Source organism: Lithobates pipiens, unplaced genomic scaffold, assembly GCF_037356315.1.
Source record: "Lithobates pipiens isolate NorthernLeopardFrog02 unplaced genomic scaffold, aLitPip1_a1.2 Scaffold_16, whole genome shotgun sequence".
Lineage (NCBI taxonomy): Eukaryota > Metazoa > Chordata > Amphibia > Anura > Ranidae > Lithobates > Lithobates pipiens.
In genome coordinates this window covers 142,666,968-142,739,056 of record NW_027507748.1, presented here as the reverse complement: position 1 = coordinate 142,739,056, position 72,089 = coordinate 142,666,968, and the positions used below count along the sequence as shown (strand labels likewise).

Sequence of the window (72,089 nt, the reverse complement as noted above, 5' to 3'; positions counted from 1 at the left end):
TCGGGGAATGGATGGAGCCAAAATGGGAATGGGGGATGGATAGAGCTAGGATGAGATTGGGGTGGTAGGTGGAGCCGGGAGGGGATCGGAGGGATGCAGGGAGCCAGGATGGGATTGGGGGGGATGGAGGGAGCCGGGATGGGATCGGGGGGATGGAGGGAGCAGAAATGAAATTGGGGGGATGCATGGAGCCGGGATGGGATCGGGGAGAATGGATGTAGCCGGGATGAGATTGGGGGAATGAATGGAGCTGGGATTGGGGTGGGTGGATGGAGCTGGGATGGGGGGTGGGGTGGATGGAGCTGGGATGATAAGGGGGGATGGGATGGAAATTGGATTGGATCGGGGGGTGGGGTGGATGAGCTGGGATATTACGGGGGATGGATGGAGCTGGGACTGGATTGGGGGGGATGGATGGAGCCGTGATGGGATGGATGGAGGCGGGATGGGATGGATGGAGCCGGGATGGTATGGGGGGATGGATGGAGCTGGAATTGGATCGAGGGGGGATGGATGGAGCCGGGATTGGATCGGGGGGATGGAGCCGGGATGGGATTGGGGTGGAGTGGATGGAGCTGGGGATGGATGGAGCTGAGATTGGATCAGGGGGATGGATGGAGCCGGAATTGGGGTGGGGTGGATGGAGCTGGGATGGTATGGGGGGATGGATGGATATCCTCTCCCCCAAATAGCTCCAAGTTAACTCTGCTTGTCCCTCGCCCTCTTGTTTATGCCCCCCTCCCCTCCAAGGCTAATGTTTAGATTACACAGACCTCAGACCAGCGCGGCTCTCGGTGAATGCTGTGACTTGTTCCCTCCTCCTCCACTGTGTACAGGAAAACATCACAGCACAGGAGGAGGGGCGGGTTCAGTTCGTTCCGCTCCACAGTGCACTGTGTGTCAGCCAGCTGGGGTGAGATCCCGGCTGCAATGCACAACGGAGTGGAGTGGAGCTTGCGGCATGCGGGAACGGAGACACCCCGCACAAGCCGTGGGAATCTGATTCGTCGGGACTTCGGGTCAAGAATTCAAGGCGGTCCCAGCGAATCATGGAGCTTGTGGTATGGGCAAATTAGGCGGTCGCGACTCGCGGGGCCCCTGCGGGTGCGAGGCCTAAGGCGACCGCCTAATTTGCCTAATTAGAGAGCCGCCTCTGAGCCTGTGTGCTGCACAACTGTGTGACAAGACAAGTCTGTCTGGTGTTATGTTGATTTTTTTGCCATTTTGCTGAATAAAGCCACTTTTATTTTACTGGACTGCCTCTGAGCCAGCTCGTCACTCCCCTACAATTGGTGGAGCGTGCATCGGGCAGTTTGAGGGGTCCAGTTCAATCCCATGTCCTGCGTTAAAGCTGCACAGATGGTGAAATCTTCTGAACAAGCCATGGAGGATGTGGTTAAGCAGCTGGTACTGGCTAGTACACAAGCACAGGCCCGCCATCAGGAGGACCAACGGGCCCTGGTACAAGCACAGGCTCGGCAGGAGCAGATCCTGGTGCAGACAGCCGCTGTACAACAGGAAACAAATCACTTACTGAGTGAACAGAAAGCGGAATTACAAAAGGCGGTGACCCAGCAGGCTGAAATGATGAAAGGTGACCCCAGTGTAAAGAGTGACCCCCGGAAGGCAGTGCAGCGGACCCTACAAAAGATGACGGCTTTAGACAACGTGGAAGCATACCTGTTTGGGCAGGTTGCAGCAAGGGAAGGTCTGCCTGATAAAGACTGGGCAGATGTACTTGCTCCTTTCCTGACCACAGACCCCCAACAAGCGTACTGTGACTTGGCCCCTGAATCAGCACGTGACTATAAGCTCCTGAAAGCAGAAATCCTAGCGAGGCTGGGAGTGACTGTCTCTTTAATTGAGTCCATGGCTGGCGCTTTGACAAGGCTAAGCCTGCCCGTGCGCAGCTCTGCCACCTGATGCACTTGTTTCAAGATTGGCTGAAACCTGAGGAAAAGACACACAATCAGATTGTGGAAAGAGTCGCACTCGACTGTTTCCTGCATGGACTACCCAGGGAGCTCCACCGATGGGTGGCTCAGTCCGAGCCTCAGTCCCTGGATGAGATGGCTGCTGCTGTCGAGCACTACAGTTGTGCAGAAAGTGTCCAGGAGAGTCCTTCTGTTATCAGAGAGCTGGTCTATTCTAAGGAAGTGCGTTCCAGCGCGAATATGGCAACAGTTGAACGCATGGTGTCTGCTTGGGTGCCTGACACTCCCGCTAGGAGCACCCTAAGGACAAACCCTCCTGAAAGGCGGCAGGGAGAACGGGAAGTTGGGTTACCCTGCTCCAATCGGACAAGTTTCGGGGTAATCTGATACCCAGGAAAAGGATTGGAGTGGTCTCTGTACATGGGGCTGTCAAGGACTATCCAATGGCCCATGTAACCCTGTCCACAACCGCAGGAACTGCTACACTGAGAGTTGGGGTGATCCCGGAGTTACCCCATGATTTGCTAATTGGGCGAGACTGCCCCATGTTTTGGGGCTTGTGTGAACAAAAGTTCAAAGGTTCAGGGGCCTCCCCTAAAAAGAAGAAACCCCCATGTGAAGTATTAAATACTGTGTTGCAGGAGGAAAACAGTAAAGAAATCTGTCAGATGTATGAACCTGCAGGAGCTGACTTAGATCCTCTGGAGGTGTTTGTAGGATTGGAGGCAGAGAGTTCTCCCTCTGGGCCTGACTTGTCATATCTTGGGGGTTCCCGAAGTGATTTCTTTGGTGCTCAGAGGAAGGACCCCTGTTTGGTCCCCACCAGGGAACAGGTCACATCATTGAACGGTGAGCCACAGGATCCTGTGGAAGATATGCACTCTCCCCGAGTTGATGTGCATCATACTCTATGCTACAGGGTAGCCAAAAATAGCAAAGTGCCTAAACATGGGCATAAACCATTAGCAAGGACCAGGAGGGGGGTTGCCTACCAGTCTGCCAGGGTCAGAGAGTCTAAACCTGGGGATCAAGTGCTAGTGGTTGAGTCTATTGTGGAGAGCAGGTCTCTCACGGAGGAACAGGAACCCTCAGAGAAAGTAGAAAAGGTTGGCGCTGCTCTCAGTGGTAACGAAGGTAGAATCTGTGCTGGTGACTTTTTACAAACGATGCTACCAGACGACCACATTGAGGATTGCCTGGCTGAATTCGAAAACATGGCATTGTTTAAAAGGTGGCCCAGAAGCCGCTGAGCTGAATTGGTGCAACAGCTCCTCACAGAGGAGTACCAGGAAGTGTACCACCTAATGGAAACTGAAAAAAAAAGACTATGATAGGTTTACAGCAGCAATCTGGTCTAGAAATGATGTGGATTCAGAGAAGGAAGGGGGCATAGACCTGGGCACGTGCATTAAAAAAAAAAAAAAAAAAAAGATGCCCTTTCCCGGGTCTATGTTCACTGGATTTGTGGTGTCCAGAAGCACATATGTGGTGTGCAGAAGCACATATAGGAAGGAGCTTAATAAGGTCCAGGCTTCCATGAGATCAGGAGCTGCAGCTGAGGATGTGTATGTACCCAGTCTGTGGTACTACAACAGGATGTGGTTTCTGGAAGACCAGATGGAAGCCAGGGAATCACTTTCTACCCATTCATCCATCCTTCCCTCAACCCCAGCTGAGGCTTCTGAGGACCAACCTGGGTCTTCAGTCCTGGAAGAAGTTGAGAAGCCCAGCTGGAGCCAGGTATGGTATCTTTTAACATATTTATTGTCCAAAAATGATTTTTGTTAACTAGATGTTATTCTTGCTAACAAATTAATGATTTAACAAAAAGTGTTTGATATATCAATTGACAGTAGGGGCCAAAAATGAGTGTGACAAGAATGAAAAATGCTGAGCTCAGAATGATAGACTTTTCTATTTATTAACATTCAATTTTCAACAGTCATGAGCTGAAATTTGGGTGTGATTGATGAACCAAAAACTAAATGTATGTCCCTTTTTCATACAGAGGAATACCTCAGCCACAACGAGGCTCTTTAATGTGGCAGCCAGGAGGAAGCGGGGGTAAGTGGCAGCCAGTAGGAGGCGGGGGTAAGTGGCAGCAAGGAGGTGGCAGGGCCCTGTAGCCTCACCAAATCCCAGGTGCCTCCCCTCCGCCTTCCAACAAAAAGGGCCAGAGAGGGGAGTAACGGAGGAGGCAGCACTGGGCCTCATTAAGGATGCTACTGCGGCCCTGCAAAGCCCCCCCCCCCCCCCCCCCCCGATGCTGAAGAGGCCTATGGCTGCTACGTAGCTGCTAAATTGCATGGAGGAGGGCCAATGCCTCAGGTATGAGAATTTTGTTTTTGAGGCCATTCAGAAGGAGTTGAGTGGCCAAATAAGTGATAACATGCACTTAATATGCTTGTTCATCCTCCTCCTCCTGCCGCAAGTCCACTTCCAGAGCCACTGCCTCCAAGGAAAGCTGCAAAGAAGGCTGCAGGGAAGGCTGCAAGGAAGACTAAAAAGTGATGGCCTGGGTTCAGTCTGGTCTGACAGAAGACGCAGGCTGTGTAGTACCACAGCCTGGGGACATATATGTAATCTGCTGCTGTTCATGATCTCTGGAAGTCCTAGACCAGATTGTGTCCCCCATTATATGGACTTCTCAAGCTACCAATTTTAATTTCCAAATAGTTGATGGGGTAGAAAGGCTTTGCAAATTCCAGCAGTTTCTCCAGCCAGGGCTGGACTGGGAATAAAAACCAGCCCTGGAAATAATTTCATACCAGCCCCATAGCATTATTATACCAGCCCAACAATATAATGTCATTATTTACTTGTTCACAAAAGGGAAAACCATACATTTTAACTTTTTTTTTCCAAATATAAATTTTTATTAATGCCCAAGGAGGGCGAATACAACAAATACAACTTATGCAACAACATGCAGCAGAGTGTAGAGGGGAAGAAAAGGAGGCTCTCCTGATCATCAAACACATGCAGGGGGACAGCATACACTAAATATGCGTAACATTCCCACCCTACTATATATCGTCTGCCCAGGCCTCAGAAGCTGTCAATGCCGGGTTCGGGACCCTTCCTTCCGCAAGATCCAACTCCGAGGCCACTGGTTCCAAAAGAGTGATCCGACATCAGCTCCCACCCCCACCAGGTAGGGTTCAATAAGCGGAGGGGATGAGGGGGGGTGACGACCACCAACATACGGAGGCCTCCCGGGTAATGGAGGACAGAAATACGGGAGGGGGAAGGTAGAAAGGGGAATGAGGGGGGGGAGACAGAAGGGGAAGGGAGACCCCGGCTGGTCTCAGACGGCTCTCTAATTCTGTAGGTATCGGGGAGTCAGCTGCTCATGGTATTCTAAGAGCCATACCCTCTGGCGATAAAATGAAATGGAGCCACATTTCCCATGTTGCTTTGTATTTTTCTTCCTGCTGTCTCGCCGTATGCACCAGGTCTTCCATTCTCCTAATGTCTTCTACTCTTTGAATCCAACTAGCTACTGTTGGTGGGGACTGACTTTTCCAGTTAAGAGGGATGCAAGATTTTGCAGTGTTTAACAGATGACAGATGACTGATTTTTTGTATTTCCTGATCGACATTGAATTTATGTGTAACAGAAAGAATGCTGGGTCATTTGGGATCACGTAGTTTGTGAATTTCTGCAAAGTCGTTCTGATCACGGACCAGAAGTGTGACAGTTTCAGGCAAGACCAAAATATGTGGAGAAAGGTGCCTCTGTCATCTCCAGCACAGTGCAGAGGTGTTTGGGTAGTAGGTATGTAAGACATGTGGGGTCAAGTACCACCGTGTCATGAGTTTGTAGTTCGCTTCTTGTACTTTCGTACATATAGAGGATTTTAATGCTAGCTCTATCACACGTTGAGTCTGGCCCGAAGTGAACGTACAGCCCAGGTCTTTTTCCCATTTACCTATACATAGTGGGGGCGTGCTTTCCGTAGGGGATATTACGAGGTTGTACATTGTGGATAGCATTCTCAGAAGTCTGTCCTCTTCCGAGCAGAGAGTTTCGAAAGGGGGTGAGGGGTCTGTCAAACTCATGTGGGTGAGGAATAGATATGAGAAAGTGTCTGAGACGTATTGCTGTCCAAAATGGCAGCTTGAAGGTACCTGTTTCGCTTCGAAGTGCTTCTAAAGAAGGCCAGGTTTTATTCTGCACGAAATGTCTTGCTTGTGTGCAGTTTATGACTGTAAACATAGTGCTAGTCTGAGGGTCCAGTCCCGAAGGAAATTTTAGGTTCCCTATAATAGGGAACAAGGGTGAATTTGGTGTGGATAGCGAGTGGGCAAAGCATGCATGTGACCCCACCTGAAGAGTTGCCCCTATCAGTGGGTGATTCTTAACTTCAGTAGGGAGATGTCTCCAGCACCATAGAGCGCCCTGTAAGGGAATCTGTGTCTGCGCCTGTTCCAGGCGTGTCCACAGCTTCAGCTCCTGGTGGCGGCCCCAGTCAATAATTCTACCCAGCTGAACTGCCTGGTAGTATTTCTTCACGTCGGGGATCGCGAGTCCTCCACTACTTTTTGGCAGAGAAAGAAGGGAACGGGGTATTCTCGGCTTCTTGTTAGCCCACACAAATTTGTAGAACTGACTGTGTACCTGCTTGAAAAATGTCATAGGGATACTGATTGGAAGTGCCTGCAGCAGGTATAGGAATTTAGGTAGTACGCACATTTTTATAAGATTGCATCTGCCAAACCATGAGTGAAGGCCTCCCTGCCATCTATTCAATAGGGAATGAGTTTTAGCCAGTAGAGGGGGGAAATTTAGGTGGAAGGTGTGACTGAGGTTAGCCGGTACGTAAGCGCCTAAGTATTTCAGGGCAGTCTCTGTCCATTTAAAGTTAAAGTTGGAGCGTAAGGTCTACATAGTCGAATTAGGTATGCCCACTCCCATGGCCTCTGATTTGTTATAATTTATTTTGAGGTTGGATACATTCCCATAGATATCAAATTCCCTGAGCAAGTTCGGGAGGGAGATCAGTGGGTTTGTAAGGGAAAAGAGTAGGTCGTCCGCATAGGCGGAAACCTTGCACTGTGTGTCACCCACTGAAAGTCCTGTGATGTCAGGGTGGTTCCTAATTTTGCACAGAAATGGCTCTAGTGATAAGGCAAATAGGAGTGGAGACAATGGGCAGCCCTGTCATGTCCCATTACGAATCTGGAGGGGGTCAGATAAGATACCATTGACTTTGACTTGGGCAGAAGGAATGGAGTAAATTTGGGAGATCCATCTCAGCATGGTTTCCCCCAGCCCTATCCGTCTAAGTACTGTGGTCATATCGTTCCAGTCAACTCGATCAAAGGACTTCTCTGCGTCAGTATTTATAAATATTGAAGGTATGTGGGTCTTATTGGCTACGTGTATCAGGTTCAACACCTTGATTGTGCTGTCCCTAGCTTCTCTCGTAGGGATGTAGCCTACTAGGTCTAGGTGGATCAGAGATTGTAGGTGACGGGCTAGACAAAACCATACATTTTAAAGCACATTTGAAAAGTGTATTATATATAGATAAGAGAGACGTGGAATTTACAAACAGCATCAATTGTTTACTGGCAAAAAATCATGGCATTTACTGGCACATTTTTCACTGACACTGCAAAAAAAAAGGTGCCAAAAATGTCAGTTTTCAATGCAAATATCAATATTTACCCTATAAACATGCAGCTAAAGCTATTAGCTATGTGTTTAAATCAAGCTAAAGTCAAAAACCATATTTCTCCATTTACATGAAGGTCAGATTAATATAACCCAGCACAAAGTTCCCCCTTACATCAGGAGGATTCCCCCTTTACAGTGCAAGGGAACTCTGACATAAAGGGTAGGGATGAGCTCAGGCCTGTTCGCATGGAACACATGCAGAGCCCGCCAGGAAGTCGGTACAGCGCTGCGCTAATCACAGGCAGTGAGACATTGCCCGATTTTTGCAGCCGCACATCGGGGCAATGTCTTACTGCCTGTGATTAACGCAACGCTGCGCCGACTTACTGGCACTTATTCAACGAAAAAACGCCTGAGCTCATCCCTAATAAAGGGGAGCATTGCAGATCATGATCTAAGCGGGAACTCTGATATAAAAAGGGGGGCACTGGTGACCAGAGACCTCACTTATATCATTCCTCTTTACATCAGAGTTCTCACTTACACCAGGGTCTGCAGCATTCCCCTGAGAGTTCCCCCTTGCACTGTAAGGTGGAATCCTGCAGACTATATGATGTAAAGGGGGTTTACTGATATAAGGGGGAAACCTATATATATTCCTCTCAGGTGTACCGTGCAGGGCTCAGTCAGTTGGCTTCAGCTCAGTGGCTCTGGTTTTATCACATAGTTTCCTCTCCACCGTCCATACATGCCTTCTTCTCCCATGACTCCCATCCTGGCGGCACTCCCACTCTTGACTCCTCTCCAGGGGAGGTCAGAGGCTGCAGATGGTACATGGGAGGTCAGTGGCTGCGGAGGGGACGACAGGGGAGGTCAGAGGCTGTGGAGGTGATGACAGGGGAGGTCAGAGGCTGCGGAGGGGATGACAGGGGAGGTCAGAGGCTATGGAGGGGACGAGAGGGGAGGTCAGAGGCTGCGGAGGGGACGACAGGGGAGGGCAGAGGCTGCGGAGAGAATGACAGGGGAGGACAGAGGCTGCAGAGGGGGGGGGCAGGGGAGGTCAGAGGCTGCAGAAGGGGGGACAGGGGAGGTCAGAGGCTGCAGAGGGGGGACAGGGGAGGTCAGAGGCTGCAGAGGGGGGACAGGGGAGGTCAGAGGCTGCGGAGGAGGGAGGACAGGAGGTCAGAGGCTGCAGGGGGTGGGACAGGAGGTCAGAGGCTGCAGGGGGGACAGGAGGTCAGAGGCTGCAGGGGGGCAGGAGGTCAGAGGCTGCAGGGGGGGCAGGGGAGGGCAGAGGCTGCAGAGGGGGGAACAGGGGAGGTTAGAGGATGCAGAGGGGGACAGGGGAGGTCAGAGGCTGCAGGGGGGGACAGGGGAGGTCAGAGGCTGCGGAGGAGGGGGGACAGGAGGTCAGAGGCTGCAGGGGGGGAAGGAGGTCAGAGGCTGCGGGGGGGACAGGGGAGGACAGAGGCTGCAGAGGGGGGAACAGGGGAGGTCAGAGGCTGTAGGGGGGACAGGGGAGGTCAGAGGCTGCAGTGGGGGACAGGGGAGGTCAGAGGCTGCGGAGGAGGGGGGCAGGAGGTCAGAGGCTGCGGAGAGGATGACAGGGAAGGACAGAGGCTGCAGGGGGGGCCAGGGGAGGTCAGAGGCTGCAGAAGGGGGGACAGGGGAGGTCAGAGGCTGCAGAGGGGGGACAGGGGAGGTCAGAGGCTGCAGAGGGGGGAGAGGGGAGGTCAGAGGCTGCGGAGGAGGGAGGACAGGAGGTCAGAGGCTGCAGAGGGTGGGACAGGAGGTCAGAGGCTGCAGGGGGGACAGGAGGTCAGAGGCTGCAGGGGGGGAACAGGGGAGGGCAGAGGCTGCAGAGGGGGGAACAGGGGAGGTCAGAGGATGCAGAGGGGGACAGGGGAGGTCAGAGGCTGCAGAGGGGGGGCAGGGGAGGTCAGAGGCTGTGGAGGAGGGGGGAAAGGAGGTCAGAGGCTGCAGGGGGGGGGCAGGAGGTCAGAGGCTGTGGGGGGGGGGCATGGGGAGGACAGAGGCTGCAGAGGGGGGAACAGGGGAGGTCAGAGGCTGTAGAGGGGGGGCAGGGGAGGTCAGAGGCTGCAGTGGGGGACAGGAGAGGTCAGAGGCTGCGGAGGAGGGGGGCAGGAGGTCAGAGGCTGCAGGGGGAGGGAGAGGAGGTCAGAGGCAGCAGGGGGGAGGGGGGCAGACAGGAGGTCAGAGGCTGCAGGGGGCGGACAGGAGGCCAAAGGCTGCAGGAGGGCGTTCAGGAGGTCAGAGGCTGCAGGGGGGAGGGGGCAGACAGGAGGTCAGAGGCTGCAGGGGGGAGGGGGCAGACAGGAGGTCAGAGGCTGCAGGGGGGAGTGGGCGGACAGGAGGTCAGAGGCTGCAGGGGGGAGGGGGGCAGACAGGAGGTCAGAGGCTGCAGAGGGGAGGGGGCGGCCAGGAGGTCAGAGGCTGCAGGGGGAGGGGGTGTTCAGAAGGTCAGAGGCTGCAAAAAGGGAGGGTGGGCGTTCAGGAGGTCAGAGGCTCTAGGGGGGGCGTAGGAAGAGGCCCACGCCACCAGACGAGACCTCACTGATCGCTGCTTTACTTTAAAAAATGGCGCAGAGCCATTGTCACTGCACATGCGCCCGCCTTTCCGAGCACGGGCAGCTTCGGAACAGCGCTGGTGCCTGCGCAGTTTCATGTCGGCCCAGCCCCACAGCCAAATTTTTTTCAGGCGCCGCTACCCTCACAGCGGCCCCAGGGGCAGCCAGGCAGCCGGCCCACCGGGATATTTCCCGGTATCCCGGTAGGCCAGTCGAGCCCTGTCTCCAGCGTTGCCTTCTTTATTTTAGTTTGTGAATAGACAGGTACATTTCAAAAATACAATGTCAAATTAACAAGGGACACAACCAACCTCCTTGAGCTTTAAAAAGACAATATAATAATGTTGTTGTGTAAACTTGACACACAAAAAAAAATGATGGAGATGACTAGAAAATAATTGAAAAAAAAGAGTTCTTGATTAAAAAAAAAAAAAAAAAATTCAAACATTATTATGGGGATCTAGATTTAAAAACAAAAACGATTATTCATGAGATCATGAGCGAAGTCTGTGTGAATATGATCAGCAAAACAACTTCATTCTCCTAGCATTCTAAAGAAGGAGAGAATGCGCTGCATTAAACTATTAAAAAAATTGCAGCATGATGAATGTGCCATCTCCATTACGAACGGTTGTTTTACCAGACCGAACGCTTCCGTCTCATAGTTGAATCTGAGCATGCGTGAGTTTTTGCACATCGGAATTGCATACACATGAATGGATTTTCGGATAGTAACTTTTTTTCCAAAAATTGAGAACCTGCTCTCAATCTTTTGCTGGCCGAAATTCCACCAGCAAAAGTCTGATGGAGCATATATATGATTGCATTTTCCGACCAAAAGCTCTGGTCGTACTTTTGCTGGTGGAATTTCTGATCGTGTGTACGGGGCATAAATCTGAGACCTCTGCATCAGGGGCTTTGGTAGCGGCTGCTAATCCAGGAATGATTCATTTTGATAAGTGTCAGTCGGTCAAGGGAGTCTGTGGACATAGGCATGTTGTTATCTGTCACAAAACCTCTGGCAGCACTGAATGCCCATTCAGAAAGCATGCTGGATGCAGGGCAGCCCAGCAGCTCAGTTGCATACTGGGCAAGTTTTGGCCAGTGGTCTATTCACATGATGCAGTAACCTAGTGGATCGTCGACTGGAAAGCTCTCCATGTCTTTTTTTGCCCCTAGATAAGCTCCCACCATATGATGCAGACGCTGCCGATGGGTTGTGGAAGCTGACAACCCTGGGCACCAAGGACTAAAAAAACCTTTGAAATGCATCAATGCATCCCCCTTCTCCACTGCACTTCCCTTGATCAACAGAAGCCTCAAAACTAGCTTTTCCATGAAACTGTAACCTACTGGAAAGGCATTACATAAGTCTGGAAAGGTAGTCTGGAAAGGCATTACATAAACTCCTCTTTAAGGTGTCCTCAAGATATTTAATCCTCTGCTCCCTCTGAGTTTTGAGATTTTCTACTTGTAACGATGGTCAAGGAGGGTTGCCAACCAATAATGATCCTTTTCCTTGATACCACAAATTCTCAGGTCCTTTTGCAAGCTTTGAAGAATAAGGGAGCCCATGCACCGCAAGTTTTCAGAGGCATGAGAAGCAGAGTCCTCGTGGTCATTGAGGATTACTGCCTCCTCCCAGCCACGTACTACTCCCAAGGGTTCTGGGGACGGAAAACCATCTCTTAAGGTTTGACGTACACTAGTACTGGTGTTACCAAAATTACTGTGACACCTGCCTTTACACGCACATGAACTTTAATGGCATCCCGGTTTTAGGGTTCAGTATGGAGTTGACCCGCCCTTTGCAGCTATAATCAAGTTCATCCACCCCAAACTTGCTCATTCATGTCTTTATGGACCTTGCTTTGTGCACTGGTCCAAATCATTTGGTGGAGGGGGGATTATGGTATGGGATTTTTTTTCAGGGGTTGGGCTTGGCCTCTTCGTTCCAACGAAGGAAACACTTAAGGTGTCAGCATACCAAAACATTTTGGACAATTTCATGCTCCCAACTTTGTGGGAACAGCTTGGGAATGGCCCCTTCCTGTTCCACCATGATTATGCACCAGTGCACAAAGTCCATAAAGACAAGGATTGAGTGAGTCATTTTGGGGTGAAGGAAATTGACTGGCCTGCACAGGATCCTGATCTCAACCTGATAGAACACCTTTGGAATGAATTAGAGCAGAGACTGCGAGCCAGGCCTTCTCATCCACATCAGTGCCTGACCTCACAAATGTTCTTCAGGAAGAATAATAAAACAATCCGATAGACATACTCCTAAACCTTGTGGGCAGCCTTCCCAGAAGAGTTGAAGCTATTATAGCTGCAAAGGGTGGGCCAACTCAATATTGAACCCTATAGACTAAGACTGGGATGCTGTTAAAGTTCATGTGTGTGTGTGTAAAGGCAGGCGTCCCAATATTTTGGGCAATATAGTGTATGTCTTCCTCTGCTTCAATGCCTCCAAAACAACCATAATCCTCATCCCCCCTCTCCTCTTGTGTGTTCTGTGGTGACACAAGAATGGTGTCTGCATAAAGCAGGCCTTGAGAGGAAAGGAAGTCCTCCTCTTCCTCCTGCTGCTCTGTCTAGAGTGCCCTGTCCATAATGCTATGCAGAATCTGCTCCAGCAGGAACACAACAGAGATTGTGTCACTGGTACATGCATTGTCACAGCTCACTATCCTTGTCACCTCCTCAATGTGACAGTACAGTGCATGCATCCTTTATCAGCAGCCGCCCTCAGCTTTTTTTCCGGATGCCAATGGCTGCTGATAAATCCATACTCACACAGGTACTCTTTGAAGGCCCTCTGCTGCATGTGCCACCACTGCAGCATCGCCAAAGTTGAGTTCCACCTGTTGGGCATGCCACAAATCAGGCAGTTTATGGGCAGGTGGAATTCCCGCTGAATTTAACCAACCGAACACTGGCTGTGTTTGACCGCCTAAAATGGCTACAGACTCTTCTGGCCTGCCTTAGAAGCTCCTGCAACCCTGGGTACCTGTTTAAGAAATGCTGCACCACCAAACTGAGGACATGTGGCAACTTTCCCTGTTGAAGGGTGGACAGGAGGTTAGAGCCATCATCACACACATCACTGTTCCTGGCTCAACCTTCTGTGGCATGAACCACCTCTGGGCCTGCCCCTGCAAAGCTGAAAGAATCTCTGCTCTGGTGTGGCTTCTGTCCCCTACACAGACCAGTTAAATCACTGCATGGCATCTTTTAGCCAACTGTTTGTATAGCCCCTTGAATGCTTGGGGGTACTGGTGGTTCATAGGACAATTCAGCAGAGGAGGGGGTGGAGCTGACAAATCTCACGTCATCACCACCTCCTGTATGATGACGTGGCGGAAAAACAAGCTCCAGCACTGAGCCCTGTCCTGCATTCTTCTTAGTTGCACGCAGAGTTACCCAGTGTGCTGTGAATGAAATATATCATCCCTGACTATGCTTGCTGGACCACGAGTCAGCAGTAAGGTGGACCTTACGGCTGACTGCCAATGATCCCACAATATTGCCTTCCATGTGATGGTACAAAATGGAAATGGCCTTACGTGCAAAGAAATAGCGACTGGGAACCTGCCATTGTCGTGCTGCACATTCTGCAAAATTCACGGAAGGGGACAGAATCCATCAGACGGAAACACAGTAGTTGTAAAGCCAGCAGCTTGGACAAGCTGAAATTTAGACATTGGGCATGTGGGCGGCAGTGACTATGTTTTTTTTTTCGCTGCAACAGCTGGGGCAGAGAAATTTGCTTGCTATACTCTAAAGCTGGCGGTGTACTGCTGGCAGACACATTGCAAGGACCTGTGACACCCTTCGCTATACCATCATCCCTGTCAGTGGAGGCTGTTGAGAGGTCATGAGATAGGCCTGAAAGTTGAGGAGTGAGGAGAACAATTGTGTGCCTTTTGTGTGGCTTTCAGGTGCTCTTGCCAACAAACTTAGTGGTGGGAGGTTAAATGTCTTGTCAAGCATGTGGTACCCAAATGGTTGGTGTTTTTGCCACACTTTATCTGCTTGAGCCAAAGTATTCAAATTGCAACAGTGTGATCGGCTGCGCATGTGCTAAAAAAAGACCCAGACAGCTGAGCTGTGGAAAGTGAACCGGGAGATAACAGCTTCACAACCTGATGGAATAGGGTAGCTGCTCTCTATTGTTCCATGATTGCTGCCTCTGGAAGACATCCTGCCTCATTGGGGTTGTGCCTCACCCTCACTTTCCTCACCTGCTCTATCCGGCACCCAAGTCGCATCAGTGACCTCCTCATCATCACTAGAGCCAACTTGGCAATATGCTGCGGGTGGGGGAACATAACTGCTTTGTTTGTTTATCAGTGTTCTTCCCTCTCTGTAGACTCATGTTCCTACCTTCGTCAACCTCAGAGTCAGAACCAACATCAGGATTAAGTAATGCCTGTGCAGCAGGAGGGACAGCTGAACAAATTTTTTTTTTAAGTCAGCAGCTACAAACGCTGTAGCTGCTGACTTTTAATAAGCGCACTTATGTGTCCAGGGTGCCTGCGATGTCGGACGCCCGAGGCCGACCCATCCCTCGGGTCCTAGCGCCGCCATTCTATCTAAGGGAAACAGGCAGTGCAGATTTGCACTTTGTGAATGGGGCACGCTGTGTTTTGGGACACACACAGTTCCCAGAACACACAGCACCCCATTTCCCAGAAGACAACACGCGTAGGAGAAGACCGAAGACCAGCGAAGATCACCGCAGAGTAGGAAGAGGCAGATTAGGACAATCTGCCTAGCAACAGGCATTTCTGGTAAGTTTAACCAGTTGCCGACCGCCGCACGCCGATGTACGTCGGTAGAATGGCACGGGCAGGCATAAGGACATACATGTACGTCCCTTGCCTCCCGCGGGTCGGGGGCCCGATCGGGCCCCCGCCCGGTGCCTGCGGCGGTCGGTATTCGTTCGGGAGCGATCCCGGACGAGGGGACGGCCATTCATTCATGGCCACCCCCTCGCGATCGCTCCCGACGAATAGAAATCCCCGGTGACATCACTTCCTCTCCTGTAATGTAAACACAGGAGAGGAAGTGATGTATTCTCTCCTCCGTGTCGGTATTTTTCGTTCCGACACGGAGGAGAGCGGATCGGTGAGTTGCACCAACACTCTACACACACAGTAGAACATGCCAGGCACACTCACACCCCCCCTTTACCCCCCGATCACCCCCCCAATTACCCCTGCCCCCCCAGTCACAGTGACACCAATGTCATTTTTTTTTTTTTTTTTTTTTTTTTGCATTGGTGTCATTTGTGATTGTAATAACTGTTAGGGCAGTTAGAGTTAGCCCCCTTTAGTTCTAATGTACCCCCCTAACCCCCCCAATAAAGGTTTAACCCCGTGATCACCCCCCGTCGCCAGTGTCACTAAGGCTGGGTTCACATTGCAGCGGTTTATGAGAACGAATGTGATTCGCACCGCACTGCAGTGCAAATCACATCCGATCTCTGTGCGATTCGAGTTCAGCCATTCGCCGCACCCGCCGCACCCGCCACACCCGCCGCACCCGCCGCAAATTCGCACGGGACCCTTTTTTTGGCCCGCAGCAGAATCGGATCGCATGGGTGTTCACACCATGCGATCCGAGTTTGCAGATCGCACTGTGATATGCGAACTGATCTGGGGGTGTCAGTAACATTTCACTGACACTCCCAGCAGTTCGCATAGGGCAGTGTGAACTGCCGCCGGGAGGCATGCGATGCGGGAACCCGCCGCGGATTCGCGGCGTTTCCGCATCGCTCCAGTGTGAACCCAGCCTAATAAGCGATCATTTTTCTGATCGCCGTATTAGTGTCACAGGTGACGCTAGTTAGGCATTTTAGGCTATTTAGGTTCGCCGCAGCTTTTTATAGCGCCAGGGACCCCCATATACTACCGCATAAAGCCCCCTGATTGCCCCCTAGTTAACCCTTTCACCAGTGATCACCATATAACTGTTACAGGTGACGCTGGTTGGTTAGTTATTTTTTTATAGTTTCAGGGCACCCGCCATTTATTACCTAATAAAGGTTTAACCCCCTGATCACCCGGCGGGTGTCATTTGTGACTAATAACTGTTAGGGCAGTTAGGGTTAGCCCCCTTTAGTTCTAAGGTACCCCCCTAACCCTCCCAATAAAGGTTTAACCCCGTGATCACCCCCCGTCGCCAGTGTCACTAAGGCTGGGTTCACATTGCAGCGGTTTATGAGAACGGATGTGATTCGCACCGCACTGCAGTGCAAATCACATCCGATCTCTGTGCGATTCGAGTTCAGCCATTCGCCGCACCCGCCGCAAATTCGCACGGGACCCTTTTTTTGGCCCACAGCAGAATCGGATCGCATGGGTGTTCACACCATGCGATCCGAGTTTGCAGATCGCACTGCGATATGCGAACTGATCTGGGGGTGTCAGTAACATTTCACTGACACTCCCAGCAGTTCGCATAGGGCAGTGTGAACTGCCGCCGGGAGGCATGCGATGCGGGAACCCGCCGCGCATTCGTGGCGTTCCCGCATCGCTCCAGTGTGAACCCAGCCTAATAAGCGATCGTTTTTCTGATCGCTGTATTAGTGTCACAGGTGACGCTAGTTAGGCAGGTAGGTATTTAGGTTCGCTGCAGCTTTTTATAGCGCCAGGGACCCCCATATACTACCGCATAAAGCCCCCTAATTGCCCCCTAGTTAACCCTTTCACCAGTGATCACCATATAACTGTTACAGGTGACGCTGGTTGGTTAGTTATTTTTTTATAGTTTCAGGGCACCCGCCATTTATTACCTAGTCTCACTAGTGTACCCCTAAATTTAGGGGTGTCTACTTTCCAAAATGGGGTCATTTGGGGGGGTTTGTGCCATCTTGGCATTTTATGGCCTTCAAAACTGTAACGCCCTTAGAAAGCCTGAAGGCGGTGCTTGGTTTTCGGGGCCCCGTACGCGGCTAGGCTCCCAAAAAGTCCCACATATGTGGTATCCCCGTACTCAGGAGAAGCAGCAGAATTTATTTTGGGGTGTCATTTCACATATGCCCATGGCATGCGTGAGCAATATATCATTTAGTGACAACTTTGTGAAAAAAAAAAAAAAAAGTTTGTAATTTTCCCGCAACTTGTGGCAAAATATAAAATATTCCATGGACTCAACATGCCTCTCAGCAAATAGCTTGGGGTGTCTACTTTCTAAAATGGGGTCATTTGTGGGGGTTTTGTGCCATCTTGGCATTTTATGGCCTTCAAAACTGTAATAGGTAGTGAGAAGTGAACTCAAAAATTTACGCCCTTAGAAAGCCTGAAGGCGGTGCTTGGTTTTCGGGGCCCCGTACGCGGCTAGGCTCCCAAAAAGTCCCACATATGTGGTATCCCCGTACTCAGGAGAAGCAGCAGAATTTATTTTGTGGTGTCATTTCACATATGCCCATAGCATGTGTGAGCAATATATCATTTAGTGACAACTTTGTTAAAAAAAAAAAAAAAAGTTTGTAATTTTCCCGCAACTTGTGGCAAAATATAAAATATTCCATGAACTCAACATGCCTCTCAGCAAATAGCTTGGGGTGTCTACTTTCTAAAATGGGGTCATTTGTGGGGGTTTTGTGCCATCTTGGCATTTTATGGCCTTCAAAACTGTAATAGGTAGTGAGAAGTGAACTCAAAAATTTACGCCCTTAGAAAGCCTGAAGGCGGTGCTTGGTTTTCGGGGCCCCGTACGCGGCTAGGCTCCCAAAAAGTCCCACATATGTGGTATCCCCATACTCAGGAGAAGCAGCAGAATTTATTTTGGGGTGTCATTTCACATATGCCCATAGCATGTGTGAGCAATATATCATTTAGTGACAACTTTGTGTAAAAAAAAAAAAAAAATTTTTTTTTTGTCATTATTCAATCGCTTGAGGCAAAAAAAAAAAATATTCAATGGGCTCAACATGCCTCTTATCAATTTCCTTAGGGGGTCTACTTTCCAAAATGGGGTCATTTGGGGGGGTTTTGTACTGCCCTGCCATTTTAGCACCTCAAGAAATGAGATAGGCAGTCGTAAACTAAAAGCTGCGTAAATTCCAGAAAACGTACCTTAGTTTGTAGATGTGACAACTTTTGCGCAAACCAATAAATATACAATTATTGACTTTTTTTTTTACCAAAGACATGTGGCTGAATACATTTTGGCCTAAATGTATGACTAAAATTGAGTTTATTGGATTTTTCTAATAACAAAAAGTAGAAAATATCATTTTTTTTCAAAATTTGCGGTCTTTTTACATTTATATCGCAAAAAATAAAAATCGCAGAGGCAATCAAATACCATCAAAAGAAAGCTCTATTTGTGGGAAGAAAAGGACGCAAATTTTGTTTGGGTACAACATTGCATGACCGCGCAATTACCAGTTAAAGCAGCGCAGTGCCAAAGTGTAAAAAGACCTCTGGTCATTTACCAGCAAAATGGTCCGGTCTGAAAGTGGTTAAAAAAAAGTTTTCATTTTTTTTTTTTTCATTTTTTGGAACATTTTAATGTAGTTTTGTTTTTTAGGGTGGCCCTACACTTTAAGGAGCAAGTGGCTGGCGCTGTATTCAAATAACTCTGCTGACACCTCCATGCAGGATGCTGGGGCTATGGCAGGAGTAGCTGTGGACAAGAAAGCAGAGTAAGCCACTCTGGCAGCTGTGGTGGACTGAGCACTAGTCTCCGCTTGGGTGATAGAGGATGAGGATGGTTTAGTAAGCCAGTCCACCACCTCCTCTGCATGCTGTGGTTGGATGACACAGGCAACATCACTAAATAGAGAAAGTGGTGCCCTGCCCTAACCACGTCCATCTTTGCCTGTGGACACAGTCACTGCTGGCCCCTTCACAGTGGCATGGGAATGTCTTCCTCTCCTTGTTGACCTCCCAGACATGATGGGGGGGGGGGGCTTGTTACCGAAATGTAATAGAGATGAGAAAATGTGTAATTGGATGCACTTTAATACATGGAAAGTGATGTTTGGTGCACTTTAACTTTAGGACTGACGTGACAGAAATGTCACTACAATATACTGCAGTAAAACTGCACTGACGCACTTTAATATACTGTGGTAAAACTGCACTGACACACTTCAATATACTGCAGTAAAATTGTACTGACGCACTACAATATACTGCAGTAAAAATGTACTGACGCACTACAATATACTGCAGTAAAAATGCACTGACGCACTACAATATACTGCATTAAAACTGTACTGACGCACTACAATATACTGAAGTAAAACTATACAGATACACTTCAATATACTGCAGTAAAAATGCATTGACGCACTTCAATATACTGCAGTAAAACTGTACTGACACACTACAATATACTACAGCAAAAATGCACTGACACACTTCAATATACTGCAGCAAAAATGTACTGTGCACTACAATATACTGCAGTAACACTGCACTGGTGCACTATAATATACTACAGTAACAATGCACCGACACACTACAATATACTGCAGTAACAATGCACTGACACTACAATATACTGCAGTAAAACTGAACTTCAATATACTGCAGTAAAACTGCACCGATGCACTACAATATACTGCAGTAAAAATGCACTGACGCACTTCAATATACTGCAGTAAAACTGCACTTCAGTATACTGTTGTAAAACTGCACTGACGTACTACAATATACTGCAGTAAAAATGCACTGATGCACTTCAATATACTGCAGTAAAACTGCACTGATGCACTACAATATACTGCAGTAAAAATGCACCACTGCACTTCAATAAACTATAGTAAAACTGCACTGACGCACTACAATATACTGCAGTAAAACTGTACAGATGCACTTCAAGATGCACTTGAATATACTACAGTAAAAAAATGCACTGATGCACTTCAATATACTGCAGTAAATCTGCACTGATGCACTGCAATTTACTGCAGTAAAAATTTACTCATACACTTCAATATACTGCAGTAAAACTGCACTGACGCACTACAATATACTGCAGTAAAACTGTACAGATGCGCTTCAATATACTGCCGTAAAAATGCACTGACGCAATTCAATATACTGCAGTAAAACTACACTGACTGTCATGGTCGTCCCGGTAATCCAGTGGCATATGGGAGACCTGCCCGCAGAATCCCCATGTAAAGAGCTAATCAGTATCCATGGGCGCGCGTTGACGTGAACAGACGCACGCAGGTGCGCGTTGGTACGAACGGGCGCACGCGGGTGCGCGATGATACGAACGGGCGCACAGGGGTGCGCGATGATACGAATGGGTGCACGCAGGTGCGTGGGGTCACGAACAGGTGCACGGTTACACGTGGGTGCGCGCAGACACGCCGTGGGACCGCTTTTGGCGCCCAAAGGGCTACTTAAAGGAATCTGTCACCGTGCCTCCTTGCTGTCCAGTCTACAGCGTGTCCGGTGATCCTGCTATCTGCTTCCTAATTGTTTTTGATTCCTGTCTACCCGGCCTGTTCCTGACGACGTCTGTTTGCTGCCTGCCACCGACCTTCGGTTTGTCTGACTACGCTTTTGCCTCTTCCTTGGTACCGTTGCTGCCCGCCTGTTACCGCCCCGGCTCGTACCTTCAACCCCCTTCTGCTGACCGCTGTTCCAGCCTGACCGCTGTGTGCCTTCTGCCACCTGCTGTTCCAGCCTGACCGCTGAGTGCCTGCTGCCACCCGCTGTTCCAGCCTGACTGCCGAGTGCCTGCTGACCCAGCGCTTCTGTGGTTCTTCCGCTTCCCCAAGGGTCCGGACCAGTCCTGCACCAGCTTGGAACTTGTGCCCTCTGAACTCTTGAGTCCCTGTCTCCACTTCCAGGGGTTCTCGAACCAGAGGCTTACGAGAGGCCACTCCCTGCATTCTGGGCTCCTATACCAGGTACGTGACACTTACTCCAGTAAAACTGCACTGATGCATTTCAATATACTGCAGAAAAAATGCACTGTGCACTACAATATACTGCAGTAAAAATGCACCTACACATTTCAAGATATTGCAGTAAAACTGCACTGACACGGTTCAATTTACTGCAGTAAAACTGTACAGGTGCACTTCAATATACTGTAGTAAAAATGCACTGATACACTTCAATATACTGCAGTAAAACTGCACTGATGCACTTCAATATACTGCAGAAAAATGCACTGACGCACTACAATATACTGCAGTAAAAATGCACTTCAATATACTGCAGTAAAACTACAGTGATGCACTTCAATATACTGCAGCAAAAATGCACTATGCACTACAAAATACTGCAGTAACACTGCACTGACACACTACAGTATACTGAAATAACAATGCACTGACGCACTACAATATACTGCAGTAACAATGCACTGACACACTACAATATACTGAAGTAAAACTGCACTGATGCACTTCAATATACTCCAGCAAAAATGTACTGACACATTACAATATACTGCAGTAAAAATGCACTGACGCACTTCAATATACTGCACAGACACACTACAATATACTGCAGTAACACTGAACTGACGCACTACAATATACTGCAGTAACAATGCACTGACGCACTTCAATATACTGCAGTAACAATGCACTCTGATGCACTTCAATACAGTATACTACAGCAAAAATGCAGTGTGCACTACAATATATTGCAGTAAATGCACTGGCACACTTCAATATACTGCAGTAAAAATGCACTGTGCATTACAATATACTGCAGTAAAACTGCACTGACGCACTTCAATATACTGCAGGAAAACTGTAAAGATGCACTACACTCACAATAGAATCACAATAGCACACTAACTCGCTAGTAGCAATGAACAGAGCCCTGTTCTATCTATCTCCATTAAGGATGAGCTCAGGTGCGTTGCAAGCCGCAAGTGCAGAGCCCACCAGGAAGTCGGCACTGTGGAGCGCTAATCACAGGCAGTGAGACATTTCCCAATGCGCTGCTGCAGAGATCGGGAAATGTCTCACTGCTTGTGATTAGCACACCGCAGTGCCGACTTCCTGGCGGGCTCTGCAAGTGGGGTGTGCGCGACCACACCTGAGCTCATCCTTAAAGCGGGACTGTACTGGGGAAAAAAATATTAAAAGCCAGCAGCTATAAATACTACAGCTGCTGACTTTTAATAAATGGACACTCACCTGTCCCAGGGTCCAGCGATGCCGGCAGCCGAGGCCGATCGATCGGCTCTCGGCTGCTGCCGCCACCATTCTAGGTGAGGGAATCAGGAAGTGAAGTGAATCGGCTTCACTTCCCGGTTCCCTACTGCGCATGCGCGAGTCGCGTAGCGCAATAGGAATTGTCCACGCTGTCTCTGGGACCCGTGTGTGTCCCAGCAGACAGCGCAACAGGACAGGAAGAGGCATAGACTCCCACGGGAGTCTATGCCCAGAAGTGGGTGTAAATACCTGTCTTTGACAGGTATCTCCACCCCCCCTCCCCCCTGAAAGGTGACAATTGTGACACCGGAGGGGGGGAGGGTTCCGATCAGCGGAAGTTCCACTTTAGGGTGGAACCCCGCTTTAATCTCCATTCCAATATCACACTACAAATGGCTGCTTAGTGAAGGAACCTTTTATAGTGTGGGGTGGGTCTATAAGCAATGATTGGCCTCATGATGGTCATCATGACTTTCTCCAATCCTGGCTCTGACAGTGTTCTGTACCGATTGGGCAAAGCGCTCATTGTTTCAGCCAATCAGGGCTTAGAATGCTCTGTGCGGCGTGAAGTGCATTGTGGGCATTTGGCCGGCTGAGCAGTCGAACGCCCTGACAATTCGGGAGTTCGCCGGATGGGTGAACAGCTAATGTTCGGGCTCAACTTATGCTCGGCCTGAACCATTTGCCCAAAACTACTAGTGACCAGAAAACCTCTTACATCAGAGTTCCCCAATACATCAGAGTCCGCAGAGTTCCCCTTTGCATTGTAAGGCAAAGATGGAAACTCTGATGTAAGGGGGGATTCTAATGAAAGGACAGGAAGGGGGCCTGCTGCAGAACATGAGCAAGGGTCCCACTGCAGGACTGTAATAATGGGCCCCAAGTTTGGGTGGGGGGCCCCTAAATGTTTTTTTGCACTGACATTTCTAGTTATGCCTCTGCCACACTGCTTCCGCCACAGACATGCCTAGGGTTCCTGGTAAAGAGGAGAAAAAAGGGAACCCGAAGTCAGTGTAGCAGGCTCTGTCCGGCCCGACATGCCTAGTGAGCAGAGAGTACCTGGAGTGGAGCTTCAGCCTGGGGTTGGGAGGAGGGAGAGAAGAGCAGGAAGGGGGGCGAGTTACTGCACCGTAGGCCCCTGGGTTGTACTTTCTACCTGGGCCGAAAGTTGCCAGTCAGGTCCTGCTGTCTGTGGCATTTTTCCTCTTTACTGTTATCAAAAGTGAAGGAAAATCCCAAACGTTGGAAATATCATAACACTAATAGAAGGGAAATCTTTCAATGGGGACACATGCTGATGACACCCCCTTTTACTTCCTGTTTTGGCTATGGGACAGGAAGTAAAGGGAAATCTCCACCATGGGACACAGATGGTGTTTTGTCACATATGGCGACCCATCACCGTTGGCTACCCACTGGACTGCGCATGCGCAATGCCGTATGCGTTCCACCCGAGTCCAAATTCAAGCCTCACCATCTAAGTGGACATAGAGTTTGATTCTATTTATGCCGAGCGAAGCATGCCCTCTGTTGGAACGCATATGTCAGCGTCGTGCCTGCGCACTCCAGCAGGTTGCAAAAATCTGAAGGGTAGCCGAATATGACGTGACAAGGGCAAAAACACTGACTGGGGTTAGAACCCTCCCTTTACTTCATCCAAAATAGAAATAAAGTTTGCGTTTCAGTCTGCATCGAAGCTAAGGTCCCGATAGGTTTTAAAGATCCCCCTTGAGTGTTACTTATTCCAGCATTACTGATCCTGTCCTAACGAAACATCACGTTTGCTTGCATTCACTTGCCACAGCACACTGCATAACCCTAACCTTATAATACACTGGCCACGCCCTGAGTGCTCTTCGTCACTTCCACATTTGGTGAGTGCCGTGATTTCATTGGTGTAATGAGAGGCCAGTCGCTGCCTTGCACTTCCGGGGCATAGGTTGATCGTGTGTGGTGCGTTCCTCAGCCGTCGCTGTGTTCTAGGCGGAAGCTAGGCCTGGTAAGCGGGAGAGAGGAGACGAGGCTAGGCCGGAGAGCCAGGTATGTGATCTCCGTAGGGTATGCAGGCTGGTGGGTGGCTTTGGCGGCGCTGAAGGGGTTTACACGGAGCGGGCTCAGGCCTGAGGCCTAAAGTGCGGGGGAAACTGAAAGCGGCCCAGTGAGAGTGTAGCATGCCCTATGTTGTTGTACGGAGTGGATGTGTAATACGGATCCCTAAGGGAGGGCAGGACACGGTGGTTGTCTGCTAGGCCTCAGCTCCGTATAGGTGGCGCCGTGTGCTCGCTGTGAGGCCCGATCTCCATGTGTTTTCATTTGAATCCATGCAGAGGAGATCTTTGGCTTTGCAGATGTTCTGATCCCAGCAGATCTTCCATTGTGAAAACCATCAACGGCTACACCTTGTCCTCCTCCTAGGTGGACAGTTGGTGTTTGGGTACCTCCATTACTTTGATTTCCTTTGCAAATGAAAGTGCTGGAACTTTACCTTGCTTCTCTTCACATTGCAGTGGCGGTTGGTGCTCAAATTTTTTTTGAGGGGCGCAAACAAACCCCAAAAATACTGACCGTGCCCGCGCCCGCCCGTGTCTGGTTCAGATGTGAATTCAGTCAAAAATGTAAGCCTGACTTTCACCTGAACTGGTGAACAGAAACGCACTAGACCCATGCTGTGAACCCGCATATATGTGACCACTTTCAGGAAGAAAATATAGGGTAGAGCTGCACGCTTCTGGGTAAAATGAGAATTGCAGTTTTTTTTTTTTTTGCGTAGAATAAAGAACGATTCTCGGGATAACATCATCTTTCACACTAAACAAAAAAATGGGCTAACGTTACTGTTTTTTTTTTTGTTTACTGATTAAAGTGTATATTTTTTTCCCAAAAAAATTGCATTTGGAAGACTGCTGCGCAAATACAGCGCAACATAAAATATCTTAACGGCCTCCATTTTTATTCTCTAGAGTCTCTGCTAAAAAATATGTATGATGTTTGGGGCTTCTAGGTAATTTTCTAGCAAAAAAAATGATTTTAACTTGTAAGCAAAAAGTGTCAAAAAAAAGACTTGAATGGGTCACGATTGGCAGGCGGTTGCACCCACCAAAAGCAACAGGGGGCTTAATTCTTGCTGCGGCATGTGGTATAGGTTACCTCTTCACCACCTGATTTAAACCCATTATTGCCATGCAATGCACGCAATTGTAACACAGTAGTATTGTTTTTAAATCGGTGTGAGGAGGTAACATGGTGACCTTTGACTTCTCTCATTTTTGTTTAGGTAGTTCTCCATCTTTAACCACTTGCCTACCGGGCAATTACACCCTCTTCCTGCTCAAGCCATCTTTCAGCGCTGTCGCACTTTGACAATTGCAGTCGTGCTACACTGTATCCAAACAAATTTTTTTACAAATAGAGGGTTTTTTTGGCGGTATTTAATCACTACTGGGTTTTTTATTTCTTACAAAAATGACAACATTGTGAAAGGTTTTTTTTTTTTTTTTTTTTACCTTTCTGTCAGTAAATTTTGTAACTAAGTAATTTTTTCGCCTTCACTGATGTGCGACTATGATGGGCACTGATAGGCTGAACTGGTGAGCACTGATGGGGTGGCACTGATTGCCGGCACTGACTGTTATTGCTAATGGCCACTGACTGTTGCCACTGGTGGGCACTGTGTGGTGACACTATATTGCGTTATTGTAATAAGTGTCCTGATTACATTCCTAGATGTCCCCCTGCGGGGAGATGCTGCTGATTGGCTTTCCTCGCTACACACTCTTAGTGTGAGGTGAGGAGCCGATTACCGACACTTCCTTGTTCACATTTGACCAGCTGTGATTGGACACAGCTGATCAAATGGTTAAAGAGCCGCGGGTCTTTACAGAGATCGGGGTTGTGTTATGTTCTAGCAACACGGCGTGGCCGAGCTGCGCGCCCCCTCCACTTGCCACCCGCCCACCATCAAATGACGATGTGGCGGTGCGACTCTTGTTCTGGGTGGCCGTCTTATGAAGTAGCACCAGAACTGCCGCTCTCGCCATTGCTAGGCCATAGCCCGACCCTGATCTTTGTAAAGAACAGCTGATGGGGCTCTTTGTCCAATCACAGCCAGTCGCATGTAAATGGGGAAGTGCCATAAATCTGCTCTCCTTGCCTCGTACTGACAGTGTGTTGTGAAGAGAGCCGATCGGCAATATCTCCTCGCAGGGAATAACAGGTAATCATTAGTGCCCTGATTACAGTAAAGCCCCATGAGTGCCACCAATCAGTGTTCATTACTGGTGCCAGTCAGTGCTGCCTTCTAGTGCAGATACTAAGGAAAACTTTTTTTCTTCCAAATTTTTAGTCTTATACTAAAAAACAAAATCCCACCCCTGATTAAATACCACCAAAAGAAAGCTCTATGTGAAGAAAATTATTAAAAATGAATTTGGGTACAGTGTTGCATGACCACACAATTGTCATTCCAAATCCGACAGTGCTGAAAAATGGCAGGAAGTAAGTGAAAGTGTGCGTATTGAGGTGATTAAAGTGGTGTTCCACACACAAAAAAAAAAAGATTAAAGTGGTTCTGCACCAAAAAAAAAAATATATTAAAAGCCAGCAGCTACTAATATTGCAGCTGCTGACTTTTAATAAAATCACACTTGCCTGTCCCAGGGTCCAGCGATGTCGGCGGCAGATGACGAGCGATCGCTCGTCTCGCTGCTGCCCCCACCGCCATCCTCTGTCAGGGAATCGGGAAGTGAAACATTGCGGCTTCACTGCCCGGTTCCCTACTGCACATGCGCGAGTCGCGCTGTGTGTCTCTTCTGGTCCCCCGCTGTGTCCTGGGAACTGTGTGTTTCCCGGGCATCAGATGCCTGTTGCTAGGGGGGTCCCTCGTAGTCTGCCTCCTTCAGTCCCTGGGCTGGTGACATCACTTCCCCTTGGTGCAGGAAGGACTCAGCTCTGCCCCCCCCCCTCCTGTCAGTCATCTGGGACCTGTGATGACTGCACGGTCAATCACGGCGCGTGGTGCCGCTTGGAGGGGGGGGGGGCGAGCAGGGCTTCGTTCCCCACGAATCTCTGGACCCTGGGACAGGTGAGTGTCCGATTATTTAAAGTCAGCAGCTGCAGTATTTGTAGCTGCTGACTTTTTTTAATTTTTTTTTTTTTTTAAGGGAAACTCCTCTTTAAAGTAGCCTGCCCTTGTAATCTCTAAAGTTCTGCAGAGAAAGCAACTGACATAAAAATAATGTAAATGATTATAGGTAGTCGGACTCATTAACTGAACTAGTACCACATTGAGACCCCTTTCACGCTGAAGGTGCTTTTCAGGTGTTTTAACTTTAAAAATAGCGCCTGTAAAGCACCTCTCTTGCCTCCCTAGTGCTTTCACATTGGGGTAGTACGCTTGCAGGACGGGAAAAAGTCCAGGAAAACAGCATGTTTGGGGTGGTGTATTGTGGGTCCATGCATAGTTTTGATTCCTGGAAGTCCTCTTGTCTTTAAGTACATGCATTGCGCTTTTTTGATGTGTATTATTTCTTGTTTTTGAACTCGACCATAAATCGCAAATTGTATGTTAAAATGTGCTGCAGTGCGCAAAAAAAAAATCTATGTAGAAATGTTAAATGACAGACATTTATTTTTATAATTTTCTTTTACCATAGACCTCTTAATTTATGTGGCTGTATATATTTATTCAGCATTGCAGACATTATTAGTGTGAAGTTATAGTAGGAAAGAGTCCATTTGCAATGACTTTTTTGTTTTGTTTTTAAAGCGGTAGTAAACTGAAAAAAATAATTGGTCTCCTGCAGGATAATGTCATAATGTGGTGCTATGCATGACATTCTAGCACATTATGATAGACTTGCCTTAAAACTAAAAGCTCCAACGGTGCACTGTGACTGCTGCTGGGGCTTCCATCTTCACCCAGTCTTCCTTCTGGGTTTGCGGGCTTTGGCTGCTTAAATGACTTGCACCACGCACTCAGGGCACAGTGAGCATGTGCGGGGGATGGCATTGGCTGCTACTTAAGTACATTTATGAGGTATTAGGAGATATTTACGGTACTGTAAACCCACAGTACCTTTATAGGCTTATGTGTAGGTATAAATAAGAGGTCTTTACTGCCGCTTTAAATGCCAGTAAATAACCTGATTCACCACAAAGATTACGGTGTACCACATGTCTGTCATTTGGCTGTGTTTGTGATGCTTGTGTTAAATTTTTTTATTTTATTTTGTTTTTCAGCTTGAAACACCATGGCTGGGGTGTTTCCATACAGACCTGGGGTTCCCCCCATGCCTGGCCCACCACCAGTAGCGCCAGATTACATGTCTGAAGAAAAGTTACAGGAGAAAGGTGAATTATTTTACGTTGAACAATATTATAATTTGCGTATCTCACTATACTACAGGTCAATTAAATGTTTAAACTGTCAATGCTTCTAAACTTAAAGGAAACATCTGCTGAGCAAGCATGCAGCTATTAAGAGGTTTTAGTAAAATGTGAAATCATGTTTTGCATACTTTTTCTAGGTCAGTGCATGATGTTTCATTTTCAGTATACAAGGGCATTAAAGGGGGTTATTGAGGCAAAATGGTTTTTACCTTAATGCATTTTGTTCATTGAGGCGAAACATTTTTCAAAAGTTGCTCCCCCCAATCCCCCCTTAAACACTTGATCGATCTAGTGCTGTGCCCATCTGCAGCAACTCTTATCACAGGAGGCTCGGTGGCAGTAGAAGCCATTGGCTCTGCTGCTGTTTGTCAGATCCTTGGAGGAGGGAGCAGGAGTGGGACTAGGCTGTGTGTCTCTAGACAAAGCCCGGTTTGAGATTGAGCCTGCGTGAGTGCCACCATAGCAAGCATCTTGCTATGGTGGCACTCAGAAGAGGAGGAGCCAAGATTGTCTTCAGGGGACCCCAGGAAAGGAGGTTCATGGGGCTCATCTGCAAAATTATTGCAAGGAGCAGGTAAGTAAAACATGTTTATTTTGAGGGGGAAAGCAGGATGTATATATATATATATTTTTAAACGGTTTATAACAAAGTGTTTGCTAATATGATTTTTTTTTTTTTTTTTTTTTTTTTGCATTAGCTCGCAAATGGCAACAGCTGCAGGCCAAACGTTATGCAGAGAAAAGGAAATTTGGCTTTGTGGATGCTCAAAAAGAAGACATGCCCCCAGAGCACGTGCGCAAAATCATTCGTGACCATGGTGACATGACAAACAGGAAGTTCCGTCATGATAAGAGGGTCTACCTTGGGTAAGGTCACATTTGGTTATGAGGTATTTTGATGTCAGTGCCTATGTATCTGTTGCAGAATTCCATTGCAGTTGTATTATATAGATTGTTGTGTTTTTATTTTTCAGAGCTCTGAAGTACATGCCACACGCAGTGCTGAAATTGCTAGAAAACATGCCCATGCCTTGGGAGCAGATTAGAGATGTGCCAGTGTTGTATCATATTACTGGAGCCATTTCTTTTGTCAATGAGATCCCTTGGGTTATAGAACCTGTTTACATAGCACAATGGGGGTAAGAAAACTGCACTCCTCTGTTCCTCCCAATGTACATTTTTTGTATTAATATGCATTGCTCAGCATTTTATGTTTTAGTGGTATGTTTATTATGTCTGTGGGGGGGGGGGGAGCCACTGAAGGATACGAGGTGCAGGCACTCATAGTTTCCTGCACATATCTACATTTGACCAAATGTCAGGCTAATCTGATAGGCAAAGCGTTGTCACTTTCTGTGCTAGCGCTTGGTCAAATGTGGCAGGGCTTACTGAAAGCTGCTGCACTTCAAAGCTGTCAGCAGATTTCAAACTTATTTTGTTAGTATCGCTTTTTATGGGTGGTGTGGGGAAAGAGTCTCTAATGAATTTCCCCTCATTTTGGGGCATTTCCTCTAACTGTGTAGCATCTCTCCCTCTGCTTTTGTTCCCAAGAATTAGCAGTAAGTTATTAAGTAGAGCACATCTCTAAATTCTATGAGTAAGGTTGATCTTTCCCTAGGAGCTCTGGCCACATTTAGCACACTTGCTAGATTGTTTTATGATGTTTTGGCAGGTCTTCCGGCTTTAGCCTGTTTGTCACCATGTCCCATATAACTCTTCAAACAGGTCAATGTGGATCATGATGAGGAGAGAAAAGCGAGACAGACGTCATTTCAAGAGGATGAGATTTCCCCCCTTTGATGATGAAGAGCCACCTCTGGATTATGCTGATAACATTCTTGATGTGGAGCCCCTGGAGGCTATCCAGCTGGAGCTGGACAATGAAGAAGATGCTCCAGTCATGGACTGGTTCTATGATCACCAGCCCCTAAGAGACAACAGAAAGTAAGACTTGCACTTAACATTCACTAAATCTTTAGAGTTCTCCTTTGCAAGTTGTATAAATTATTTAAAGTAAAAAATATAAATTCCAATTATGCAATTTCCTTCTAGGTATGTGAATGGGACAACATACCAACGTTGGCAGTTCACGCTTCCTATGATGTCGACTCTGTACCGACTGGCCAATCAGCTGCTCACAGATCTAGTTGATGACAACTACTTTTACCTGTTTGATTTGAAAGCTTTTTTCACATCTAAGGCTTTAAATATGGCAATTCCAGGTGGGCCAAAATTTGAGCCATTGGTTCGTGATATAAATTTGCAGTAAGTCTAAAACATACTCTCAACTTAGTTTTAATATCCAACATTTATCCTTTTGATTTCACCAGTAACCTCATTATTTTTTTTTTTTCAGGGATGAAGATTGGAATGAGTTCAATGATATTAACAAAATCATTATTCGCCAGCCAATTCGCACAGAGTACAAAATCGCATTTCCATATCTGTACAACAATCTCCCTCATCATGTGCATCTGACATGGTAAGGAATAGAGCCAGATATTTTGATACATCGTTATATACAGTGATTGTCAGTTCACCACAACTTTACATCATCCTATAGGTACCATACTCCAAATGTGGTTTTCATTAAAACAGAGGATCCTGATCTCCCAGCTTTTTATTTTGATCCTCTTATCAACCCCATATCACACAGACATTCTGTAAAGGTGAGTGCTATATTATGTTAAATTTTAAACTTTACAAACCTTGATTTGAAATGAACTGCTATCAACATTCTAGTTCTGATTTCTGCAATTTGTCTTGATGGAATTCACGATGCCTGTTAATGGGACATATCTTATTTGAGCACAATTGTGAGTTTGTGAACCCTTCATTTTCTCAAGTTTGTGATCATGGCTCTTAAAATGCAATTAGATTTTTATTCATTTTGTAATAAATGACAGGCTTTATCCCATCCAAATACAATAAATTGTATGTAAAACTTTCTCAGTTTTTTATTTTTTGAAACAAGTCAGTTAGAACTAAAAAAATGTACCTAGTTAAATCGCCATCAAATTTCACTAGTTTATATACCTACACTGTAGCTGTATCCATAAAGGGGGTTTCTTAGACCCTTGATTGTGTATTCTTACTGAATGGACTTGTGTTAAGTATCCTTTATTGTAACATAATGCAATGTAATTCTGTCGTTCTGTCCTCCTTTTAGAGTCAGGAGCCTTTACCAGATGATGATGAAGAGTTTGAGTTACCAGAATATGTGGAGCCATTCCTCAAGGAAACTCCTCTTTATACTGACAACACAGCCAATGGCATAGCCCTGCTTTGGGCACCTCGTCCGTTCAACCTGAGGTCTGGCAGAACACGAAGGGCTGTTGACATACCTCTGGTGAAGAACTGGTAAGTGCTGTCTTTGCATTTGGACATGTTAATACTAAATTTTGTATTTTTTGTTTCTAAAGTAGTCACATCTGATTTGTTAAAGGTACCGGGAGCATTGTCCAGCTGGTCAGCCTGTTAAAGTTCGTGTCTCCTACCAGAAACTGCTGAAGTACTATGTCCTTAATGCTCTTAAACATAGACCACCTAAGGCCCAGAAAAAGAGGCGAGTTGCCCTGAGTGGCTTTTTTTAAAAAAAAATTTTTTTATTTTATTTTTTTTCTGTTTTATCTTAACAGTTCATCTGTTTGTTCAGGTATCTATTCCGCTCATTCAAAGCTACAAAGTTTTTCCAATCCACTAAGCTGGACTGGGTGGAGGTTGGACTTCAGGTTTGTCGCCAAGGCTACAACATGCTGAACTTGCTGATCCACAGAAAGAACTTGAATTACCTTCACTTGGACTACAATTTCAATTTGAAACCTGTAAAAACACTCACCACTAAGGTATAACTACATACGTTGTTCTGAGTATCAGTACATAAATAATGTGGGCTTTGCAAGGCAACTTTAAACAATCACAAGTTATAGATTAAGGCTTTACATCATGAAGATTTAAGAATTCTTATGCTTTGCAGAAACTTTTTTAAGCTGAAGGCAAGAAGCAAAGTACACATTTTATATACACATATATGAATTGTTATTTCTGGCAAAGAATAAACCACACCAACCAGGACGGGGGGAGGGGGAGGAGCCATTGGCGCCACGCTGCTGTCTCAGTCAATGAGGAGGGAGGGTCCCAGACAGCCATGTCTCTAATGCAACATCGCTTGATCTAGATGGTCCTTGGGTAAGTATTAGGGAGGCTGCTGCACACAGAAGGCTTTTTATCTTAATACATTAAAAGAAAAAAACTTCTGCCTTGACAAACACTTTAAGGAACACTCTCATCATTTTATAAGAATATAACTGAATATGTAAAAAGTAAATGGCCACAAAATATAAACACCGGGTTGCAAAAAAAAAATGCTGCATAGAAAGATAGAAAAAGAAGGGCACATCAGCCCTTGTGCATTACCTAATGCACCATTTATTAATGTTCAAAGTAAATAAAACTTGCACTCAAATGAGTCAAGTCTTGGGCTTTTAACCACTTCCTGCCTGGCCTATAGCAAAATGACGGCCGAGCAGTGGTTCAGTTATCCTGACTGCATGTCATGACGTCCTTCAGGGCAACTGCCGGCCCGTGTGCATGGGGGGCGATTGGTTGTGCGGAGTGTTAATCTGACACACCGATCTCAGTAAAGAGCCTCTGACTAAGGCTATTTACCACATGATCAGCCATGTCCAATCACAGCTGATCACAGTATAAACAGGAATATCGTTTATCGGCTTTTCCTCTCTCATGTCTGACATGAGTAGAAGAGAGCTGATCGGCGGATCTACTGACGGGTGGGATCTGTGATGATTTTTGTTTAGCAAAAAAAAAAAAACCCCAGAGGTGATCAAATTCCACCAAAGAAAGCTCTATTTGTGGGAACAAAATTATAAAAAATGTGTTTGGGTACAGTGTAGCATGACCGCAATTGCCTTTAGTTTAGCACTGATTTCCTGTTTAATTGATTGCCTTTTTTCCTATAAAACAGTGTGTATTTCTGATCACGGGACTGAGTGACTACTTTATTTAACCATTCTCGTATATCTTCATGCAGGAGCGTAAGAAGTCTCGATTTGGCAATGCCTTTCATTTGTGCCGAGAGGTTCTTCGTCTGACCAAACTGGTGGTGGATAGTCATGTGCAGTATAGGCTTGGTAACGTGGATGCCTTCCAGGTAGATCAATGGTCCACTTAAGCAGTTTTCTCTGACAGCATTTGCCAAAATCTATATGCATGTACTAAAAGATGATGGGGGAAAAAAATAGTATGGCCGTCTAGAGTAACTTGTGTGTTTTTTTTTTTTTTTTTTTTTTTTTAAGTTATCCGATGGACTTCAGTACATATTTGCCCACGTGGGCCAGCTGACTGGCATGTACAGATACAAGTACAAACTTATGAGACAGATCCGAATGTGCAAAGACTTGAAACATCTAATCTATTACAGGTTTAACACAGTAAGTGCACTTTTCGCTTGGATTTATTTTGACTCGTGTCAAGGACTGTAAAGCTAATTCTTCTCTCCATTCTTCCATTTGCCCTGAATTAGGGTCCAGTGGGAAAGGGACCAGGTTGTGGCTTTTGGGCAGCTGGGTGGAGAGTTTGGCTTTTCTTTATGCGTGGCATCACCCCGTTGCTGGAGAGATGGCTTGGAAATCTTCTGGCTAGGCAGTTTGAAGGTTGGTAATAAGTTTCCTTTAACTGCAGCTCTGTGACTTATAGCAATTGTACTTGTTCTCTGTGCTTATGTATGCTCTCCTCCTCCTTTCTCAGGTCGTCATTCCAAGGGGGTAGCAAAAACGGTGACAAAGCAGAGAGTGGAATCTCACTTTGATCTGGAGTTGAGAGCAGCTGTCATGCATGACATTTTGGACATGATGCCAGAGGGTATCAAGCAGAATAAAGCAAGGACTATCCTGCAACACTTGAGTGAAGCCTGGAGATGCTGGAAGGCAAACATTCCCTGGAAGGTGAATGCAGAAAATGTCCTAGATAATTTGTTTGAAATATTTTAGCACTTTAAAAATGTTGCTGGCTCAAATGTTTTTTTGTATTCAAATCCGATCACAATAATATCTCCAGTGTAATTGGTTAACACTTGGGCTCACATCTGTACTCTCCCTTTTTGGACTGTTAACTTGATTATTCGGCAATTACTTTGTCTTTACTTTATGTAACAAAGTAATACTTGTATTGTCTTTTTACCACTTTGACTTTCTTACTGGGCACTGCATATATGCTTAGCTTTGTTCACAAGGACTATCTCTTGACCATATGATCACTGTGATGAGCCTGCTGCAGTGATCAGCACTGTGAGAATCTGCCCCTATACAGTGGGAGGAGAAGATAGACTTTGGAGGTTATTTACTAAAGGCAAATCCACTTTGCACTACAAGTGCAGTCGCTGTAGATCCGAGGGGGACATGCAAGGAAAATGAACAACATTTTAGCTTGCATGTGAATGGATAAAATCGGCAGAGCTTCCTCTCATTTCAGATCTACCCCTCAGATTTACAGCGACTGCGCTTCCAAGTGCAATTTCAAGTGCACTTTGTAGTGCAAAGTGGATTTGCCTTTTGTAAATAACCCCCATTATTTTTGCTTCTCACTGGAGAACTCTGAAAAAAAAATATGGGAGAAACAGTGCTAGCATCAGTGTTTTTAGGTTTAAAAACATTACTGGGCCCCTTGCATTATGTAATAGTTTTAACTGCTTATAAATTGTGTTTTTTTATTATTAGGTACCAGGTCTTCCTACACCTATTGAGAACATGATTCTCCGGTATGTAAAAGCAAAGGCTGATTGGTGGACAAACACTGCCCATTACAACAGAGAGCGTATTCGCCGTGGTGCAACTGTGGACAAAACTGTGTGTAAGAAGAACTTGGGCCGCCTGACTCGTCTGTACCTGAAGGCTGAGCAAGAAAGACAGCACAACTACCTAAAGGTGCGAGCTAGAGTTTCTGATGTGGAAAAAATAAATAAATTGCATCCTTATACTGTAAGCTGAATGTATTTTGCTCCTTGCTTAACTTCTCATCCGTTTTAGGATGGGCCCTACATCACTGCTGAAGAGGCTGTAGCAGTATATACCACCACAGTGCACTGGCTGGAAAGCAGAAGGTTCTCTCCTATACCATTCCCTCCTCTTTCCTACAAACATGATACTAAACTGCTCATCCTGGCTCTTGAGAGACTGAAGGAAGCATACAGGTAATTATGTGGCCCTTACATTAACCCAAGTGGTTTAATTGGCAATTTGGTTGCAGTAAGCAGATGCATAGAAACCCAGTGGCCCATTACAGTGTTGTAAGCTTAATTCTAACGTTTATTGGAAGTTCCAAACTTCACTTTTGCAGTTCAAATACTCTGTTCTTGTTTAAGCTGAACAGTTGCAGGTTATTGCACCATTTATTTTTTTTCCTATGTCCATTGAAACTCAATTTTTCTTGATTTAGTGTGAAGTCACGTTTAAATCAGTCTCAAAGAGAAGAGTTGGGATTGATTGAACAAGCGTATGACAATCCACACGAAGCTTTGTCCAGAATCAAGCGTCACTTGCTCACCCAAAGAGCTTTCAAGGAGGTAATGGGCAATTTGATCTCTCTGTAGTTTTTAGATGAATGTATATAAAAAAAATTTTTTTTAAGATTTGTAAATTGCAAGATTTTCATATTTTTGACTTTTTTTTTTCCCCCAATTTTAAGGTGGGAATAGAGTTCATGGATCTTTACAGTCACCTAGTCCCTGTCTATGATGTTGAGCCTCTCGAGAAGATCACTGATGCTTACCTGGATCAGTATCTGTGGTATGAAGCAGACAAGAGGCGACTCTTCCCTCCTTGGATCAAACCTGCAGACACAGAACCCCCTCCTTTACTTGTGTACAAGTGGTGCCAAGGTAAGCTATAGATGCTACATTCTGCAATAACACCACTTTAAGAAAGCTACTGACATTTTTCAAAACTTGTATTGTAAAAAAGTATAAGGTTTCGATTTGATTGCTATTAACAGAGTGAAATTTCAAAAATGTGTTTACATTTAATGTGTTTTTTTTTTTTTTTTTTATTTTGTTTTTTTGAAAGCTTATTACGTTTAATTTGAAAATGCAGATGTAGTGAGCTTTAAGCTATATCGCTACATCTGTGCAAAACTTCCAGATGTAAATATGTGCAGCCATATCTTATCAATATCCTAACAGTGAATCTTACTGTTTTCTCTACCCTAACACCTAAACTTCATCATGTTAAGTTACATTTTAATCTTACCCTAAATCTAATAATTCTTAACTGGGCAATGGCAGTAAACCCAACCGTAATTTATCCATCAATCTGAGCAATTAAAGGAAAGCTATAGTGGGAGGAATGTATCAAAACCGGCGGCCAGGATCTTAAGCAGATGTGCATGGCAACCAATCAGTCTTTCATTTTCAAAGCTTAACGTGGAACTTTAGTCATAAAATGTAAGTCCTGCTAGATCACTTTAGGCTGGTCCTTTTTACAGATATAGCAAACGCATAAAAAAAGTGTCTATATGCTTTTAAAATCCAGTAATACACCAATTCACCCTGCTCTGCACATGATCAGTTGCTCTCCATTTTTAGGCACTACTGAGTTTGTATTTACTGATATAACAGTCCTAAAGCGGAATTAACCCCTCCTATCCTTTACAGCCAAGGAAGCTGCTTTTGTTTGCTCTCCATTAGATGGTTTGACAGTTTGGTTAAGGACAAATACAAATGTGACGGCAATCTTGGCATTTCAGGAATGCAACTTTTTTTAAACCAATAAATCTATGGATTAAGTTCCATTTAATGATTTACTGCTAGAGCTCTGGGCTTCAGCAAATTGGCAGCCTCTGGCAAGAAGAAACAGGAACATTGCTGTAGGCCATTTCCAGCACATTAATTATGTGACCAAAATTAGGGTGTATGTTCCTTGCTAAAGAACATTATTTTTTATCAAGTTGTTATATATAAAGTTCAGTTTTTAACTGAACATGCTGAAGATGGATGCTGATCCAGAGTCTGGCTGATCTTGATAAATGGGGTATTGTTAGTATAATCTAGTTATTAACTATTATAGGTTAAACTTGTATTTTCTTGTAGGATTGTATAATACTGAGAGGACATTTATCAATGCAAATGCATTTCTTTTTACGATATTGCATCTTTGAAACGCGCTTTTCAGTCAGACTGAATTACTTGTTGCACTGCCCCAGTTTATACTTCAGTGCTGCTGTTGGTTCTCTGTGACTGTCTAATGATATGACTTCGACACACTTTTTAGCATGAGGTTTGCACCTGAAATTGCTGCCATTCAGTTACAAAGTTGGATGTGGTCATAATCATTTGGTAAACCAGAAGTCCCATTGTTAGTAGTAGGAACTTTTTTGGACTTTTATAGCATTTGTAGGTGACATTTTAGCACCTGCTTGACTCTTCATGAGCTTCCTATTGTGTACAGAAGTCTCCACCAAATTGGTCTTAAGGGAGGAGAGGGGGTGAAATCTAGGGATGGAGGACCATGCCATGATAGAAATGCAGTCTAAGATTCCCTAGTCCTCAGAATGCTACATGGGTAGATTCCAATGTAGACCCCTTGCTGTAGAGGCACAAAAGAAACCAGCTGTGTGTTTAACCTAGCTGACCTCAAATGTTGTATATTGCAGGCATCAACAACTTACAGGATGTATGGGACACCACTGAAGGAGAATGCAATGTAATGCTTGAGTCTCGGTTTGAGAAGATGTATGAAAAGATCGATTTGACTCTGCTGAATCGTCTTCTGCGTCTAATTGTCGATCACAACATTGCTGATTACATGACAGCCAAAAACAACGTTGTGATCAATTACAAAGTAAGTATCTGGAGGCAAAATTTTAAGATTATATAGTTGAGTCGGTGTACAGTGTATGTGCTGTGAGCAGGAATAGGGTTTGCGTGTAATCTGAAATTCAGGGACACATATTGGCAATTTATCCAAGTGCCTTAGTGTCGTGACCCTATTAAAAACAAAATGTTAAAGGTAACCTATATTGCAAGCTTATTCTCAATTTTCAAATGTTTGCCCCTCTTGTAGGACATGAATCACACAAACTCCTATGGCATTATTCGAGGACTCCAGTTTGCTTCTTTCATTGTTCAGTATTATGGTCTGGTGATGGATCTGTTAGTCCTAGGTTTGCACAGGGCCAGTGAGATGGCTGGCCCACCTCAAATGCCAAATGATTTCTTGAGTTTCCAAGATGTGGCCACAGAAGCTGCTCACCCCATTCGCCTGTATTGCAGATACATCGATCGCATCCACATTTTTTTCAGGTATGCTACAACTAAGCAATTCAACAATCGCATTTTCTGAATGCTCCATGTCGGTGATCATGCAGTTAATTGCTGTTATGTTCATTTTGTTTGTAGATTTTCAGCAGATGATGCTCGAGATCTTATTCAGAGGTACCTTACAGAGCATCCAGATCCCAACAATGAGAACATCGTAGGGTACAACAATAAAAAGTGTTGGCCAAGAGATGCCAGAATGAGACTTATGAAGCATGATGTTAATCTGTAAGTAGTCTCTTTTGCTTTCCAGTAAAAAGACATTGTTGTGGTGATGTGAGCTTTCCAACATAAAAAATATTTCTCGTGTTTTTTTTTTTTTTTTTTTTTTTTTTTTTTCATTAGCTGGTTACCATTTCAGGACTTGTGTAGATATGCAATGTTGACATTATTTTGCATTCCAAAACATCCCTATTCAAAAGCATTTCAACACAAAATGTTGTACTTGACCCACTTTGTCTGCACCACTAACATACCTTCTGCAGCCAAAGAAACACAAAGCAGGACAAAAGCAGCTTCTTCTCCAGACATCAAAAATGAATGGTAGTCTGCAGAATTATGTTTAAAGTGCACTCCAGATGCAGGAAAAACGCGCATCTACAAGAGCCTTTTATAATCTTTTGTGTATACATAAAAAAATTGGTAATTTTTTTCTAATGGGGCTGTTTATTTTCCTAAACCTAATATATTGAAAATCGTTTAAAGTCTCTGCCAGACTAACAATTTTTTAAATCTTTTTAGTGGCCGTGCTGTGTTCTGGGACATTAAAAATCGTCTTCCTCGTTCTGTCACTACTGTACAATGGGAGAACAGCTTTGTGTCTGTGTACAGTAAAGACAACCCCAACCTGCTCTTCAACATGTGTGGCTTTGAGTGCCGAATTCTTCCCAAGTGCCGTACAAGCTATGAGGAATTCACGCATAAAGATGGAGTCTGGAACCTGCAGAATGAGGTATGCTATACATGGTGAATGTAGTAATCAGGGCCAGTGTTAAAATCTTCTCTAGTCATTTTGTTTTAAAGCTCATTTGCACTATATGCAAAGACCCATCAGTTTTTATGCACTAGAAAGATGCAGGACTTTTCAATGACGTACAGTAAATTTTTCATTTTCCCTGTTCAAACTAAAATAAAGCCCTCGAGTGTGGTGCAGAAAATGCATTCTATATCAATTATATTTTATTGACATGTCAAGCTAGTAATAAAAAGGCAATGGCCTGCATTTGTAACTCACAGGACACTGCCCACAAAGCCAGAACAGAGTACTGTCCCTCACAAGAAAGCAATCCATTCTCGTGTGAATGCGCATTAAAAGGGAATGAAGACCTAAAATCCCAACACATTCCAGTTTTGGCAGCAAGCCAATATAGCCCTAACAGGTTTATATAATAGCTTGAATTGCATTGCCCAATTCTCTTGGTTGTCAGCTTTTTATGAAACTTGTTCAGGACTGTTTTAACCAACAGATGGCGTACTTTAAAATTACAGTCGGTAGCAGACATGATCCACCTAGTGACTGCAGCCATGTCTTTGTTACTAAATGATATGGACTTGGGTACTTTCAGACATGTTCATACAGTAGAGATGCTTGGACAACTGTGTAGTTGAGTTTTCTATATAGGAAGCATAGAATATGCATTTATTACACATGGATGTATTCCCAGAGGTGTCTACTTACTTAAAACTATGAGTGATTTTAAATAATGTTTTTTGTGTGGGGTTTTTATTTTGAGAATTTCTATGCACAAAATTCCCTAAATATAGTAACAACTGCGCTAACAAAAACATAGAAACCAAAATCTTTCAAAGATTTCTGTTCAAATGACCTCAAGGCTTTTTACCTTAATGCATTCAAGCTCCTTTCAAAGTGAGAGAATTCATATTGGAAGATTCCCCCTCTGTTCCTATTCTGGTGACAAACCAGAGTTTGGTATTTTCCTTCACTGTCACTCTCCTTGAGAACCGTAAACTGGACAAAGAGGGTAAATGTCTCTAATGGGGGTGCAGACAGCAATAAAAGACAGGTTTTCTAATCTCTCCACTGTATCCAAAACCAAAAAATTTCTTTTAGCTATACTAAATTAATTTATGGGTGACCTAGTGCATATAGTACAGTGTGAGAGAATCTGGCATGTCTGGAGAGACTTATTGTACTGTCAGTTTACGTTCTGAGTATTCTCAGCATGGTAATCCGTTGTCGGATATGCCTGTGTACAAGGTTTGTAGCAGTAAGCCAGACCAATGGCTACAGTTTACTCTTTCAGTGGAAATTATGCATGGCTTTCAGCATGGTGTTGAGCAGCCAGTCTCATGCTTTCTCCTATGTTCAAGTACAGTTTTCTCTATTTCAAGCAGGTTTGGTAACTTGGGTGGGTTAAAGTTCGTGGTCCTGCTATTTCAAAAAATGTCGTGGAGGGGGGAGATCAATTGGGAACTTCTTTTAATACAGTATAGGCTTAAATTGGGAAGCCAGCACACCAGTATATTATTATTGATTTATATAGTGCCAACAGTTTACGCAGCGCTTTACAATGTATAGGGGAGACAACACGATTACATTTCAATACAAAAGGTACAGGAGGGCCCTTCTAAAGGGAGGGGGTGGTGGTACAAAAGGTAATAGCTGCAGAGAATGATTTGATGGGGGCGGCTCGGGGACAGTTAGGTGAGTGTGGGATAGGCTTCCCCGAATAAATTAGTTTTCAGGGAACTCTTAAAGGTGGACAGGGTAGGGGCTGAGCAGACTGGGGCAGGGAGTTCCAGAGGATGGGAGAGGCTCTGGAGAAGTCTTGAAGGCGAGCATGAGAGGCGGTAACAAGGGAGCTAGAAAGCAGGAGGTCATCGGAGGGGATGATTTGGGTGATATCTGCAGATGAAGTTGGTGATGTAGATGGGGGCGATGTTGTGGATCGCTTTATATGTTATGGTTGGCATTTAGAATTTTACACGGTGGGGTAGGGGAAGCCAGTGAAGGGATTGGCAGAGAGGGGCAGCAGTCACGGAACGATTAGCGAGGTGTATTAGTCTAGAAGCAGCATTCATAATAGACTGAAGGGGGCCTAGTGTGTGTATGTGTGTGTGTGTGTGTGTGTGTGTGTGTGTGTGTGTGTATATATATATATATATATATATATATATATATATATATATATATATATATATATATAATTCTCTCTATCCCCAAGCAGACTACAGGATACTCAAACAAGCCCCTACTATCCCCTGCCCCTCCCTATCTTCTTTCCTCTCTCTTCTGTCTTTTCATAAGCGGGCCAATTAGAGCGAGGTTATTATTGTACCATGCTGTCCTGCCACTTATAACCTTGGGCGTTTGCAAATAGCCTGACTTGCTCCATGTCTATTCTACTCAGCTGTTTGCATCTCACTTGTTATGTCCTTGTTCTACAACATTTGGCTTTGCAATATTTATTTATCTAGTTAGCACTGTAAAACAAAGATTTATTGAAATTTAAAATAGTAACTGTAGGCTTGTGGAAGTCTTTGTGAAATGACTTTTTGTTAGATATTCCTGGGGAAAAAAACTACTAGCTGCAAAACTGGACTTCAGTTTGCATTGTATTTTACAACTGTGGTTGGTGTAAGAAGTAATTGCTTTCATGGCTCTTTGCTTTGGCTGCCTGCTGCACTTGACTTGTAGGCTAATATCTTGTGTGTTTTTTTTTTTTTTTTTTTTTTTTTTTTTAGGTGACCAAAGAACGTACAGCTCAGTGCTTCCTGCGAGTGGATGATGAGTCCATGCAGAGATTCCACAACAGAGTTCGTCAAATTCTGATGGCTTCAGGATCCACTACGTTTACTAAGGTTTGTTGTTTTTATAGTATAGCAAATATTTTCAGCCAGCGTTTAGTCAGTTTTTAATGTTCACACATATGTGATGCAGGAACCAGCATGATTCCAGTGCTGGTTCCCGCATTGCATCTCCTCTGCGAACCGCTGTGGTTGTCAATACAAAGGTCGGTTCGCGGATCGCAGTGTCAACTGTGAATTCAGACAGGCATTGGATCCCATGTGATCGGATTCCAGTGCGGGGGGAGGTTCCTACACTATTTTTGTGCGAATCCCAATGAGAGTTCAAACATTGCATGTGAGCTGCACAGCAATGTGGGTACGAATCGCATGCAATGTCTGACATTGCATATGTTTGAACCCAGACTGACTCGACGTTAAGATTTGGCTGAGCTAGATTGCTCGTGCACACGCAAGATTTTATTGGTTATTTTATCAATGTTTGCATCAAAGGTGGTAATTTTTTTTATTTTTTTTTGCCAAGATTGTGAACAAGTGGAATACTGCCTTGATAGGCCTGATGACTTATTTCCGTGAGGCTGTGGTAAACACACAGGAGTTGCTTGATCTGTTGGTGAAATGTGAAAACAAAATCCAAACCAGAATTAAGATTGGTCTGAACTCTAAAATGCCCAGTCGTTTCCCTCCTGTGGTCTTCTACACACCCAAAGAGCTTGGTGGTTTAGGAATGTTGTCTATGGGACACGTGCTTATCCCACAGTCTGACCTCAGGTAATTTTCTTTTTTAATCAGTGTAAAATATATTTCATTGATTTGTGTAGCTTGTTTGATAAACTCCAGGTTGTTTATACACTTAAAACAATATGTATAATATTACTGTTCATTGTTTTGTTTCTTCGTAACCTCATTTAACAGGTGGTCGAAGCAGACAGATGTTGGCATCACCCATTTCCGCTCGGGTATGAGTCATGAGGAGGATCAGCTTATCCCTAACTTGTATCGTTATATTCAGCCCTGGGAGAGCGAGTTCATTGACTCTCAGCGAGTCTGGGCTGAATACGCTCTGAAAAGGCAGGAGGCCATCGCTCAGAACAGGTGAATATTGTAAAGCTTGTCCCTTTTTAGATGTCGTCGTTTGACATAGAACACTTTATTTTTTAACATTTTTATGTATGCGTTGTTTCAGACGTCTTACATTGGAAGACTTGGAGGATTCATGGGATAGAGGCATTCCACGAATTAACACCCTGTTCCAGAAGGACAGACACACCCTGGCCTATGACAAGGGCTGGAGAGTCCGTACAGACTTCAAACAGTATCAGGTACTAAAAATCATTTGTTTTTGTTTACATGATTCTCCATATACTTCATGTTTCTGTGAATTAATTTTGTATTTTTTTGTTTCCCCTCAGGTACTGAAACAGAATCCATTCTGGTGGACACATCAGCGTCATGATGGAAAGCTTTGGAATTTGAATAACTACCGTACAGATATGATCCAGGCACTTGGAGGTGTGGAGGGGATTCTGGAGCACACATTGTTCAAAGGCACATACTTCCCCACATGGGAAGGTCTCTTCTGGTAAGAAGGTCTACCTTTTTTTTTGTTCCTTAACAGTATCTATTAAAGCTGTTTTTTTAAATATTTATCCCACTGGCTGTTTAAGCACCCACCAAATAGCTGCCGTGGTTATATGATGGCAGGTCGGCTCTCCTGTGCAAATCGCCGTAGCTGTACGCTCGACCCGCGATCATGGTATACAGAGGCAGAATGGGGGTCTGCCTTTGTAAACGAGGGTGCATCCCCATTCTGGCAGGAGACATGACAGAGATCTACTGTTCCCAGTAATCTCTGTAATGTCCCTGCCAGCCCCCCAATCCCAACCCCCACACTACAGTTAAAACACGCTGAGGGAACACACGTAACCCCTTGATTGCCCCCCCCTTCCCCGCCAGTGACATTTATATAGTAATCAGTGGCTAGTTATAGCACTGATTGCTGTATAAAGGTCAATGGTCCCAAAAAAGTGTCCGCTCTGCCCACCGCAATGTTGCAGTCCCACCAGAAATCTATCCCCTATTTTGCAGACGCTATAACTTTTGTGCAAACCTATCTATCTTTCTTTTTTTTTTTTTTTTTTTTTTTTTTTTATCCACAAATATGTACAATATATATCAGCCTAAACTGATTTATAGCGCAAAAAAATTAAAACCACAGAGGTGATCAAATGCCACTCTTTGTGGGAATAAAAGGACGTCAATTTTGTTTGGTTACAGAGTCTTATGACCGCAATAGTCAGCTAAAGCGATGCAGTGCCATATTGCAAAAAATTGCCTGGTCATTAAGGGGGCAAATCCTTCTGGGGCTGAAGTGGTTAAACAGATGAGCTGGTTGGTTGTACACTGGTCAAAATTTTGATTCGTGTGTGGCTGTCTCCACTGCAGCTGCTTATTAGTAGTGCATTCTGACAGCTGAAGATGCAACTGTCAGAATGTCCTGGTGGGGAGGAGGGATTTCTCTATCCATGTTTGTGTGGCTAAATGAAATTAACAGTGCATGGCCAGCTTTAGCAGCAAGTATTGGGACAGTGGTAGATGTTTAATTAGAGAAAATTCCACATTTGACAAGCTAATAAACGGGCATTTAAATTTACATTGGCATGCCCCTGCCATCTATTTTTTTATAGATGGATGGGGCATGTCAGGACAAGACTTATCATTGGAGAGCACAGTTCCCAGCATAGCTAGAGATCTCACCACTGTGTGGTCAGTTTTTAATAGGAAAGCAGAGGGATTGGCAGGAACACTAGGGATTTCACACAAAAGGAAGCAATACAGATATATATATATATATATATATATATATATATATATATATATATATACACACACACACACACACACACACACACACACACACACACACACACACACACACACACACACACACACACACACACACTACAAGATGAGGACTTGCATATCATTTTTAATGTTAAGACCTTTTTATATGCCATCCATATATTGTTTGTTGCATATAATTTCTGCTCGGTCATGGTCCATCTATTTTTTATTTATTTTTTTTACTAGGGAAAAAGCCAGCGGCTTTGAGGAATCGATGAAATGGAAGAAACTAACCAATGCTCAGAGGTCTGGTTTGAATCAGATCCCCAACAGAAGGTTCACTCTCTGGTGGTCCCCTACAATCAACAGAGCCAATGTATGTTTATCATTAGAGACGTAAAAGTTGCTGTTGTGTGTGGTCTTTTGTTTTATTTATCTTTGTTTAACCACCCCAAATTTTGTTTTGTAGGTGTATGTTGGTTTCCAGGTGCAGCTTGATTTGACTGGCATTTTCATGCACGGCAAAATTCCCACATTGAAGATCTCTTTGATTCAGATTTTTAGGGCTCACTTGTGGCAAAAGATCCATGAGAGCATTGTAATGGATCTGTGCCAGGTGAGTCATTTTAATTTTGTGTGTGCCCTGATTCTTTTATTAATATTTATATAGTTCGGTCAAAGTAATTCCTGTCATTTTTGTGGTTCAGGTGTTTGACCAAGAGCTGGATGCACTAGAGATTGAGACTGTCCAGAAGGAGACCATCCACCCCAGAAAGTCTTATAAGATGAATTCATCTTGTGCTGATATCTTGCTATTTGCATCCTATAAGTGGAATGTTTCTCGTCCTTCTCTACTGGCAGACTCAAAGTACGTTATTTTATTTTTTTTGCATATTTTGTTTTACTTGTTTGTTTTACGTGTGTGTGTGTGTGTGGTTTTATTTTATTTATTTTTTTGTTTTATTTTTTTATAAGATACCGATTTAGCAAATGACTGTCGATTAGTCAACTAGTGTTTTTTATGTGTTTTCCATTTAGGGATGTCATGGATAGTACCACAACACAGAAGTACTGGATTGATATCCAGTTGAGATGGGGAGACTATGACTCTCATGACATTGAACGATATGCCCGTGCAAAGTTTTTGGACTATACCACTGATAACATGAGTATCTACCCATCGCCTACTGGTGTGCTGATTGCCATAGACCTGGCCTATAACCTCCACAGGTGAGCAAATGTCGCCTTCATGGATAGTCACAAATAACAGAAGTTATTGGCTAGAATGAGTAAATTGTACTTTGTGTGAGCAACCATTTTCTTTCTTTTTCAGTGCTTATGGGAATTGGTTTCCTGGTGGCAAACCTCTTATTCAGCAAGCAATGGCCAAGATAATGAAGGCTAACCCTGCTCTTTATGTGCTGCGTGAGCGCATCCGTAAGGGATTACAGCTGTACTCCTCAGAGCCCACTGAGCCTTATCTGTCATCTCAGAACTATGGCGAGCTCTTCTCCAATCAGATCATTTGGTTTGTGGATGACACGAATGTGTACAGAGTAACAATCCACAAGGTAGAGCTCATATGTGCATGTCACAAATAGTAAAAAAAAAAAAACACTTTTTTTTTTTTTTATACATCAGACAATTGACCTTTCTTTATTTATTTTTTTCTCTTAATTTTTAGACATTTGAAGGTAACTTAACAACTAAGCCCATAAATGGAGCTATTTTCATCTTTAACCCCAGGACTGGACAGCTTTTCTTGAAGATTATTCACACCTCTGTTTGGGCAGGACAGAAGCGATTGGGTCAGGTATGTTTGAAATAAGCCTAAAATAGAACTCTTATCTACACAAACATCTGCTTTTGAAATATGTTTTAGGACCATTTCAGACGGGTTTGTGGGGAGGGGTGGACCGATCGGGTCCACCTGTGAGTTTTTCAAGTCTCCTATGGCGCTGCGGGTGTCGACAAGCATGTGCCTGTTGACATCTGATCCTATCCGCTAAGAAAAGACTGATGGGGATCCTTCCCCCATCTGCCTGGATTGGATGGCAGTCAGGTGTTTTAAAGGACAGGCAGTCCGTTTTCATCCAGCCGTCCATAGAGGAGAGCAGGCTGTGTCCGTTCTGCATAAGCGATCTGCTTACTCCGCAGATCGGCGGAATGCCACGTGTGAAAGGAGCCGTAGGGATGTAACTTATGTGCCATGTTTAGAGTGCATTTAAAATGTAATTTATATTTACTCCTTCCTTTTTTTTTGTAGTGCCAGTAACAGCTTCTTGCAGAGGGCCCTAAAACCTGAAGTGTGCTGTGTGTACTAAATATTTTATTAAATACAAAGTCAGAGGTTTGCATGCCTTCTAACACCCCACTTTCCAGGTAGCTTAGTATTGAAGTTTACAAAAGATAATAAAGGGGTGCAGGAGATGGCAAGGCAAACATTCTTCAGCTAAAACCTCCCTGCAGTCTCCAGGAGGTCCCGCTGTTGCATTGAAATGCAAGTTTTTTTAAAGTGACACCAAACTTTGGTTTTATGGAAATAAACTCTGAATACATTTATATATACTTGAATAAAGTGCGTTCCATTGCTCTCTGCCTCCCACAGATCTCCAAATATATATTTTTTGTGATTCGATGATCCGTATTCTGTTAAAGGGTGGCTACATTCATTCTTTCATTCTCCACTGTCCCACTTTATACAGAACATAGCCACCCTCTCGCTTGCTCCTGAGATGGACTTTGGGATTTGTAGTGTGCATAGAACAGTGCTCATGACCGCAACTAATCTTTGTTACAAGAAAACATAAGGGGGGGGGGGGGGGGTAGAGGAGGTTCTTGAGTTCAAAGGACGTTAAAAGGAGATAGAAATACATATTGGGTAACAATTGTATAAAAAAATTGATTACAGGGCTATTAAGTGGTGAATGTGTGTGAAATATTTTTTGGAGAATAAGGATATTGTTTAGTGTCACTTTAAAGCGGTTCTTCAGTCTGAAACAAAATAAGTCAGCAGCCACTCAATAATGTAACTGCTGACTTTTTTAATAGGACACGTTTCTGTCCAGGGATCCTAACAAAATAAAGTTTCAAAAGTTGGAGGGGGAGGACGTAGACGAGCAATTTGGGAGAAGTTCTACTTTTTTTTTTTATGTTTAGAAATAACATGTTATACTTGCGTACTGTGTAATGGTTTTCACACAGAGCAGCCCAGAGCCTCCACTTCTTGGGTCCCTCGCCAACGCTCCTGGCCTCCCCTTCTTGAGTGCCCTCACAGCAAGCAGCTTGCTATGGAGGTTAGCGGAGCCGCTGCTGTGTGTCCATTCAGACTTGGAGCTGCGGCTCAGCCCACGCCCCCTTTCCTCATTCACTTACTGACTTTGACAGTAGTGGGAGCCAATAGTACCTGCAGCTGTCTCAGCCTATGAGCGAGAGTCCTGGACAGCCAAGGCTCTCATGCACATTGGTGGATCGAGATGAGGCTCTTGTACTTATTGGGGGGGGCTGCTGACCACAAGGTTTTTTTATTTTAATGCGTAGTTCATTAAGATAAACTTCTGCCTTTGGAACCACTTGAAGTAAACTTGTAATTAAAGAAATGTGTGGTCTATCTTTGCTGATCTCTGTGTGAAAATGGATGTTCCGGTAAAGCTATTTCAGCTTGTTCTTTACCGTGTGCAATTGATTACCCCTTTGTAGCTGGCCAAGTGGAAGACTGCAGAAGAAGTTGCTGCTTTGATTCGTTCTTTGCCAGTTGAGGAACAGCCGAAACAGATCATTGTCACCAGGAAGGGCATGTTGGATCCTCTTGAGGTAAAAACCCTTTTTTAACCTCCATGTGAATTTGCTTCCAGGGTGTTTTCTAATTCTGCATTTCTCTCATTGCATATTACATTTTCTCCTGTGTAAATTTCAGGTGCACTTGCTTGACTTTCCAAACATCGTGATCAAAGGCTCTGAGTTGCAGCTGCCTTTCCAGGCCTGTCTAAAGGTGGAAAAGTTTGGAGATCTGATTCTTAAAGCTACAGAGCCCCAGATGGTTCTTTTCAATCTCTATGATGACTGGCTGAAGACCATTTCTTCATACACAGTATGTGATTCTAGTATTGCCATTAAGATTTGTAAAACTGGAATGGCTGTTTTTAGAATGTGTTTTAGCCTTATGTAAAACAGTGGAGTATTTAGGCAGCATCGTGATCCTTTTTAATACCACTGATAGGTCAGCCAATATTAATTTGGTCATTTTAGCTAAAATTGACTATAATCTGCCTTGCAGGCATTCTCTCGACTGATCCTAATTCTGAGAGCATTGCATGTCAACAATGACCGTGCAAAAGTCATCCTAAAGCCAGACAAGACAACAATCACTGAACCTCATCATATCTGGCCCACACTGACTGATGAGGAATGGATCAAGGTAGAAGTTCAGCTAAAGGATCTGATCTTGGCTGACTACGGAAAGAAAAACAAGTAAGACATAACTTTTTCTTTTTTTTTTTTTTTTCTTTTTTTTTTTTTTATATTGTAAGCCTTTTTTTCCACAATATCGGTTTCAATAAAATGTAAATGAAATGTAGGGAAAAGGTACAGGTGGATGTAGGATCCACCTCAAGGGATCTTGGCACGAATGCCTCTTGCACATGATACTGATGTTTGAGTATCGTCCCTTTTTTGGATGTAATTTCAGGTGTTTATTTGCACATGCAAAATACTGACTGGGAATGCAGGTGTGTGTGTTTTTTTTTTTTATTTTTTTTTTTTTTTTTTTTAACTCTGGAATTTGCAACACTTGTTTACATGCCTGTGTGTACAGGCACATTGTAAACAATAGGCTGCATTTTAGATCAGGTAAAAAAAAAAACGACTGAGCTTTTTAAAGCTGTAGTGTGCAAGAGGCACCTGTCTCCTATTCTTCCTCCATACACCTATATTTACATTCTTACTGTTTACCTTGTCGGTTGCATATATTTCTCTAAATATAATTTTATATCCTGTACATGTATATATTTGTCAGCAAAACTGGCTTTGTACTGTGCAACTAAAACATGTGACTTTTTTGTTTTTCAGTGTTAATGTTGCATCCCTAACTCAGTCTGAAATCAGAGATATCATTTTGGGTATGGAAATCTCTGCACCATCCCAGCAGAGGCAACAGATTGCTGAGATTGAGAAGCAGACAAAGGAACAGTCTCAGCTCACTGCTACCCAGACACGCACGGTTAACAAACATGGAGATGAGATCATCACGTCAACTACTAGTAACTATGAGACACAGACCTTCTCTTCAAAGACTGAATGGCGTGTCAGGTACAACTTCTAGCGATTCTGAATAGACTTGTCAATTGTTTTTTTATTATTATTTATTTATTTTTAATCTCTAGTTACCTTTTTATTTTCATGTTGCTTCTGTGTTTAGTCACACTTAAAAATACGAATTCTGGCATCACATGCTTATCTGGCTCAGACTTTTAGTCTCAAAACATAAAAGCATGGTTTTACCATTAGAAGTCACAATGCTACTATGGTTCATGGGAAGTTGTTGTTTGACTGAATAGCAGCTGTGTGTGATCTATAAAATGTTCCTTCATTTTGCAGAGCTATATCTGCTGCAAATCTTCACCTGCGAACCAACCACATCTATGTGTCCTCTGATGATATCAAGGAAACTGGTTACACATACATCCTGCCTAAGAATGTGCTGAAGAAGTTTATTTGCATTTCAGATCTACGAGCTCAGGTATGCAGTAATAGAAATGGAACTCTAATGCTGTCCTCTCCTTTCTTCTTCCCCTTTTTTTTTTTTTTTTTTTTATTTTTTGTTACATTTCCATCAGTGGCAGTCCTCAAGCATGCCAAATTCCACTTTTCATTCTATAAAGTGCATCCAATCACACATTTCCCAGTTTCAATTAAATGTGTGTAATAAGCCCCAACATCATGTCTGGGAGTACAACAGGAAGAGGCAGACATTCCCATGCCACTATGTGGGGTGCCAGCAGCATCTGTGTGCCCTGACAAGTGGACGTGGTCCGTCCTCAGGCAGGACACATTGTCTGTTTAGTGATGTTCCCTGTGCTATCCAACCACAGCATGCAGAGGAGGTGGTGAACTGGCTTACTAAACCATCCTACTCCTCATCCTCTATCACCCAAGCAGAGACTAGTGTGCAGTCCACCTCGGCTTCCAGAACAGCTTATGCTGCCTCCTTGTCCACAGTTACTCCTGCCATAGCCCCAGCATCATGCATGGTAGAGTCGGCTGAATTATTTGAACACTGTCGGCCACTTGCTTCTTGGTAATGCATGAACGTTACTTGATTCTAATGTTCTGAGGTTAAGGAAAGGCGTAACATAAGCCTACAGAGCAAGGGAAGGGGATAAATAACACTGATTGGCAGTCATGTTCCCCCAGCTACAGCGTGTGTTGCAAATCTGGATCCAGTGATGAGGATGGAGGGGATGAGGTCACTGGCTTTATATATTTAAAAAAAAAAAAAAAATCTTGGCCTGAGCGTACTATAAATTGGCTCATGCACAGAAGGCTTGCTCGCTGTGATGCAAAAGTTTATTTCCATTCATAGTCTGCCAAAGTCACCAGAATTTATCCAAAAAAATGCCCATCTCTATTGGCAGGAAATTTTTTTTTTCTTTTCAATAGGTTATGGTAATAGCAAATATACACATAAATTTATATATATAATTTTCGCTATTTTTGACCAGTTTTCCTTTGATAATAAAAACAAATCGGGAGATATTTATTACCATTTACCACCGACTGAAAGGAGAAGTTCAGCCTGAGCTCGTTTTGGCTGGGCTTCACCTACCGGTCATATGAGTGCAATTCGTTTTGCACTTCTGTGACCCATTTTTTAGTAGAGAACTGTCTGAAGTCCTCTCTGCTGACCTCATTGGAATCTGTCCAGGCACCGCTTCATCAGGACAAAGTCTGGATTCGCCAGGTGCCTGGACTGATGCCTGTCTCAACGAAATGCTGAGAGACTGAGGCAGCCGCCCCTCCACATCTCAGCGCTCCAATGAGCGTGGAGAAGTGGAGCAGTAGAGCTACTGACTGATAGGCAGCAGGTCTCCGCTCAGGGAGCTTTGAGAACCGAGCCATCAGCAGTGTTCGATGGCACGGTTCCCAGTGCAGAGACTGCTGCTGCATCCACCTAGGTAAGTATAATGGGTTAACTAAAACAAAACCCAATACTTCTTCTTGAAAGCTTAATTTTGTTCTGGGGAGAGAAGAAAAACATATAATCCACCTAGATACACGAAGTAGTTGCGACATGTACAGTTTTACTAACGCATGTCAAAGTTATAAAACTGTCCAGGCGTTAGAATTTGTTTTACCCTCATCGTGAAGGGGTTAAACTAAATAATCGGATTCTGTTTAGTCAGATTTAAAAGTGGATGGCCAGCTTTAGTCTTGGGTTTGGGCAGCCCATCTTGTAGCAGAAGCAGATTAAGCCAATGCCAAGGATGTTCATTTTTAGAATACTTGGGGAAAATAGAAGCATGCATATGCAGATCTGGTACTCAACACAGCCATTAAATATCTATTGCCATGTTCGTTGGCAACTCCAGAATCAGCCAGTTTGCTCTGTGAGTGCCAGCTTTAAGCCTACAGTGATGCATTGTTATGTAATGTGCAGTTATGTAAATTGTGATGACATAATGTCAGTGCTAATAATCAAATGACATGAGTGCATATTGTAGTGTTAATAGTTTTGTCTAATAGTTCAAAAACTGAGGCTTTAATAAGTTTTATCTGAAGTTTCAATTTGTGCTTGGAACAATGTTCATGCTAATTAAATCACCAAAGCTGTGAATTTTCTTGTAATCAACATAAATGCTAAAAGGATGGCTCCTGTAAACGCTAAAGATTGGTTAAGGTTTATTACTTTTGCTGCCTATTATACTTTAAATTTAATGGGGTGATATAGCATTTGATCTGAATGATGTTTTATTACGTATGTTCTAAATTTTACATTTTGTGTCTAGATTGCAGGCTACTTGTACGGAGTGAGTCCACCAGATAACCCTCAAGTAAAGGAGATCCGTTGTATTGTGATGGTTCCACAGTGGGGAACTCACCAAACAGTTCACTTGCCTAATCAGCTGCCCCAGCATGAGTATTTGAAAGTAGGTTTTAGACATTTTTATACATTTTTAGTTTCAGTATTTGTTGTGTGAACAGCACCTAGCAGTGCCTTCTTTAGTAAGTAACCAGAATTCACCACTTAATGTTCTTGGGTTGAAAAGCCCATGCTTGTAAATGGTGTGTTTGTTAAAGTGTATGGATGCTGCAGTACTGTTACAAAATATAGAACACTTTTACCAAATTGTTCCCCTCTACATCACCTCCACCCTCATATAATGAACATTTTCAAGTGATCTTAAAGGGTTACCAAACGTGTGTGTGTGTGTGTGTATATGTGTGTATTTATTTTTTTAATTATACAAATGTCATACTTGCCACCTTTGTGCAGTTTGTTTTGCACTGTGTAGCCCGAATCTCCTCTTCTGGGGTCCCTCAGCGGTGCTGGTGGCTTCTCCTCGAGTGCTCCATCGAAGAAGCCATCTCCTTCGGGACACCCGTGTGGGCGCGCTCCCAAGTCTTGCTGCTGCATCTATTGACACAGATAGCCGGACTTGGTCCCGCGTCATTGGATTTGTTTGACAGCAGCGGGAGCCAAAGGCTGCTCTATCAATTTATCCAATCGGGACACGAGACCCCGACCATAGCTGGTGTGCTTGTTCCCGTTGCGGAAATTACAGGGCTTGGGTAAGTAAAAGGGGGGGGCTCGGGGTGGGGGCTGCTGCATGACAGGAGGTTTTTCACCTGAATGGATTCGGGTGAAAAACGTTGAGGGTTTACAACCCTCTTTTTTTTTTTAAATGAGTACACCAGTTCTCAAAACTGGATAGCCTTAGTTTTATTAGAACATCTAAAATTACAAATGGTTGTGTCAACCATAAATCTAGTAAACCAGTTTTTCTTTATTTAGATGTATGCTACATCATTCTTTCTATATATTTCTTCCTGTTTTTCATTTTGTCTCTATTCCCCTATTTTTAGGAAATGGAACCTCTGGGATGGGTTCACACACAGCCAAATGAGTCTCCACAGCTGTCTCCACAAGATGTCACCACTCATGCTAAAATCATGGCAGACAACCCAGCCTGGGATGGAGAAAAAACTATAATTATTACCTGCAGGTTAGTATGGGTTGGTTTGTAATGTGCTCCACAATAAAATGTTAAACTTGTAAAATGCATTTTTTTTTTTTTTTTTTTTTGTTTAGCTAGAACTTAGCTGGTTGTTGCACATCTACTGAAAAAAATCTGTAACTGACCCGCTTCTGTATAAAAACTATAAAAGTGTCTTTGTTTTTATTTTTTAAACAGTTGTTTTATAGCTAATATATAGTGTGTACCTGCTCACACTGGCATTTTTAATCCCCTCAGCTTCACCCCCGGTTCCTGTACATTAACTGCTTATAAACTGACCCCCAGTGGATATGAATGGGGAAGACAGAATACAGATAAAGGGAACAACCCAAAAGGCTACCTACCATCTCATTATGAAAGAGTCCAGATGCTGTTATCTGATCGCTTCCTGGGGTTCTTCATGGTGCCTGGACAAGCATCTTGGAACTACAACTTTATGGGTATGTATTGTCTCCATTATTGAGTTGATTGGGTCTGTCACTTATGTTCTCTAAAGAGAACTACAGTGCACAGTTACCTTTTAGCTAATTAATATCCATAATTGTGGAAATAATTATGGCAAAGCAATTGGCAGTTCTGAGCGAGAATGTGGTTTGCATTTGATTAGGGCTCTAGGGAGTTCCAGAGGGGATGATGAAAACCGTGTGTGCTTGTGCTGTTCTAGCACTATTAACCCCAAAAACAACTTTTATTCTTTTGCAGCTTACCAACTCTTAGATGTGATGGTTTCAATCGTTTTCTTTCTTAGGCTTTCTTTCCTTTATTTTCATCTGGTAATGCAGCCAGTAGGTGTTATTTTTCAACAGAACAAGCTCTTGCAAATGTAGCAGATAGAGGATTGAAACCAACCATTTATGACTGACTGGTGCTCTCCAATGATCATCTTTTATTTATTGATGTAAAACATTATTCCAAAAGCAAAAAAACTGTTGCTGTAACTCCAGTGTGAGCTGGAGGTTGGCTTTATTTGTTAGCGTATCTAAATCTGCTAGTATATCTTAAAACCACCTCCCTCCCAGACGGACAATGCTGCTGCCCAGAGCTGCCTCTGTGCTCCTTCAGAGTGGGGGCACTGTAATACAGGATGGTCAGAGAAATAGGGGGGAGGGGGGACTGTTTAAAATTTGTCCCACCAGCTTCAGGTATTCTTAAAGTGCTGATTGATAGAGAGCGTCTTGTTCCTTTTTTTTTTTTTTCATGTTTTGCCTTTTTGTTCTTATAGGTGTCAGGCATGATCCAAACATGAAATATGAGTTGCAACTGGCTAACCCCAAGGAATTTTACCATGAAGTTCACCGCCCCTCACACTTCTTGAATTTTGCCTTGTTGCAGGAGGGTGAGGTGTACTCTGCTGACCGTGAAGACATGTATTCATAGTTTGTGCATTAAAATAAACGTGGAACTTGGATCACTGTTGATATTCAACATAAGAATTATAAGCATGAGCCCAGAATTTCACATCTCCACAGTCGTTACTTTGTTGCTGTGGTTTGTCCGGTTAAATTCCCCCTCCCCCATTTTTTTTTTTTTTTCTGACTGCAGCTGTATAGAAAAATTGTTTGCAATGTCTTATTTTCAATATCTTAAAAGGTATTGTTGGAACTAGTAACAATGTTGCTCTAATAAATGTTTTTTTAAATTATATAAAAGTGTTTTCTTTTTTTGCTTTCTTTTAAACTGAACTCTAGGAATTCAGCCAGTTTCTAAAATTTGCTGACTTAAGCAGTCTGTGATTGGGCAGGGAGGAAGTGTTGCACAGTGGCTGCATGTGACTCCACAGCTGCAGGAGCTATCCGACAGTCTTTCCTCCACATGGCTTTTGGAGTGGTGCCTCTGGACATTGCAGTAATAGCTTGGATGTGACCTTTGTGCATTGGCTTCTGCGTAAGGTGCTTTCCAGAACTTGTTTTGCTACCAAGACAGAGCCTCTGACACTGGAAAACTCATTCTGTGGGCAAGCCGACCAGGCTGAGCACTTTTAAATTTTTCCCACTCGGCTACTGAGATTCTGATTCTGGATCTTGCCAGTCCTTGCTGAATGAGCTTGCTGCTGAGGAGTTGCAGGCTTCTGCCATTGCTCCCAAGTTGAAAGATATTGCTTCAGATCTTATTGAAATGACAGATCTCAGATACGGCCTCCAAAGAGAAAGTGTGCTGTTTGTGGGACAAAACTTGGGCCCAATTGGGAGAAGCCGCTTTGCCCCGAATGTGTCAATAATTTATCTAAGGATGACTGTGTTAGAAGATCCTTTCGTCCGTAAAAGACGAGATTGCATCCACCTTCAAATCATTTAGAGGAATGATGAATAGGATGCAGGGTCCCTCTGTGCCCTTATCTAGAGGGGCAAGTTTTCCCTCCCTGTCTAAACCCAGTCAGGAGGATAGGGAAAAGAGGGAGCCCGGGTCGCTGGCCTCTTCTCAGGTGGACTCGGGGTCTGGGTCTGAGGAAGAGGAAGAATGCTCCAGAGGGTCCAGGTACAAATTGACATTGGACGATGTTAGGGATTTGTTAAAGGTGATCTATGACACCCTAGATTATCGGAGAGGAGTCGGTACAGCTTTCTAAGCAAGACCTCATCTATCAGGGGGGGGGGGGGGTCTCTGCTCAAAAATCCAGAGTTTTCCCTGTGCACAAATCTCTAGTGGAAGCAATCTTGCTGGAGTGGGAGCACCCTGAGAGGAGACCATTCTTATCGGGCAGTCTTAAACTCAGATTTCCCTTTTAGGAGGATGCGGCCCAGCCTTGGAACAAAGTTCCTAAGTTGGATGCGCCACTAACGAAGGTGTCCAAAAAGACTGATCTGGCCTTCGATGATCTAGGATCCCTTAAGGACCCAATGGACAAAATTAGCGATGTGCTGTTAAAGAGGGCTTGGGATGCCTCCTATTGCACTCAAACCTGCCCTTGCAGCCAACTGTGTGGCTAGAAATTTAGAATGCTGGTTAACTCAGTTACAGTTTCGTATATCTGCAGGCATGTCCCAACAACAGCTGCCGAAATCCTTTCCCTTATTATTTAAGGCAGTTGGGTTCCTAGCTGATGCTTCTGCAGAGTCGGTAAAGCTAGCGGCCAAGTCTGCAGCTTTGGTTAACGTGGCAAGAAGGGCTGTACGGCTGAAAGCCTGGTCGGGAGATGCAGCATCAAAGCTCATGCTTTGTGGATTGCCTTTCTCAGGCGACTACCTTTTTGGCCCTGGGCTCCAGGAGGCCCTGGAACGTACCCAGGACAAGAAGAAAGCCTTTCCAGAGAAAAAGAAGCCTGAGAGCAGACGTCTTTTTCAAGGGATTAGGCATCAAACCCAGCAGCAGAGAGAGGGTCGGCCTAACAAACACTGATCGGGTCACAAGGGGAGTGGCAGAGGAATACTATTCAATCCTCAGACCACCTCAAAATCCCAGTGACTCCTGTGTTCCAGTGAAAGGAAGTTTGGGGGATTTCCTCACACAATGGACCAACGCAACTTCAAGTCCATTTATATTAGAGATAATTAAAAAAACGCTACTACCCCAGACTGTGACCCAGGCATTATATGGGAGGCACACAAAGCGGTTATCAGAAGTGTGTTGATTAAACACGGGGCCAGGATCAAGCGGAAACTAACCGAACAACTTAATTCCCTACTTACAGAGCTGTCTGCCCTGGAGCTCCGCCATAAACAAACACAAACCCTGTCCCTAGAGAGAGATCTCTTTTGTTATGTTATGTGGAGTCGGAATAAATGTGGGAGACTTCTAGCCAGAACCTTACAAGACCAGAGACTAGTACCTTTTATATCCCACAAATAGCACCCCCTGATAAACCAAAGGTAACAAAACCACAGGATATCAACAAGAATTACGGGAATTCTATAATTCACTATATAATCTGAAGACAAACCCCCCCCCCCCCCCCCCCCCCTCACAGGACCAGACAACTTCCTACTTATCATCGCTTATGCCCAATTATCAGACACTGACATCCTTGAGGACCCCATTACTATAGAGGAACTTCAAGGATCGGTCGGGCCATTAAACAGGGGAAAGCGCTGGGTCCAGATGGCCTTATGGCCCAATACCACAAGACCCTTCTTCCCTCACTTGCCCCATATATGGTCAAGTTGTTCAATGCACTAGGCTCAACTGCATCATTCGCAGCCGACACCTTACTCGCACACAGTTCGGTGATTCCTAAGGAGGGGAAAGACCCAACATCCTGTGGCAGCTATAGGCCGATCTCGCTGCTTAATTTGGACCTCAAACTTTTTACTAAAATACTGGCAGATAGGATTCAACACCTTATCCTGAGTCTGATTCACCTAGATTAAGTGGGCTTTGTCCCTACACGTGAGGCTAGGGACAAAACAAAAGTACTGAATCTGCTTCAGGCAGTAAACCATTCACAGACACAATGTGTATTCCTTAGCACTGATGCAGAGAAGGCCTTTGACAGGGTGAACTGGAATTTTATGCTTGCGGTATTACGACATGCTGGCTTTGGCACCAAAATGCTACAGTGGATCTCCGCAATTTATTCCCGACCAGCAGCAAGAGTCTGGGCTAACGGTGTTCTATCGGACCCCCTTGGAATTACTAACGGGACACACCAAGGGTGTCCATTATCACCCCTCCTTTTCGCCCTGTCACTGGAACCATTTCTCTGCTCGGTCCGATGCAACCCAGACATTGAAGGGGTTAGGATAAGAGATACTTTGTTGGGTATCTGCCTATGCTGATGACATGTTGTTCTCCCTTACGAACCTCCTGGTTTCACTCCCTAACCTGATGAAGGAGTTTGAGAAAAACGGCGCTCTCTCGAACCTCCAGATCATCTTCTCAAAGTCCAAGGCAATGGGAGTTAATTTTCCACAGAAATCAAATGAACAACTACAAAACAACTTCAAATTTAAATGGACCGACAAGGCGCTGACATACTTCGGTACACTGATGCCCTCCAACATAGCCAAAATCTTTGAGCTAAACGTCCCACCACTGCTGCGTAGAGTTAAACATCTTTTAGACATTTGGAACACTGGTCTTCATTCCTGGATAGGCCTCTGCAATATTATTAAAAAGAGAAACTTGAGGATGCTCAATCTCCTGCAGGCACTCCTGGTCCATATTCCGGCCAGCTACTTCAAACGGCATTCGTCGACTTCAAATGGGCACATAGATGCCCACAATTGCAGTCTAAGCAACTAATGCTACCTAAGCGATACGGGGGACTGGCAGTGCCGGACATGCGCAAATACTACCAAGCTATACATTCGAGTAGGATGGTAGATTGGAACACACACAGGTTTCAAGCTATGGGTTGGTATTGAACAGGCACAATCGGACGTTCCTCTAAGGGGAGTTCCCGTGGTGCTATGTCTCCCTTTCTCGGGAGATGAACAATCACCCACTAATAGGTAATACAGCCAAGCTATGTTCCGCCCTATTGTCATCCCCCAACATATCCTCGAAGACATCACCCCTATACTCAATTCTGGGGAACCCCCTTTTCCCCCCCAGGAAATAGATAATAAATAGCCTCTAAAGTCACCGAGATACCATCGTCCCAATTAGTATGTATGAAGAAAAACTGGGCATATAGCTCAGAAAAACTAAGAGGAAAAACTCTAGAATTGAGTTTCCTATTAGTTCAGTGGGAACAGGGACTATTGCGGTATCAAATTAAATTGAAACAATCATTAAAATTCAATTACATTTTATTATAATTCGATCCATATAAAAGGTAATACATAGACATTAATGTTACAGAACCACATTATATTCAATCCAATCAAAGGACAAAATAGGTTCAAAAACATGGTCTTAACATTTCTAAACACAAGGATTTTTTTACGGAAGTACAGAGATGACGCATGAATCCGACCGGTTTCGCGGCACTAAGAACACCGCTTCCTCAGGGAACGTCACTTTATAAATCTAATACAGAAAGATAGATATTTAATAATACCATACACGATGTTAATAAGATTTAAAGAAAAAAATAAATAACAGTACAATCAATAGCCAAAATTAATAGTCAATACATCAAAAATTCATTAGAAAGACAGTAGAGGATCATGACTCACCCCTGGAGCTCCCAACCCACAGCAGACAAGCGACCTACTTCGAGACACCCTCAAAACAGGGTGCCCCCCCTATAGGCGGACACGGGGGGCAAGGTGGAGAGACTCTAATCAACGCATAAAAGGACTGAAAAAGAAAAGTAGGTGCAATGGTCCATTTAAACGATGTTCAATAGGTGAAAAGTATGTATCAGAGACCATGGGCTAATAGGATAGAGCAATGTTAATTAGTTAATGAATAGATGGACAGGTAAAGTCTCTCATACCATAGAAAGCACCCAGTGAACCATGGTCAGTAAAAATGTGTGCACCTCAAAAAATTATAATTGTTAGGCAAAAGACATACCCCCAATCTGTCAAGTAATTAAGCCAAGACTTATAAAGTGTAGATCCCAAGAGATTTTCTGTAAGGGATATCCACGACTTCAATAATAAATTTTACTCTGGTTAAAAGTTTGAAGACAAACATAGTCAGTCAGCAAAAGACCAGTTCTGCAGTCAAGTAGATATATAAGTCGCATACAAAGTCTAATGGGGGTATTACCTTCGGCTCAATGGTCCTGTGTGTAGATCATCTCCACGGAGGCATCGCTCTAAGGATTCAAATCCCGAGCGCGCCATTTAAACCCCCAACCCGGAAGTACTCAGGGCGCAATTGTGCGCTCCTTAATCCTGTCCCTCCGTCACAGCGCATGCGCGGAATTCGCTTGTGCGCATAAGTAACGGGTCTCCCATAGGAGGTGGACCAGGGGGAATGTCTGGAGGCGTGACTGGGCGGGGATTTGCATGACACGCACTCCCCGTCCACCGTCACCTAATCCAAACAAGGATCAATCCGGGTCAGGCAACCAGCGCATTATCATTGATAAATGCGCTCACCCACACCGCTGCATAGAATACCTGCAGCGGAGTGAGAGGTGTAGAAGAGATGTAAGCCACAACAGGTTGCCACATGTCCGCCCAAGGGGGGGAGAATAAACTCCTCAGGTCTGTCTAGTTGCGGGGAGGGAGGAACCGATAGGGGAGAAGAAGAAGAGAGTCATGATCCAAGACTGTGTACAGTACAGAACTTTTTATTATGGATAGACTGGGGAATGTCACACCGCCGCAGACCTCGGCCACCGAGCAGGGCAGCATCAACTAGCCGCCTCCACTCCATGGCCAAGGCTACCCGCAGGTGACAGTCGCCAACCTAAACCAGTCAAACATAGAAATAAAGATAAATTTTAAAAAATCCGTCCTCAGAATGGCACCTGAACCATATAAGTTCCACATTGAAGGGAAAGCTAGAATTTATTTTATATATATTATTTTTTGAAAAAGGGGATTATATAGTATAATATCTAAAGAAGTGAATATAACCAAACAGGTATTAGCGCCTGGTAGCAAGAAGTTCTAATGCTAAATAAAACGGGAGGGGGAAAAGGGGGGGGAAAGAGGGAGGGGAGAGGAGGGAAAAAGGGGGGGGGGAGGGGAAAAGAAAGAAAAAAGAGGGGAGAGGCGAATGATTCCTGCCTAAAGAAAGGCCCTCTACGGCCCAATGCCCTCAAGACATGTACATAGTTTTAAATTATTGCCTATATTTTTAAGACATAAAAATGTACAAGTAAAACATATGGCATCTTCAAAGGAAGCACTTGTAGGAGTGGGCTTCATTTAGGCCAGGGGGGGTAAGGGCATTCAGCCGCTCAATCCATAATGCCTCACGTCTCAAAATAGCCTGGTCCCAATTGCCCCCTCTGGGGTCCTGTGGGATAACTTCAAGAACAAGAAATTTTACTAAATCAAATTGAAATTTATGATGTATGCCAACATGACGGCCTACCGTGGTCATTTTACCATTGGTCGAATAGTAGAGGTGGTCACCCAAGCGCTGGCGTAGTTCCCTGATGGTCTTCCCTACATAAAAGGCTTGGCAGGTGCTGACCATCAGGTAAACCAGCCCTCGGGTGCCACAATCGACATGATGTGAGGGCCGAAATATCTCTCCATTCGGTAAGGTTAAGGCCCCTCCTTCTTGGATCCATGGACATTTAGAACAATGACCACATTTATAGGTGCCTTTAGGTCCCTCCGAGGATCCAGAGGGCACTCGATAATGACTACTTGTTACTTTGTCACGAAGAGAGACAGCTTTTTTAAAAACTAATTCAGGGGTAGGTTTAACATAATTTCCCAATATGTGATGTTCAGTCAGTAAGTGCCAATGTTGGGACAAAATATACCGAAGTTGTTGATGATGAGAAGAGTATTTTGTTATTATTTTAGTGGTGGGAGGCTGTTGTACACGTGGAGGACCATAAAGAAGTGACTGACGACTACGAGAAGAGGCTTTATTAAAAGCCTTTCTAAGATTAGTGAGGCTGTAGCCTCTGACTAGCAAGCGGTCCCGCAGTAAGTTAGCCTGTCTGTGGAAATCCCCGTCCTCTGAGCAGTTTCGCCTCAGCCTCAAATATTGGGCAAAGGGGATACTGCGAACTAGAGGGCGGGGATGTGCACTAGAGGCATGTAGGATCGTATTTCCAGCGGTGGGTTTACGGTAGAGATCTGTAGTGAGAGTACCCGAAGGGTTTTTTAAAATATTTAAATCTAGAAATGAGATATTACTGTTATCCACCGTGTAAGTAAACTGTAAATTAAATTGATTTGTATTAAGGACATTAATGAAACTATCAAGGTCCGGTCTGGTGCCGGTCCACACAATGAATAGGTCATCAATGTAACGGTACCAGCACAAGACCGAGTCCAGAAAATATTGCAAAGTGTCCTCACCAAAAACATATCTTTCCCATGCACCTAGGTAAAGATTAGCATAAGAAGGAGCACAGGAAGTGCCCATGGCCACGCCTTGCTTTTGTAAATATAACTGGTCATTAAATAAAAAATAATTCCTCGTGAGAATAAATTTAAGCAATTTCAAAATAAAGCAATTAAGCGGCCAGGAGGCGGAAACCTGCTCCTTTAAGAAGGTTTCAACCATCAGGACACCCTGCTCGTGGGGGATGCTCGAGTATAAAGCCTCGACATCAACTGCCACGAGCAGGGCGTCCGGAGGGATCTGGATACCCTCAATATGCCTTAACAAGTCAGTTGTATCTTTAATATAGGACGGTAATCCTACAACATGAGGCATAAGAAAGGTATCCACGAAACGACTGGCATTTTCCGTCAAAGAACCCAGGCCTGACACAATGGGTCGGCCTGGGGGGGTTTGTAAATTCTTATGGGTTTTTGGTAAAGTATAAAAAGTAGGAGTGCGTGGGGTCACAATATTAATGTATTTTAAAGTTGCTTCATCAATGAGGCCCTCACGGAATGCGCCAATTACCAATTGGCGAAATTCCAAAATGAAGGACTCAATCAGGGAAAAGTCAATAGGGGAGTACCAAGATGTATTATATAGTACCAAATAACACATTGTTTGGTACTGTAGATGTGTCATGAGGACTAGGTTTCCACCCTTATCAGATTGTTTGATAATTAAATCTGGATGTTTTTGGAGTGTCCTAATGGCTGATTTTTGGCGAGGAGTTAAATTGGACGGCTGATCCGCCCATTTATACTTCTTAAGAGATTTGATCGACTCATGTAAAAAAGCCCAGATGGTGGGGCAAGTCATCAAATCGGGGAATGCACGAGACTTGGCTTTAAGTTTTTGTTTCTTCTGCTCAAACACAGGTGGACCCGATGACCAAGGTCCCTGGCCAAGAGCCAGAGAATCTTGTCCGGGGGTATTCACAATATCCTCATCTGTAGCACATGCTCTCTCATCATAGAGTAGCATCAGGTCACGCAAAGCCCTGAACTCTTCCATGGTGAATTGTTTGGTGCGTTCAGCTAACTCTTTTTCTAAGTTTAATTTTTTACGTTCAGGGTCATAAATAAATTTATAAGTAAGATTGCGAGCAAACAAATACAAGTCTTTAATCGTTTCAAAAATATCGATAGGTTCGGATGGGCAGAAGCCAAGACCGAGCTGTAGAACATATTCCTCCTCTGATGTTAATGTAATTGGTGTCAAATTGATGATATTTAGTGGGGGTATCTGATCGGGGTGTGTTACATTAGTATTGGGAAGGTTCTGGGCAGTCTGGAAATGGCAGTCCCAACTTCTGAAACCTGAAAGTCCTGGGTCTTACATAGGCTGCCCGATTTGTACAAGGGGGGGGGGGGGGTGGTCGAAGATCCCGGAGCTGATGGACCAGTCAGGATCTTTCCGACTGGACTTTTGGAGTGCCCTCCAGCTTTCCCACTTCTTCAGAACTCTTCCAGCTCTGAGGTTGTTTGCTAGGCCCCTTACCATCTTCGAAGGGTTTTGCTCAGAGACGGGAGCAATGCCCCACACACACTTTCAGCTAACTACGAACTACTCCTGCGGAACCTCATGTTTTGAATTGTATACAAAACTGGAAACGGGACTTAGGCAGAACTTTCAGCACAACACAACAACACATCCTAAGATTTACGTACAAATCTTCTATTTGCACGAAGGCACAGGAGACCAACTTTAAAATCCTAACCAGGTGGTACAGAACCCCTGTGATACTGCATTTATTTCCGGACACCTCTGACCAGTGCTGGAGATGCAAGGAGGACAAGGGCACCCTCTTACATATTTTTCGGACCTGCCCCAAATTACAACACTTCTGGACAGAGGTCCAACATATCCTTCAAAAACTCACGTAACCCGTAATGCCAAATTACCTAGCATTCTTCCTCCTGCACGCTACCAATATACCAGGTAAAATATACAAAAAATTTATTATCCAGCATCTTCTTGACGCTGCTAAAGCCTGCATCCCTCTTAAGTGGAAATCTCCACAACCCCCGACAATAGGGATGTGGATCCGAAAAGTTAAGGCCATAAGTAGACTAGAAGACCTGGTACTAACTGCACGACACCAACAGGAGCGATACTCCAAGACCTGGTCACCATGGCACATCTTTATCTTTTCTGATGAAGGAAGAACCCTCCTTGACAGCGACCCTAATGACGAAATGTCACCCTACTAACTGACTAATTAAATGCTGACCCCACTGATCGCACAGCGCCCAGGGGCCTTGCCAGACTTCCACTGCACTCGGCGGGCTTGCACAAGTCACCCTCCAGACCCCCCCCACCCAGTCCTCGCCCCCCCCCCCCCCCCTCTGTCTTCTCTCTTTATCCTCTTTTTTTTCTATATAATCTCTTACTATCCTTCTTATTATCCTGTCCCTCGGTTCCATGGACCTAAGGTTACGGGATCCAAACTCTTCTAGTACATTAAACTTAAAACTGGACTGGGACCATTGAAAGGTAACACTCCTGCATCATTGGGACTGCAGCAGGGTGTACAAACAGTAACTGGACAATGCTTTAAACACCTATCACACAAGAAGAAAGAGGCATCTCAGACAAGAAAATGTCATAGTGTCCTTTGCATGTAATAACAGGCTCTTGTATACATCTACATGTAATGTGATATAAGATAACATAATGTGATTGCCCAGATGTCTGTCTTTGACCTTGTTCCTTGAATAAATAAAATAATTGAAAAAAATGTTACAAGTTGGAGTTCAGTGCCATTCCCCCACATACCTTCCTAGTAACCAAGTTACCCAGAGACCGGGAGAAAGCAGAAGCTCTGAGTCTGCTGTTGGGAGAGTTGTTAGATCAACAGGTCATCAGCCAAGTACCAGATGCAGAACACGGAGAGGGGGTATATTCCCACGTGTTCGAAAGCCATTATGGCAAATTCTGGTTGATTCTCAATCTCAAGCCCCTGAACAGGTTTATCAGGAACAAGCGATTCAGGATGGAGTCTATCTTTACGATAACGAACCTCCTGTTTCCCGATTGCTTTATGGCAACAATCGACCTCAGGGACGCATATTTGCATGTACCGATACATCTGGAATTTCAGAAATTCCTGAGGTTAGCAGTCAAGGTGAACTCCGAAATTCTCCACTTCCAGTTTAGGGCACTTCCGTTTGGCCTAGCATCCTCTCCCAGGATTTTTACCAAGGTCCTGGCAGAAGCCCTAGATCCCCCTGCGTGTCAGGGCCATTACAGTGATCCCCTATTTGGACGATCTTCTGTTTGTCGCCCGGTCTTACCAGCAGCTAGAAGAGGATGTACAGGAGGCGCAACACTTCCTGCATTCTCTTGGTTTGGTTGATCAATCTGGACAAGTTGATTCCAACCCAGGAATTAATGTATCTGGGTTACAGAATCTCCTCTGTAGAGGGGAAGGTCTTTCTCCCATCAGAGAAGGTAGGTCTGGCAGTAGCCGGCTTCAGACCAATCAGGAAGTGATGGGCTTAATGACATCCTGTTTTCCAGCAGTCCCTTGGGCAAGGATTCACCAGCGTCCGCTGCAGGCTCTTCTGCGTTGCTGGGATGGCAGCCAACAAGGCCATGCTGATACACACCAGGGTCAAAGGGACTTTGTGGTGGTGGCAAACCAGTCACAAGTTGGACAGGGGTCTGTTGTGGTTCAGACCAACAGCTCTGGTGCTGACAACAGACGCCAGCTCTTTCGGGTGGGGTGCACACCTGGGATCTGGCTCAAGGATCTTGGTCTCAGGTGGAAGCCAGATGGACCTCAAATCAGAGGGACTTGCCGGCAGTAAAGAAGGCGATAGTAGCCTTCCAGCAGAAAATAAGGGGACAACAACTCTAAGTAAGGTCGGACAATGCAGCTGTTGTTGCCTATATAAACAAGCAGGGGGGGGTGAGGGAGGGGACCAGGAGCCCTGCTTTGCAGAAGATAGCAGGAGAAATTTTTCTCTTGGCCAAGATGACTCTAGTGTTGCTGTCAGCGCTTCATTTAAAGGGGGTTCAGAACTCGCTGGCGGACTTTCTCAGTCACCAGTGTGTGAAACAGGACAAATGGTCACTCAACCAGGAAGTGTTCAAGCAGGTGGTGAGGACTTGGGGCATACCAGAGGTGGATTTGTTTGCCTCAGAAAGCAACAAGAAGGTTACTCAGTTCTTCTCCCTGCACTCGCAGAATCAAGCCAGAGGCATAGATGCCTTCGCCAGTGCATGGCACTTAAACCTGTGCTATGTATTTCCCCCAGTAAGGCTGGTTGCGGCGGTCCTTCAGAAATTTCATGACAATAGAAAAGAACACACTGCCCAAAGGGCTTGGAGAGTGCTGCTCACCCCGAACAGACATAAAAAATAGAACAAATTCCCCCACAAAGGGGTTTTTAGGCAGCAAAACAATAAATGTATAGCGGTGTGATGTAAAAAATTCCAATATTTATTAATGTAGAAAAACATAGCACATGGGTTAAAACATGAGCTCCACTGAACAATTAGAAAAAATTAAATTCAAAATAATACAAAGAATATATAAAACAACAATGAATGTGCAATAGCAGACGCGACTATTACTGACACTGTACAAATACGACAACAGTGAAGATATAGTTCTGACGCGTTTCAACCCACTACAGGGGTCTTCTTCAGAGGAGTGGTCTGCTATAAAACAAAAGTACTGTAAATATATACATCTATAATGAGGGTACCTAATAGTTTAATATGATTACCCGATGATGCACATCCAGAGAGATGGAAGAAGTAATCCCAGTGGAGTTCCCTTTCAAAAGGACCGCCTCAATTTCCCCAACATATAGGGAGTCCCGAGACCCACAATATCGCCGAATACTGAGGGAGGAGGTTAGGGTCCAGCGATGTGGCTTGCAAGAGGTCACATTAATCCCTCACCCCCTATAAAATAGGGAGTGGGTGCGGACTTTGGCGGCCGGAAGGTGGGGCAGGTCACACCTGCAGCAAAATTCCATATAAGTATAAGGTTAATAGTATGCACTTAAAAATTCAATAAGTGGATATCTACTGTGTCTATCTGTGTGTGTAAATTTACACACCTACCTATTCATTTTAGATATTAGGGAAAGGTAGCTCTTGGTCCCAAGTGCTCGAGGGTGGTGTCACTCACCGTGATTTTAAGAGAAAGAGAGGGAGTAAAAAGGTTGAAAAAAAAAAAAAAAAAAAAAACCCAACCAACTATAGCAATGTGAGAAAAAGCTAAAAGTGAGGGAACAAGTGAGAACAGACAAAAAAAAAATTTTGTTCCGCATGGACGCCAAACAGGCTGACCGTGTGTGGCCTCCCCGGCATCCCAGAAGGATGCGAGCGGCCCCGAAATGACGTCATCTCCGCCGCAACTGCGTGACGTCAGCACGTCGTGCGCACCAGCGGAACACCGCGCATGCGCGAGAGGCATGACGTCCAGAGATGTCCAAGGATGCCGTCGGCAAGTGGTAAATGTCCCCAGAGGGTGAGCGGTACCAGCCCGCGCACGCCACACCAGGGGACAAGGGGAGAGGTTCATATAAACATGACCTCTCCCCCCCTTGCCGGGAAGTCACATCAAAGGGCCCGCCACTCCCAGGGGACAGCGAAGGGACCACAGTGAGAAAAAGGGGCGGTGTCTAAATAGGCAGATTCCTTGCACATGGCTATAGTCGCTCATGCTTAGGAAGAGCATATAATAAAGCTGCGGCACAGCCTCGTCGGGATCTCTTGTTTGCCAAGAAGGTACGGGGTGACCCTGGCTTGGATCCAGCCAGGATCACCCTGCGCTTCTTCGAAACAACATAATATCATCCGAAATATCATTCAAAAACATTGGTCCATCCTAAAGTATGACCCAAGGGTTGGGTGTTTTATTTCATCATGCCCCTCTATTACCTACAAACGAGCTTCTTCACTACATGATAGATTGGTCCAGAGCAAATATAAAAACGAAATGAAAAGATCCAAACACTACACCAAACATGTCGTCCTACAGGCAAGTAATGATTGCCAATTTCCATGCTATAGACGTGTTTGGACATCCGTCGATGGAACTCCTGCTTGGTTTTACCGACATAGTATGCCCCACATTCGCACTCCATGAGGTATACAACCCCGGTGTATGGCAATTAACAAAATGAGCAGGCCGAAAAGTTACCCCATTCAGTAGACGGAAAACCTTGTCACGTCTGATATATTTGCAACAAGTGCAGTGGCCACAGGGAAAAGAACCAACAACCGAGTGGTGTTTGGATCTTTTCATTTCGTTTTTATATTTGCTCTGGACTAATCTATCATGTAGTGAAGAAGCCCGTTTGTAGGTAATAGAGGGGCATGATGAAATAAAACACCCAACCCTTGGGTCATCCTTTAGGATGGACCAATGTTTTTGAATGATATTTCGGATGATATTATGTTGTTTCGAGAAGCGCAGGGTGATCCTGGCTGGATCTAAGCCAGGTTCACCCCGTACCTTCTTAGCAAACAAGAGATCCCGACGAGGCTGTGCCGCAGCTTTATTATATGCTCTTCGTAAGCATGAGTGACTATAGCCATGTGCAAGGAATCTGCACCGCCCCTTTTTCTCACTGTGGTCCCTTCGCTGTCCCCTGGGGGTGGCGGGCCCTTTGATGTGACTTCCCGGCAAGGGGGGGGAGAGGTCATGTTTATATGAACCTCTCCCCTTGTCCCCTGGTGTGGCGTGCGCGGGCTGGTACCGCTCACCCTCTGGGGACATTTACCACTTGCCGACGGCATCCTTGGACATCTCTGGACGTCATGCCTCGCGCGCATGCGCGATGTTCCGCTGGTGCGCACGATGTGCTGACATCACGCAGTTGCGGTGGAGATGACGTCATTTCGGGGCCGCTTGCGTCCTTCCGGGACGCAGAGGAGGCCACACGCGGTCAGCCTGTTTGGCGGCCATGTGGAACAGGGCGGACACCGGTCGGTATGTGGGCGGAGGACGACTGTTGATGATTTCCGGTGGATATCTTTGGTCCATCATAAATGCCTCTCCCATAGGAAGGGGCCGTTTATCTTTATCTCCACATGAGGAAGGACATACGATTTTCTAGCTCTCGGACGGTATGTATGGTCAACCCCTGATTGAGTTTATATCTTTGTTTAATCTCATCTTTATTATAATCTGGAGGCTTGGTACAAGAATCTCTAATAATACCCTGATTTACTTATAGATTGGGTGACTTTATCCTGTGGGTATTGTACAAGAGAGAGTGACTGTGTCTGTGACCCATCCCGGGCTGAGTCCTTTCCTACAATCCCCCCTTCTTTGGAGCCCCCTCCCAATATTACTTAATCAGGTAATATACTTGTCTTCTGAAGTGGATTTTGCTTGCTCCATGAGGTGTGTACACCTGCCATGGTTTTAGCTCACTCTCTCTCCACTCCTTTCACACAATTACCCTCTTTTTTAGGTATATCTTCACCTTTTTACACTGATTCCTACTAGGTTACCCTTGTACTTATGCATTTTGCAACATCTCACATTTCACCACCTCACTTTTGCACATTCTTCTTCCCACCTGTACATATTTTCCGTACCACGTACCTTTTTTCACTAACACTCCACACATTTTGCAGTAATTCTCCTCTCTTCTTTTTTTTTTTAATTATTATTATTATATATATATATATATATATATATATATATATATATATATATATATATATATATATATATATATATATATATATATTTTTTTTTTGTCTGTTCTCACTTGTTTTCGGTTAAGTGATTTTTGCATCAATTGTTCCCTCATTTTTAGTTTTTTCTCACATTGCTATAGTTGGTTGTTTTTTTTAATTTTTCTTGTTTTTATTTTATTTAATTTTTTTTCAACCTTTTTATTCCTTCTCCTTCTCTTAAAATCACAGCGAGTGACACCACCCTCGAGCACTTGGGACCAAGAGCTACCTTTCCCTAATATCTAAAATAAATAGGTAGGTGTGTAAATTTACACACACAGATAGACAGGCATGACGATAGGTTCATGCCTTGTAGATATTCACTTATTGAATTTTTTTTTTGTCTGTTCTCACTTGTTCCCTCACTTTTAGCTTTTTCTCACATTGCTATAGTTGGTTGGGTTTTTTTTATTTATTTATTTTTTCAACCTTTTTACTCCCTCTCTTTCTCTTAAAATCACGGTGAGTGACACCACCCTCGAGCACTTGGGACCAAGAGCTACCTTTCCCTAATATCTAAAATGAATAGGTAGGTGTGTAAATTTACACACACAGATAGACACAGTAGATATCCACTTATTGAATTTTTAAGTGCATACTATTAACCTTATACTTATATGGAATTTTGCTTCAGGTGTGACCCCCCCCACCTTCCGGCCACCAAC

The 72,089-nt window shown here is 44.6% G+C and overlaps 1 protein-coding gene across 1 annotated transcript; it reads left to right on the top strand.

The window, feature by feature from the left end:
* Nucleotides 1-24,182: 24,182 nt before the first annotated feature.
* On the top strand, nt 24,183-56,507 carry PRPF8 (pre-mRNA processing factor 8). Its single transcript, XM_077480561.1, has 43 exons — nt 24,183-24,339; nt 28,537-28,647; nt 29,385-29,553; nt 29,661-29,825; nt 30,412-30,630; nt 30,739-30,951; nt 31,043-31,168; nt 31,250-31,355; nt 31,856-32,046; nt 32,132-32,251; nt 32,342-32,531; nt 33,737-33,856; nt 34,002-34,136; nt 34,229-34,358; nt 34,453-34,649; nt 35,421-35,627; nt 35,730-35,893; nt 36,139-36,265; nt 36,388-36,580; nt 38,350-38,537; nt 38,760-38,998; nt 39,095-39,241; nt 39,755-39,965; nt 42,719-42,835; nt 43,305-43,552; nt 43,697-43,876; nt 43,968-44,103; nt 44,194-44,363; nt 45,872-46,001; nt 46,095-46,241; nt 46,333-46,493; nt 46,664-46,855; nt 46,959-47,196; nt 47,310-47,438; nt 49,325-49,438; nt 49,542-49,715; nt 49,902-50,095; nt 50,693-50,932; nt 51,221-51,362; nt 53,629-53,769; nt 54,707-54,846; nt 55,096-55,298; nt 56,081-56,507. The coding sequence occupies exons 2-43, from the start codon at nt 28,548-28,550 to the stop codon at nt 56,233-56,235; spliced, it is 7,008 nt and encodes a 2,335-aa protein (XP_077336687.1). The 5' UTR covers nt 24,183-24,339; nt 28,537-28,547; the 3' UTR covers nt 56,236-56,507.
* The last annotated feature ends 15,582 nt before the right edge of the window (nt 56,508-72,089 follow it).

Bases quoted from the DNA above. Each gene is read 5' to 3' on its own strand.
- PRPF8 (XM_077480561.1), top strand. From the start codon at position 28,548: ATGGCTGGGGTGTTTCCATACAGACCTGGGGTTCCCCCCATGCCTGGC. The intron at 38,538-38,759 runs GTAAGTATCTGG...CCCCTCTTGTAG, and splicing joins ACGTTGTGATCAATTACAAA to GACATGAATCACACAAACTC. The intron at 47,197-47,309 runs GTAGAGCTCATA...CTTAATTTTTAG, and splicing joins ACAGAGTAACAATCCACAAG to ACATTTGAAGGTAACTTAAC.